The following is a 60,549-nucleotide window of genomic DNA, read 5'->3' on the forward strand; positions in this document are numbered from 1 at the left end:
TATACGGCATAAAATACTGTTGTACTGTTAATATTCATACTGAGTACAGTTAGTCTAATTAAGATAACTAGAACATTCGAATTTTAAAATTATTATCATTATTGTATCATAGTGATAAATTATATGTGTTTTTTATATTTTCAAATCTAGTAGTATAATGTATACAAGAAGAACCGCAGCTTTCATGAAGCTATTTAAATAATTCCCCATTTTCTCATCTTTTCTCAAGTTCTTATCACTCTTCGCCCCCCTAAAAACACAGCTGTCACTTGGTTTGCCCCCCTACATCCCTATCCTCTGAGTCTGATAGAACTACTAAATAAAGAAATGTAAATTGCATGAAAAACAACCAAATCCAATATAGTAAAATTGTGATTTGAAAAATTAAAATATTGTTTTATGCCTACCACAATAAACACCATTATGACAAGTTACTCTGTTGGATATTTTAACACTTGCAATAACGTGGACAAACAGAAAGTACAACTAGTTTTGAAAAAAAAAAACAAAAACTCTTCCTCATTGATGTTTAGTGACGTCAAAGCTCGCATGAAAAATGCCATCAACATGACCGGCCACCCACTACCTAATAGTTTTACAGAAAATGATATAATACTTGATTCGTTCATCACGTGAATGGTGCAGCAGCAGCGAAGAGTGCACTGGGTGCGGTGTCTATATTCACACCGACTTTTTTTTTCCCTGGGTGAAATAAATCAGGGCAGGAATCGACAGAACAATAACTAATAGTAATAAAAACACTCACACTACAATACTTCCCGAACTAGTCCCGAAGTAGTTAACTGCACATTATATCAGATTACATAGGCAGCGTACTGACCCTTTCTTTTCAGCCAATAAACTATAGTTTCACAAATGGGTTACGCTTTTCACCAATCACGACTTAGCTACGATTATTTTGCATGACGGAATAGAAAAAAAAATTAAGCACAAGTAGGAGAAAAAAATGTAATAATATCTGTAACACATGAAGTCACGTGGTAAAAGTACTTCTCACATTAACAAAGCTTTCATTTCAAGAACGTCTTCTAAACGTTGCGGTATTGAAAGAGTAACGACCGATCCTTTGAAAAAACAAGTTCCACACCTAAACTATCAGTGACGTAAAGATACTTACGGAATTTTCTTCGCTTTAGATTAAAAGTTCCTTAATTGCGATAATACAAAATTACAAATTTTAAAGTGTTCCTTTTTTTTTTGCAGATCATTTTTCTTTATTTGAGATCATAATTATTTTCACTCATCATTGGAAAGATCAATCTGTCTGAAATAGTTATCTTCCCTGTAACCAATGAACCGATCGTCATAAGCTGTGGGCGAATTAGATCCGAACCAAGATAAAATGCGGTCGCTGAAGACAATGATAAGGTATCTGTTTGTTTTTTTCTATTATTTTACTGACAACATTTGAATTATATGATTATGCGCCTGCTTAGAACAGAAGTAGCTGTACAAATAAGATTTTAGTTTGAAAGGTAATACTCGAATGTTGGTTGGTTAATTTTTAGAGGTTTCTTAGTGTATCTACAACCATGAAGATTTACAATATTGAAGATATTCAATACATTTAATGGTTAATAACTATGTGTCCGAGATGGTCAGGTGGTTTGGCACTCGACTCGTAATCTGACTGCCTGGTTTGAATCCCCATCGTACCAAACATGCTCGAGTTATAGTGTGACGGTCAATCCCACTATTCGTTGTGTAAAAAGTCTGTAAGACCTTTTCATTCACCATATTTTTCTTGTAATATGTATTAAATCATTTTCTCTGGTGTATCTAAAGCCTGAACGAAAGTTCAAACTTCAGAAACATTGACACTTCTTCCTGGAATACGTACACGTGCGAAGCGTAAGCGCTCAGTTAACAGTATTCGTGTGAACTACTTTGAAACGTGCTCTTATACAATAGCAAAACTCGTTACCACAATCTAAACATTTACAAAATGCTCACAGAAATAAAAAATACACCGGCTTATTCTAACGTTATAGTTTTATTCGTTTTAGTGTTACTACTGTAACACTATCCATTCAACTCTAATGCTTTGATGGGAAGCTAACATTCAGCTTATGAAAAAACGAAACACTCTCATGTTCTCATCTGCTAATTATATTTAAGAATTATTCTTAAATAAAAGTAGGATTTTAAGCTACGTCAATGGTTGATGAGTATGAAAATTTCTTAGCTAAGTAAACTTAGTTGGGTAAGAAATATTATAGGTTCGAATCCTGTCCAGGTCTCACTTTTTCAATTTAATTTCTAGCGTTGAAAAACGACCTGATACCCTAAAATGTTTCCACAGACGAAGTATATTTATTTAGTATATTGAAATCCAGTCTTGCATTTAGAGAATATTTAGACTGAAATTATTATTAGGTTTCCTTTCTAGTTGCTAATGTTATGCTCTGTTTTTTGTGTTTTCCTGTAATCTTAAACTGTGCCTTGGCTATACATGTAAAGCAGAAATGACGTCTGTGTATCCGCTATTGGGACCTATACTTTTTCATTGACCTTAATCAAACTTGGCGTACGTACTTAGTATTTCCTGGTGAATAAATGAAGATGGACCGACGTTTAGATCGTCTTTCTTTTGTCACTCAATCACTGGTGGACTTTATGTGTTCCCCATTCTATTTTATTCATCTTTATCAAACTTCAGTCCACCCAAAGGCACTCTAGAAAGTGACACAGGAGAATGGCGTTAATCTATCTATGTCACTCCTTTTTCTATGAGTTCTCCTTCACTTTTCGACCTATCTTAACCAAATTTCACACTCTTATAGTGACATAGAGAGGGCATCGTTGTTATAAACCCCATGTCATTCGGAATCCTTATGTCGTCTCCTCGAGTCGTATAGACACACCGGTTAGCTTAGATATGCATCCAAAGTACAATAATTAAATTGTGATAATGGTGTTTTGTTTTCCATGATTTAATACCACCATACAGGGAAAGTGGTGGCCTGACATGGCCAGGTTGTTAAGGCTCTTGACTCGTAATCCAAACCAAACAGGGAAAGTGCTTAAAGCAAACATGGAATGCAAGTTAATCATGTGAAAAATCTCTGGATTTAGAAGCTGGCAAGCCGAGGTTCAGGTTCTTGTGATATCACAAAATATTCCTGCACTTTAATCTCTAAATGCGTGGTGAAAATAACAATTATTTTCTTAGCGTGGATGGTAGGGTGCTACTTACTGACTGAGTGCCTTTCGCCTCGCCAGAAGACTAAAATTATCTGCTTTACCTACGTAATAAGTAGTTTTGCTATAAATAGAAAGTACAAAACAAAGCACATAATGATGGTTATAGCTAATTATCAATAATATACCAAAGCAAATAATAGATTTCAACAGCAATATGGGAATAATTGAGAAACGTCGTTTGACCTAAATACTAACAAGTATTTGTTTCTCATCTCGTATTTTTTAAACCATTCTACCTTCAAAACGTCCTTGCGCTTAGTAGTTACTGTAAATAATTAAGATATTGTGGCATTAAATGTTTAAACAATAACATTAAACAACGTATTAAAGTTAATCTCTTTTGTTCTAGGCTAGTAATTTAAATCATTCTAGTTCGCTTACAAGACTAACAAAAATACGAAGGTATAGTTAGTATACTAGTTTGTTTGTTTTCGAATTTTGCGCAAAGCTACACGAGGGCTATCTGCGTTAGCTGTCCCTAATTTAGCAGTGTAAGACTCGAGGGAAGGCAGCTAGTCATCACCATCCACCGCCAACTCATGGGCTACTCTTTTACAAATGAATAGTGGGATTGACCATCACATTATAATGCCTCCACGACTGAATGGGCGAGCATTTTTGGTGTGACAGAGATTCGAACACGCGACCCTCAAATTACAAGTCGAGTGCCTTAACCATGCCAGAACTAGTATATCAGTAAAAAATTGTTCATCTTTCTAGAAATACTTTAATCAAGAAAACTGCACTTTAAAGAACCCATACTAAAAATAAAATTTTTGTATGTTTATATAGATATTTTTTAAATTAATTCCTTTATTATTGTTGGTGTGTGTAAATTTTGTACTTTTATTATTGTTTTTAAAACAAAGCATGAAAATATATATTCCCCACATTCGGGTTTTAACATTCCTTTGTTCAGTTTGAAGCCCAGATGAATACAGATTTTAGAATGATTTGTTGGTTAGTTGGTTTGGCGTTTTATGGAGTATTGCAACTAGGCTATCTGCACCAAACATCCGGTAAAAAGTTATAATTAAAATAAAAATATTAAAATTTGTAAAAAGGAATTAAGGTAAAACAAAACAAAGTTTATTTTTTGAATTAAAAACATAAATATCATTAAATCCATTTTTTACATTTTGTATACAGCAGAAAAAAAAACTACAGTAATACAAATTGTAAAGAACTTTCTGTAGCAAAATTTTAGTTATCATAATTCGCCAGGATGACCAGTGAGTAAGTTCAAACATCAGCGTTAGTCATCTGAAGTTGGCCTGTCAAGCCCTGGATTTGAGTTATTTAACGTTACAGCCATCTTCTAATTTCATATCGAACTAGTTGTACTTTAATTCTTAAAAAGGAATCATATTAAAAAAAGGTCTAATGTATGAATTAAAACTTAAACACTGTTAAAAAGGTCAATAGCCTTTAAAAAACTAGAAATATTTGTAAGGTGGACAGTGTCACCATCGCCGATGACACTGTCCAATGTTAAAGGTAAACTATGGGACAAAACGTCTAAAATTACGTTACGACTCTCAACGACGGTAAGACAGTAAAATGTGATTTTTTTTGACCCGAGTGTCACAGAGTCAACGCATTGTTGCATCATTCCCAATAAAAGAAAACGATGAGTTAAAAAACTGTGACCAATGCGTAGTCTAGTGAGGACAACTTTCTCTTTCCGATTATTATGGAAACAAGACGTCCAAAGTCCAATAAAGGATTTTATTTGGAAAAGCTTGTTTTTACGTTACTCTCTCCAAGTCGACTGCCAGCTTGCACAGACTCGAGCCTTTAATAGAGGACCATGGTCCATGTACGGAACAGGCACAGCAGTGATAGTGCCAGAGCAGATAGATTTGCTGCGGTGTCAGCGAGCTCTTCGTGGCCTGATATCCAGGAGAACTGGATAGAAGAAGATGTTAAAGAGAAATGGGCCAGTCAGTTTTGAATATTGGCGAGGACAGGGTCAGAACTAAGCGAATCAGAATAAATAGAGTAAGTTAAGTACTGCTTAGCTTCTTTGTGATCCAGGGCAAGAGAAATGGCATACAGTTCAGCAGTGAACACAGAAGCTGTAGAGGGAATTCTGTGCGCAACCACCGAACCACAACCAAAGCATGGCAGATCTCACAGTCACCTGATTTCGAACCATCCTTATAAATGGGAATGGAAGAATGATTTGAAAGATGTTCAGCAAGTAAAAGATGGTACTTCCAGTTGGGAGTATCTGCTTTTCTCAGGTGAGTTAAAGAAAGGTCACATTTGGGGATTGTAATAAGTCATGATAGGGTGGGCTGACCAGTGCATACAGCATTGTTATCCAATGACAGATCCAATCCCTCCAACTGCGCCTGGATACGAAAGTCAAAAGGAACAATAGCAGATCGTCTGTTCCGGAAAAACATTGCCGACCAAGGAAGAAAAACACAACCTCAGGTGGTATGCTGTGGTAAAGATCGAAGTTTCGAAACATACAGTAAACACAGTTACAAACGGCGGAGGTGTAAAGGAAGTTCATGAGACACTGTGTATAAGCTCTGAACTGGGGAAGTGCGGAAAGTCCCGGTGCAGAGTCGAAGTTCCTGATGATGAATGGGGTACAACATCTTCAAGATCGAGGTTCGGGCAGAGCCGTAGACCAGTGACCCATAGTCTAGTTGTGATCGAATAAAAGTACAATATATTTTTAGTATAGAACATCGATCTGCTCCCCAAGTTGTTGAAGAGAAGACACGGAGGATGTTTAGTGCTCTTGTACATTTGACTCGTAGCTGCTTGATGTGTGGTATAAAGGTCAGCTTATGGTCAACGATAAGTCCCAAGAATTTTGTCTCAAGGACCACAGGCAGCACAACTTTACCGATACGAAGTTCAGGATCAGGGTGAATACCCCGTTGGCGGCAAAAGTGCATGCAAACGGTTTTAGAGAGAGAGAAGTTAAAGTCATTTGCTGTGGTCCACCTAGTAAATGATTGAGGGCAGTCTGTAGCTTACGCTCAATACACCTCATTTTCAACGACTGGCATGAGATGTGAATGTCGTCGACATATAGCGCGTTTGCAACAGTAAGAGAAAGTTGTTCAGTGATGGCATTAATCTTTATACTAAAAAATGTTACGCTCAAAACACAGCCCTGAGGGACTCCAAGTTCCTGTAGAAAAGAACGGGAAAGTGTCGAACCCACACAAACTTGGAATCACCTGTCCATTAAAACTTTTAATAAAAATGGACAAATGGCCACGTAACCCATATAAGTACCACACCTCCATGTAATATCATAAGCTTTCTCAATGTCAAAGAATATTGATACAAGATGTTGTTGTTTGAGAAAGGCTTCTCTGATTGATGTTTCAAGTCGAATAAAGAGGTCCATGGTGGAGCGTTGTCGTCGGAACTCACACTGGGTGTGCGAGAGAAGGTTGTTTGATTCGAGGATTTAAACAAGACGAGCATTAACCTTCCTCTTTAAGGACTTACAGAGACAGCTCGTCAAAGCAATCGTAGAATAGTTTGAAGGAATTTTGGTATCCTTCCTAGGCTTAGAGAAAAATAGGACAATAGCCTGATGTCAGGCATCAGAAAAACATTCTCCTGCCAGATCCGTTAAAAAAAATCAGAAGAATAGCAAGAGATGAAGGAGATAGATGGCACAGCATCTCGCAGTGTATATCATCAGGTTCGACTGATGTATTGCTAGACCAATGAAGGGCTAGTTTGAGTTCATCTAATGTAAAGGGGCGATTATAGTCAGAGAGACAATCAGCTCGAAAGGAAAGAGGTGATCGCTCTGCCCGAGTCTTGATGGCTGAGAAGAAGGAGGATGAAGCAGAAGTGCTAGATACCCGGCAAAAGCTTTCATCAAGAGTATCGGCGATGCTCCGGGTATCAGCTACTTCCTGGCCACCAGCGAGCAAGGTCGAGAGGGAGACGGAATTATATTGCCCACTGATCTTTCGAATTTTGTCCCATATGACTTTGGAACTAGTGGTAGAAGATATGCTGGTTGTGACATTAATCTAAGATTCCTTCTAGCTTTGACGTCTTACCCACTGAGCATGTGCACGAGCCTGCTGGAAAGCAATGCGATTCGAGAGTGTAGGATACCTACGAAAAGTATCCTAAACCGTTTTTGAGCCTTCCGTGCCATGTGGATGGCAGGATTCCATCAAGGACGAGGATATCGTGAAAAACGTGTCGAAGTTTTAGGAATACATTGAGCAGCTGCCTATATAATACAGTCAATTACTGCTACCATGCAGTCATCTATTGACGGATTACAAACGATGGCAGGATCAAGTTATGCGATAGCAGTGAAAGAGAGCCAGTTGGCTTGATCCAGCTTCCACTAGGGCACGCAGGTGGGGTGGCATCAACCACGGTGAGTCTTTCTCAAGATTATAGGAAAATGATTACTGCCTCATGAATTATTGTCAACCCTCCATGAAAAATGGGAGAATAATGAAGGGGAGCAAATTTAAAGATCAATAGCAGTAAAGAACTGACTGGGTGCATAAAAATAAGTATAAGAACCAGTATTTAAAAGAGAAAGGTTGTGATCTGAGAGCATACATTGTATGGAGCGACCCATTTCATCAATATTAGCACCTCCCCAGAGAAGATTATGTCCATTAAAGTCCCCAGGATTAAAAAGGGAGATGGCAACTGTTCAACGAGAGCATCAAGGTCTGATTGATCATAGGTATCTGTCTTCTGAAGACATCAAAATGACATCAAAACACTGATTGCTTTATCCAAATTTGAATGTAAACCTCGACTGTTCCATTGTATCAAAGTGGCCATTTTTATTTATGTGTAGGGGAATTTGGTGGAAAGCCCTTCTGTTTTCGATCATGTCTTTTATCTTTATTTAAGGGAGGACTGTCAACCTCCATGGATCCTGCTCTGGCTGGAGCAGTTGGACAGGTCTTTGTCGTTTGAAGAAGATTCCAGCGACTAAGGAGTGAACTCATGATCGTTCTGCATGTTGGATCGGAAGAAGAAGATGTACGCGAGGAAATGCTCGTACCAGGTACCAAAGGAAGTGGATCTTGGGGTTTACTGGAATGTATGTTAGGGACAGAGATGAGTGCTGACGTTGATTCATCAACTTTTTTAACCATGGAGGTCAAAAGACTTTTCATATGATTTGAAAATGATTCTTTTAGGGGAACAGAGAGATCCATCTGCACTCCCACTGTAGTAGTGGAACGAAGTGCAGCACCATATATCCGAGATGAAGTGGTGGACAGTAACTTTCAAGCCTCAAGTTAAGTAATGTTTTGAATCATCTTCAAACGCTGCACCCCTTTTTCTTTCAACCACTTAGGGCCAGAACGAAAGTTTTACACTCATAGGCATCGTGGTTCTTGCCACTGCAACAAGCTCACGTCAACAAACCACGACATGATGTCTTCGAGTGACCGAACTACTGACACTGAAAACATCTGAGAGGGTTTGGAATGTATGGCCCTATCTTGCAATTAAGATAACATGCTTTGATTGTGGCAGGTGGACGTAGTGATGTAAATGTTAAAACGAGGACATTGGTCGGCATCATAATTCCATCTTTGGAATGAAGATACGCCTCACTGCAGGAAATCCTTGGGTGGAGAAACCAGCGAGAATCTCTGACTCAAGAATGTTCTTCAAATCCCTCTCAACGATAACTCCTCGTGACGAATTCAAAGTAGCAGGGGCGTAACCTCAATGAGTATATCCTCAATCATCTTTGAATGTAAGAATAGTTCACTGTGTCTAGATGTGGATGTTTCCACCAATATGTCATAAGAGCGAAGCTTTGTGACTGACTCTGGAGAGCCATTAACTCACTCAAGTCCCTTCTGAATGAAAAAGGGATACATTTTTCCTAAAGGTTTGTCTGAAAGAGAATATAATATAAGAAAATGAGGTACAGGTGTTACAGATGTTACTGCTGCTCAGAATCTTCAAGACGTGGTCGTTTACCTATGAACTATTTGTTTGCAATTTTATTTAAGTTTTTATTTGGAGGATCCTTAATAAAGAAAGAATGTTTCGGTGCCCACTGACCCCACCAACCATGGAGCCCTACGAGGGGACGAACTACAATGCCAAACAAGGACAATGCAGCAACGCCAGGGTTTTGTGAGCACTATACCCAAACACCAGCATCAGATACAATATCCCCAACATCTGTTGAGAACATCCAACACTGGTACTTGGTTGACATTAGCCCAAGTGGACCAGCCGGCTGATCCTAGGAAGGGGCCAACCCCAGGCCTCTCGTCTACAAGGAATTTGAGGCCAAAGTGGTGTGTTAGGATTGGATTCTTCAACCATCAGGATCCTCTCATCCTTTTCACGGGTCAACACGCACGGTAAAAACGTGGGTAGATGTTTAGCTCCCAACGGAGGTAAACTGAAAGAACAGAGAGGAGAGAATGATTTATGTTCAGCGATTCCACTGCAATATGTCTTCTTAAAAAAAAAAGAAATGCTGTGTTCTCACGAACTCTGAATTAAAACTTGTTTTATATTTTAGGAATAAGATATAAAAACAATTTTTAACACAAAAAGTAGTAGTAAAATTGAATAGTTTTTGAAATATTATATTGAAACTTATAGAAATATACTAGTTGTTTCCTTAAACATTTCTAATACTGGTAGTAATAATAGTGTTTACAAATTGTTTTGCGTTATCCAACTTTCAGAAGATGGTTTTCAGTCACGTGTTGTTGAACAATGTTCTTGCCGCTCATTGTTAAATATTTGCTTAATAAATGGATTTAGAACTAACCAAAGTATTGTGGGTTGGGCGAATCTCATAAGACATTATTGGGTTAAACAGCACTCCACCCAAAATGAATTAATAAACAATGTATTATCATAACTCATTGTTCAACAGAGCTCTAAATATTGTTAAGTCACTTACTTTTAAACATTGTTCTAATATTCTCCCTTGTTAACCTGGATTTCTAGTTGAGAACCTAAAAGACAGAAGTGACAAGAACGCGATGACACCAAGTTTGTTGGTTGAATCTTGTTTTTCATTAAGCATATATCTCAATTTTTTTGTTTACAAAATCAGTATGGAAATACTAACTTAGAATGTTGAAAAAGAAATCTAATATTAGTCATTTGAACGACTTTGAATTTGAGTTTAAATAGAAAGAAAATAAAAAACCGGTAAGACTAGATTTTTCTATAATAATACTTCTGTCCGCCTTAAAGACTTTTAGAAAAAAACCCGATACATTCTAATGGGATATAGCATCTCATTGTGCAAAACACTACATCTCATCACAAAGGATGCGCGCATTTACACATTTTCATAATATTCTATACTATATAAAAGCAAAACAACCTACTCACTTAAATAATTGTTGAAGAATCCGCAAGCGATTGCGGCCCTATGTTCCTAGATGGAATCTAATGGTGATAACTAACTAACTAACTATATAAAAGCAAACACTCGAACGACTTAAATAGTTAACTTATCCTTATGAACCTGAGAGGCTATTAGCTTCCTATTTTTAATCACGATGTCGTTGATCTTCTTTATTTGGAAGCTGTTACGGTATTGAAAAGTAGTTTCATCGTTACAGAACGCAACTTAATTGGTTTTTACTGTAGCTTTAGCGCAAAGCTACATACTGCATTCTACAAACCACGAGGTTTCGAACCCCGGACTTCACTTTTATAAGTCCGTAAATTTAGCGCTGACCCATCGATGGACAAAGGGCATAATAGTAACGAATAAATATGTGACTGTATTACACGTGCTTAGTGATAAGCCTGCTGGACTATGGATCCGTGGTTTGTGTCTCGTTACCGCCAAAAAAATAGAAGCGTGTTCCACCCTCTGGGACCGTAGGTGCATTATAACAGTGATGGCAAAACTCCCACTGTTGGATGAGAGTAGTTCAAGAATTGGCGGTGGGTGATGTTGATTAGCTGTCTTCCCTCTGGTATGTCACTTCGAATTTATAAATAGCTGGCGCAGACAGCTCTTTAACATAAATATTTGAAGTAACATTATTTCGAAAAAGGAACTCGAAAAGAAATTATTCATTACGCTTTGATATTTTAAAGATTTTCTTTTTCGTATGAATAAAATAAAACATTAATTTTAACATCATTCTGTTTTTAAAAATCCTTTAAAAATTTTCAGTTATGTTTAAAAAGAAATTTACGTGGAACAATATAATTATGATAAAATAAGATGATTCGTAGAAAGTTCATTCCACTGTTTGAATTTGATTAGAGGCGTTGTTTCAGTTTTCTTGCGCAGATGTGTATTAGACCAATGGCCTACACAAACGCAGCAAAACGATGTTTTCAAACCAGATTACAAGGGTGGAAGACGTCTGGGGAAATTAATAAAGGTGTGCGCTTGAAAATTCAGTCTTTATCTCCTAACTATCAGAAGGGAAATGTGACCCTTTAACTTTTTTTAATACATCTTCTAAGACTAACAAACACTCTTGAAGAAAAATTAGCATAAAAGTTAATACAAACATTTCTTCCGAACTGTCAGATCATATGTTTCATATTCTTGCAGTAGTTCCCTTCCTAATGATATATCAACAGCGCCTACCCAGAACAATGTAGTCGTATATCATCTTACTCAACTAAACAGTTGCTGCAAGCTATCTATTGTAATGTTGCTTTTAGTTACTCCTCACTCATGCCTTAGTGATTAAGATATCTTGGAAAGTCTTTTACAAACCTTTTAATGATTTGAGCTATCTCCTGTTTCAGATCCTTCCTTTACTGTGTCTTGCTAACGTATGATATTCTTACTAAGGCTTAAGTTCCTCACTTCACAGTTTTATTGTCTAAAGTCAGCGAACTCTTGGGAAGAGTAAACACATTTATTTGTTTTGTGTTTCGTTTTAAGCCACTCGTAATGTCTTGTTCGTGTTTCAGGATTTTGTTCATACAAGAATAACTCAAAGGTTTTCGTTGTGGGCTGTTGAGCAGCTGCCTTCCCTCAAATGATGGCCCGGCATGGCCAGGTGGGTTAAGGCGTTCGACTCGTAATCTGAGGGTCGCAGGTTCGAATCCCCGTCGCATCAAACATGCTCGCCCTTTCAGCCGTTGGTGTGTTAGAATGTAACGGTCAATTCCACTATTCGTTGGTAAAAGAGTAGCCCAAGAGTTGTCGATGGGTGGTGATGACTAGCTGCCTTCCCTCTAGTCTTACACTACTAAATTAGGGACGGCTAGCGCAGATAGCCCTCGTGAGCTTTGCGCGAGATTCAAAAATAAACAAACATTCCCTCTAGTGTATCAGTTCACAATTAGTGATGATTTTGCGCAGATAGTCATTTATGTAGCTTTACACGAAAATTGCAAATGTAAACAAACAATCATATGTCATATATGTCTGTTAATGAAATAGAGGTGTTCACAAAGGTTTGCTTTCTCGGATCAAAACTTCTGAAAGTTTAATCAAACTGTGATTTTGATGAATTTCAGTTAACACATTGTTAGAAAGAGAGTGAAACGTTCATAAATGTAACTCGCAAAATTATTTTAAAATGTGTGCAATGTGGTTAAATGTTGATCAAAACATTAATAAAAAATATGATTGTTTGTTTACATTTACAATTTTCGCATAAAGGTACACAAATGACTATCTGCGCATAACCATCACAAATTGCAAACTGATACACTAGAGGGAAGGCAGTTACTCAGCAGCCTACGACGAAAACCTTTAAATTACTCTTGCATGAAAAGTAGAATGTGATACAGCATACCCATGACCCCAAAGTATATAGCACACTTTTATAGCAACGAAATGTGAACCTTGAACTTCTGAATCCGGTATTTCTTGAGCACTCATTACTGTGCTTCGTCAGGCTCATGATAAATGCATGAAACTAAGAAACTCTTTAAAGGTTATTGCGCTTCTTACACTAAAATGCGAAAAATGTTGGTGTGATAATTACACACAAATTAACTCCTTTAACAGTTTGTATTTAAACTCTGATAAAGAATCATGTCCAGTTTACCATGAAGTTCACTAGAGACAAAACATATTTTTGAAAATTCATGGAAATAAAATGAAAACTCCAACAACTATTGATACATCATATTTTAAAGTACAGGCCCGGCATGGCCAGGTGGTTAAGGGACTCGACTCGTAATCCGAGGATCACGGGTTCGAATCCCCGTCACACCGATCATGCTCGTCCTTTCGGCTGTGGGGGCGTTGTAATGTGACGGTCAATCCCAGTATTCGTTGGTAAAAGAGTAGCCCAAGAGTTGACGGTGGGTGGTAATGATTAGCTGCCTTTCCTCTAGTCTTACACTGCTAAATTAGGGATAGCTAGCGCAGATAACCCTCGTGTAGCTTTGCGTGAAATCCAAAACAAACAATTTTAAAGAACTGTGACAATAAGGGATCGTAATAATTATACCAGTAGAGGGCGCTAGTAGTCACGAGGTCTTTGTCACATTCAAATACCCGAATATTTATATACTTCATCTCCTTTGTCTCGCGATGTTATCGTGTTTTCTGTTTACTTCTTAAACAAAATAGCTCAGAAATGCCTCAAACAGCTTATTGTGTCTCTGGATGTTTGAAGAGAGGCGGCCATTCGTGGCCTTCAAATCTGGAATTATCTAGAAAGTGGCTTCATACTTTCGAACGCGACCAGTGGAAACCGCAGAAATAGGTTGTTATTTGTCATGGTAACTTCTGTGGTAGACCTATGTTTAACGGAATTTTCAATAATTTTGCTTTTCATTTAGAAATTTCTCTAAAATTATATCCGCTTTTTAACCTTTTTTAGGTTGAGCCAAGTTTTGAAATTTTATTCTAAAAATACACTTCCCCATTTAGGTGAACTTGGTGTACAAAATTAATTTGTAGGCCTATGACTAAACTAACGTAATGCATGTAACTTGATAGAGAATAATATTTCAGTAATACTTACCCGTATGTTAAAATCTATCGTAGGCTTAGAAAGTGATTGTCAGTAAATATTGTAAAAGAAATATAATCTTCAAAACAAGAAAAGCAAAAGGAATATTTTTGTTATTTTAAAGAAAATATATGTAATAACGTTACAAGCTCAGAGTATGTGATGTTACACGTGTTAAGGCACTGATTGTCAAACCAAAATGACAATAAAAGTTGTGCGCTTTGAAAACGGAGGAAAACATCGGATTTTTCGCCAAAACGCATGCATGTCCAATAAATTTGTTTGAGAGATCTGCATGTTCTGCAAGTGCAACATGTGCAAAATCCCTATAAAAGTGACGGGTGTTCGGTTTCCATAGCTCAGTGTTAAGCCACCGACACGCAATACAGTTACGCCAAGACTGACTGAAGCACAACGCAACAACGCCATTGGTCGCTTGGAAGCAGGCGAATCTCGATCAGATGACTGTCCACCCAAGCACCATCACAAGGCTATGGAATCGTCACCAACAACTTGGATCAACTCGTGACCGTCCACGATCTGGCAGACCTCGTGTGACCACGCCCGCACAAGATCGCAACATCCGGTTACGTCACCTTTGGGATAGGACCACCACTGCCTCAACCATACCAGGGCTGCGTAGGATTTCCAATCAGACTGTACGCAACCGTCTACGAGATGTAGGAATCCGACCTCGACGTCCAGTCAGAGGCGTCATCCTCACCCAGCAACATCATCAAGCGCGGCTGCAGTGGACTCGGGCACATCGGGTGGCCTCATCGACGATGGAGGCATGTTTGGTTCAGCGATGAATCACGTTTTATGCTTCGTAGGCAGGATGGAAGGACCCGTGTTTACCGTCGCCGAGGTGAACGTTTTGCAGCAAACTGTGTGCAGGATTTTGAAAGATATGGTAGTGGCAGCGTCATGATGTGGGCTGCCATCGCCTACAATGCCAGAACAGACCTTTTGCACATTCGAGGGAATCTTACGGCTCAACGATACGTTGACGAAATTCTTAGGCCCCATGTGCAACCCATCATGGTGAACGTCAACGACGTTTTTCAACATGACAACGCCCGTCCTCACACAGCCCGACTCACCACTGTCTTCTTGAGACACCACAACATCAACGTTCTTCCCTGGCCCTCCAGATCACCAGATTTAAACCCCATTGAACATCTTTGGGACGAGTTGGACCGACGTCTGCGACGGCGACAACCTTAACTGCAGACTCTATCTCAGCTTGCAGCAGCTTTGCAGGCTGAGTGGACAGCCATTCCACAGGATGTGATTCGTCATCTCATCGCTTCCATGGGCAGGAGATGCCAAGCAGTTATTGATGCTCACGGGGGGCATACTCGTTATTGACGTTGAGTGACGTTAAACTTCACCTAGTGAGCGTGGACTTCGCCTTTGCAGACTTTAGATGTTCAGCAGTGAATGTGCAAAGTTTCACACATGTCATACAGAACTACCCGGAATAAACTTGTTAACAATTTGTCTCATATTTTGCCTTTTGCGTTTCTTTTTTTGAAGAGTATATATATATATATATAATTTTGTTTTTCAACCTTTTCCACAAAGAAGGCAAGTAAAATCAGGTGCTATTCCAACTGTGTTTGGCTGATCCAAAAGAATCACATCATAGTCAATGAGAAGAACTGAGTGAATGCTGAAAAGTATAAAACGCTTCAACTAGCCAGTAAGTCACTCACCCTATGGAACTATCCTAGCCGTAGGCCCATAAAATGTCAGTGACAAATACACATATTTAAATGCCCCCCAGTGGCACAGTGGTATGTCTGCGGACTTATACGCTAAAAACCGGGTTTCGATAACCGTGGTTGGCAGAGCATAGATAGCCCATTGTGAAGTTTGTGCTTAATTCAAAACAAACAAACATATTTAAATATTTTCATTCAGTAACTACAATTATATAACAGATAATGAAATTATGCTTGTTTTCATGAAACGAAATAATAGTTTGATACTGTATTACAGATCGCATTACTTTCTTCCCTTTCAATCAAATCCACTTTTCTCGTGTAGCTTTGCGCGAAATTAAAAAAAACAAAACTCCAATCTTCACATTTCTCACTAATTTTAGTGAAAATGATAAAATAAAATAATACAAAAGAAGGAAATTTATGCACCACTCAAACAGGCAATATTAATTGACCAAGTGCCGAATTTCGAAACAGTGCTGGAACCGTATCGATACTGGCGCCACCATGAGTTAGTAGTTTTGTGCACGATTCTTCATTGTGCGAATTCAAAGTTGCCCATGGAAAAATGTCTCGTGTATTTGATGGACAAAAAAAAATGTGGTTTTAAAATGAAAAATTCATCGGCTGAAAATGTTCTGTAAGCTTGACATCTAATCATTCTCTTCAGAATCCTACTTTCGTATTGTTGGATGTTTTTGAGAATGTTACACTAGTATTGTTAAATGCAATATATTGAAGTGAGCATAATTCTATCTAAATCATCATTATCTTAAAAAGCACAAACAAATTTTCATTGAATACTGATTAATTATAACGAGCAATTCATCATCCTTGGTAGCAATAATTAATTCCTGATGAAGTTTACTAATTACTGTGTAATCTATAAAAACTGGCTCATTTACGAATTTTATTTTCTCACGTGATCAAAGCATAAAATCCCATTACAAACTCAAAAAAATTATTGCTACAAGCATTATCGGTGTAGCGCACTTACTTACCTGCATAACTTATAACATATCGTACTTTTTTTAAAATAGATTCTGATTGTAACGAGTTTTTCAAAGTTTTACAGGTAATTTGACTTCATTTGCGACAGAGGTGACCCTTTTAACCTGAAAAGATAGCAGAGCTAATTTTGCTTACATTTCCAGTTTGTCTACGTTTATGATTATATTTTTTATAGGAATTTAAATGTATTTGTGAAATATTAAAATTAGTTTGTTTTCAGACACGCTATTGTTATAGCACTGATATAAAAAATTATGCTAACAGCTTTTAGTTTTATACAACAATAACTTTGTTTTATACCTGTTTAATTTTATTGATTTTAGCCAAGGCTGAATTAGAATCTGCTCTTATTATGTTAATTTTTGTTAAGACTGGGTTAAGGCGCTAGACTCGTAAGCTGAGGGTCGCGGGTTCGAATCCCAGTCGCACCAAATATATTCGCCCTTTCCGCCGTGGGTGCGTTATAACGTGACGGTCTATTCGTTGGTAAAAGAATAACCCAAGAATTGGCGGTGGGTGGTGATGACTAGGTGTCTTCCCTCTGGTCTTACACTGTTAGATTAGGGACGGCTAGTGCAGATAGCCCTCGAGTAGCTTGCGCGAAATTCCAAAACTACAATATAGAGTTATCTGCGCTCTATCGATCCCGGGGACTTAAATCTTGTAACGTTATAAGTCTGTAAAGTTACCGCCGAACGACCAGGAAACCGGTAACATCCTACAGACAACCTATATTTCAATAATGTAATTAATTTACTTTTAAAGTCGGTTGTAATTCTTCACATACACGCACAATGTTTTTTTAATTATACAGACTTCTTCTGAAAAATTAAAACCTATGTATTGAAAACTAGCAACTTTACAAACTAAAATACTTAAATTTATGTTTATAAATATTTTCGAAATAATACTAATTTTTGAAATGCAAAATATATCTACAAAGAATTATACATTATGTTCGAAATTATTACATTATGCGAGGTAGTTTGGTTGCGTTCAACTTCCCAAAAATTTTGAACTAAACCCATGAGCACCTTGACTCATACTGTTCTTCTGTGCTTCATTTATGTTGATTAAGTATTGTTTTATTTTGTCTAATTCATCGTTAATTTTATCTGGTGAGCATAGTTTTATGGCTGTGTTTATTTGGTTTCTTAGTATGTTGAGTTTTTGTTTTGTTTCATGTGCTGTATAAAACAATACTTCATCAACATCAATAAGTTTTCTCCACAAACCGTAGAAAACATTATACGCACACACCTAGAGAGAAAGTAAAATCAACCAACAAAAGTAAATATACCTCACGAATCCAAAAATCACGAAACCATATACTGCTGCATACCATATATTCCCGACATTAGCAGACAAATAACCAACATTTGGCAAAAACTAGTAACAAAATATGACATTCCAGTTAATACCAAATTTATTCAAAAACCAGGCACGAAACTGAGGTCTCTACTATGTATAAACTACACTGACAAACACCACACCAACATTATTTATAAAATGCAATGTGATAACTGCCACGACTTCTATATTGGAGAAACAAGTAGAAAAATGGAAACCAGATTCAATGAACATAAAAAGTCACCTTCACACGTTTTCGAACACTGCAAGTCAAATAAACACAACATAACCATAGAAAACACTCAAATACTAAATAAAGAAACAAACATAAACAAACGCAAAATTAAAGAAGCCTTACTTATACAACAACTTAAACCCAAAATAAACCAATATAAAGGAACGCCTTTATACCTATATTAAAAATAATAAAATAAATAATACCAAATTATATATTCAAACATCTATCACCGCCCTCAACCTTCCGACACTCAAATATGTGGTCAGCTTCCGGTCAGTTATCTCTTTCTTTCTTTGTGAACCTGACGATGACCGAAGAAGGTCGAAACGTTGTTCGCTCTTCTACGTAAAATATTTTCTCAACCCAAACGAGCCGTTTTTGCATATGTATAGTATTATATCTAAACACAAACAACCAAAGTCTTACAGAATTTATGAGTCGATTTTTCAGCTTATATCCAGTATGTCTTCTATATACAAAAAGCTAGATTGTGTGGCTATAATTTCCCAGAGCTGGGTTTTATTAAACTGATTACAGAGTTCACTACGTGTTTATGATGCTTAGAAAAATACATTATTTCTCTCGCTTTCTTTTTTAATATCTCGAGCTAATATACTAAACATATATGTATGTATATCATTTAATGTGTATGTGTGTGTATGTATATATATATATATACTGATACTTGTTTAACGAGTTTGGTGACTTGTTCAGGTTCCCAATATCATATACATTTTATTACATTTGTCAGTTTACTTCTTCTTGTAACGATATTCTTTCCGTGGTCAGTGAGTACAAATTTTTTTTTTTTAATCTGGTTAGCAACTACTACGGTTCCCTTCGAGACCATAATATTAGACTTATTTTTCCAGTGAGAGAGCTCTTAAGAGTCCGAGCCACCCTGTCACGAGTTGTCCTAATACTTGAGGGTTCGTCCCACTTTTAATTACGCCCAAATAAGATAAAATCTTAATGAGTAAGCACTGTCGTAATAGTTTGGTCGAATTCTATCGGCTCAAAATGTCATACTTAGTTAAAGGAAAAAAAGTCACCGGTTTGCTTCACATCATGGTGTGAAATGTTAAGAAAACGCGTGTTTGACTTTGTAACATATGTAACAAAGAAATAATCGGTTAATGCTCGTCTTTAATTCAATTTCGAAGAAACACTGCACACTAGTTTTGTTTTGGATGTGTTTTTAAACTAAGTGGGATGACTAATACAATTTTCATCTTGTGATTCTCCTATATTTATAAATCTATAGTAATTAATAGTTGCTTTTGTAATATTGAAATAATCGCTGGGAAACAAAATGGGTTTTGGTTAAATTAATAAAAGGTAATAACTTAAATAAATTGTATAAATCTTAACGGTCCAGTTTAATTTAATTATGACCTTTAAACAACTTTGTTATTATTACAGATCTTGTCTCTAGCGGTAGTATTGGTGTTTATTTTGAAACATGGGCCGTAGCGGCATTACTGTTATTATTTCATAGGTATGTCCTAACGGACGTTTTTGTTATTAATTAGCATGTGAGACCTATAGTAGCATTTTCGCTTATTATTTCACGCGCGTATCTGAATTTTTCCATAAAACACGAAAGTCATGTAGTATGTATTACTTTGCACATGTTTAGAGACGTATAAAATACTTATTCGAACAACTTAATGCATTTCATCGAATAAATTACAATTTCAAATCAGGCATAGTTAGCGTCGCCTTAAGATTTCTTAATTATAAGAACTTGGGTAGTTCGTGATAATCAAGATAGTTTTATCAAATTTGTTTTATTACTTAATGTGCATTCAAAAATTAATTTTTATTAGAAATGTAAGCCTTTCTCGAAATTTTGAAATAAACTTACTATTTAGTCATAATATACAACAGAGAAGTGATATATTCGATATTTAGTGCACATACAAGATAAGATTTTCCTTGTAAATCATAAACAAAAACTGCGTTGTTTTTTTCTCCCAGATCCTCACATTGGACTGGGATATTTTTTAGAGTACGCTGCACTAAATGGCATACTTACGATGTTACTGTATCTGAGTGTGCATAATTCTCAAGAAATACTCGAATGCATCATATGGTATTCATTTTTCTTTGAGTAATTACAATCAAGTGTTGTGACTATAGTGTATTTAACGGGAAGACTAAAGTCATTATGCAGACACTACGATAAAAGACCTGTCAAGGCTTAGAGGAATCACGTGTTGTTAATTGAAAACAGGTTTATCTAGCACTATTCATTTATATCTGCTTTATTATTGTAGTTCCGTCACACTATATTCTATGGATCACACACAAAAAACAAAAGAGAAACTTGTTATTACAAGAACCATTTGTATTCCCAGTTTCTTCCAGGTCGACCTGAATAATAAGACGCAATGCGAAGTTATTATTAGTTTGAAATGAAAAACAAAGTATGTATTAAGAACTCATACCTACAAGAACTGCCTGGAAAGAGATTTATGACAGAGAAATGGTTCAGTTTGTTTCAAAAATCGTATTGAAAAAATAAGGAACTTCTTTGAGGTAATCCTGCGTTTTTTACTTGTTAATCAGTTGTTTGGGTTTTTTTTTCCTGCAGCTCACCTTAAACACTGCTTTTATAAGATTTTTCCTTATCATAGAAGGTTAGTGCTCTCAAGTATTTCAGTAAATATAATTTTTTAATATACCTAAAACATACTACCATTAATAAAAAACACACATCACAAAATAACGAATAACGATCACTCGAAAAACTTTGCTGTTCAGTTATCTTAGTCTTCTCTATAAATGTACGATGTCTGGAATCAGTCATCTCTTTCTGTTTCTTGTTTTAACGATAAACGTGATTAAAAACAACTGCTTGAATTTAATTTTCTTTCTATTTTGATGATACAATGTTATCATACAAACTAACTGCACGATTTTAAACAACATGGACTAAACCACTGGGATGAAAAGTGTTCTTTTTTTGCACTAGTTTAGAAAGTATATCAAGTTGTAACAATAAAGTTATTGTTTGATCCTAACATTTCACACAAAGGGTTATTTGTGAACAGTCGTCTAACTCTAATCTTCAGCTGTAGATTAGAGGGAAGACTAGTCAAACACCACCCACCGCCAACTCTTGAGCGTCTCTTGGTTACAATCGGATCTGACTGAAACTCGTACAATGCATCAACAGCTCCAGATTGCAGAGCGTGTTTTGTGACAATAGGTTCGAGAACCCATCCTAAGAGCACTCCGACCATTAAAATTTGTTTGACACTTGACTTTCTTTAAATGCATGCTCAAAAAACTGTCCAATAAGTTTTCGTTTTATAATTAAAATCTTGACTAGGTTGTTTGAATGATTTATTTAGAGAAATAGAAAAAAACGAGTTAATGTTTGTAAACAGTCAATGGCTATCTTATGTCGTGCAGTTTTTAAATTCATGTTACCTACATTGCTACTATCACGTAGTAGGGGAATTCTTTATTTGGGTGATACTATGTTATCGTACAAATTAACTGCACGATTTTAAACCACATTGACTAAAGCATTGCGATGAAACCATTCTGTTAAGGAGAGAATCAAAATCGGGCCAGATGTGCCCTACTTGTAAACCTCCCGCAATGCCAATGTAAATACTCCATATTTTCAGCAGTGGGTGCGTTATAAATGTGGCAATCAGTTTCAAGATGCTCGGTTTAAAGAGGAGTACAAAGCCCTTGTTGTTACAGGTGCTGTTGTAATTAGCCAGTACTTCGAAATAAAGGACGCCTACATCTGAAGATCATGGGCCTTTTACTTGATAATGAATAAAATATCGATTAATGTGAAAGTTGATACTTATCACTGAAATTAATTTTCAAACACAAACAAAATTGTAATAACAACAACTCAGGCACATCAAACAATTAGCAAAACTCTGAGAACTTTTAATAGAACGAGAAGACGAGGGAAAACAAATTTATGAATAAGGACTTCGATTTTCAAATTCGGTCATTGCCAGCAAACCAACAGACAAGAATGTGCTTCTATCTATTTCATATGATCAAGGACTGATGAAATTCATTACTTTTTCAAAGAGTTCTCGGACAGTAATTAAAAAGTGAGCCTGAAAAGGTTTAACAATTAACAGTAGAACTTGCACACTTTCGTGCCCAAAATGGGTGTCACTGTGCAGTCAATAGGCTGATTCGTGACATATTTTTTTATCATAAAGTTATTTTGGCTTATTTGGAATTTCGCGCAAAGCTACACGAGAGTTGTTTGCGTTAGCTGTCTCTAATTTAGTAGTGTAAGTCTAAATGAAAAGCAACTAGTCATCACCACACACCGCCAAATTTTGGGTTACTCTTTTACCAACGAATAGTGGAATTGACCGTAGCATTATAACACCCACGGCTGAAAGGGCAAGCATGTTTGGTGTGACGGGAATTCGAACCCGCGACTCTCAGATTACAAGCCGAATGCCTGAACCACCTGGCCATGCCAGGCCCTCTGAAGTTATATGCTTGCCAGATGCTTTAAACTCACAAGTATATTTTCGACTGCGTTAACATTTCTAAATTATATGTTGTATTAATCTCGAAGTTATTCACACCAAAGAACAGAATATTTAAACAGTTAATTTAAAATCTACAGCAGAGTTAAGCCTTTTATTCTTGACCTCTGGACGCCATAACTTATTATTTAGCTCTTCGGTTGATTTTCTCGATGTAAATATAATACTTTGTGTTCTGTTTCTATAATGATGTATTTAACCAAACTATGAATCATATGACATAAACTGAGAACTATCCTAACATTTTTAAAACCATTTATATTTCATCTTTTTTATTCACTGTAAGAATTTTCTGAAAATTGTAGAAGAAATTTTTAAAAAGGACGTTATGTTCCTTTTAATTTGAAACTTGTAATACGAAATATGGTAAACGACATGAAACTGAACTTATATTTTATTAGTTACAGCCATATAAAAGTTTTATATCTATAAAAGTTTTATTAGCTTTTTATATGTCAGGTTTTACTCACAAATCTACCAAACCATATTGGTGAACACCTGTCCTCCATTTTATAAGCAGTATAGGTTTACGACAAACTTCCATGGAGTAGTCAAACTGGTTCAATCAAGCCAAAAATGTAACATAGTTTAAATTAAAACCTCTGGTACTAATTCGAGAAGCAAGAAACAAGTGTTGTCGGCAGTCTGGCGCAATAACTACCACACCTCTCATTAAACATAAATTTAAGTATATAGATTTCGACAAATACACATCTACAATAAGTAACTCACGACTGCATGCAGCTTCTGAAACTTTTATTTTATTTTTGCAAGAGAATATACATAAGTACAAGATTCTATAACTTGGTTATTACTGATATTACAGGTGTGGAATCCAGGTCAAAAAAAAAAAAAACTGAAAGCGAGCACGCACCAAATTAACGTAGAAAGATGTGCGTGAAGTGGCACGAGATATTGTACTCATAATCTGTTTCAGGCAGGTTTTCTTTTTCGGAACGTGTAAGCACCCATAATATTTTACCTCTTACAAGTAAGATGAACAAAGCCTGTAAGTTTGGTTTCTTTTTAATTTCGCGCAAAGCTACACGAGAGCTATCTACGCTAGTCGTACCTAATTTTGCAGTGTAAGACTAGAGGGAAGGTAGTTAGTCATTACCACCCACCGCCAACTCTTGGACTACTCTTTTACCAACGAATAGTGGGATTGACCGTCACATTATAACGCCACCACGGCTGAAAGGTCGAGCATGTTTGGGCGCGATGGGGATTCGAACTCGCGACCTTTGTATTACGAGTCGAACGCCTTAACACACCTGGCCATGCCGGGCATCAAGCCTATAAGACATTATTATTACTATTCTATATATTCTATAATGTGGTCTAAGAAAATGTGCGTAAAAATCACCTGAAATTTAAAAAAATTACTTACTGTAAAGGATAATAAACAAAATATTTTCTAAAAAGTAATTTGTTTGGTACAACCTGCTTTTGGAATTGCAATCAAATCATAAATATTCTTATAATACTTCTCTTCCCTTTCTTATCAGCGTAGAAATTAAAAGTATTAAATGTCATAGTTTTACAGTTATTACACGTTATACAAAAGTTATAAAATATTCTTTGACCTTTAGAAAAAAAAATCGAAAGTTTTCTGTAAGTAGTTGAATATTCTTCAAATAATTTAATAAAAGTTCAAGAGCGGACGCATTTGGTTTATTCCTTAGCTTACTCAGCTGCGCGTCGCAACCAAAGTTCGAGTCATCGATATACCGTTGAAAAATAAGTCATAACAAAATCCTCAATTACATTATTCAATAACTTCTGGCTAGAGAGGAGACAATTCCTCCTGAGCAGGTGTCTTCCTTGTAGTGCAGTTCAGGTTTGTTTTGCTGAATTTTGTACACAGTTCTACGAGAGCTATCTGCACTAAAGGAAATATGGTCTTTGATTACTTTATCAGACCAAAAATGTGGATTTGGCTGCCACTCTTATAACGGCTCCAAAGTGTGGAGTATCATTCTTTTTTGGTCGTAATAGGACGCGAACCATGAACCCCTAAATTGATACTGTGGGACTTTAACCACTGGTCCTCACTCGACTCTTTTAAACTACGGGCGGCTGTGTCTAAGCTTTCAGGCTCGTGGAGCGTTTGTAGACAGACGAAAAAAGACTAAAATCACACTATAATTCTTCAGGTTTAGTTTCATCTGAATTTCGCGCAAAGCTACACGAAGGTTATTAGTGCTAGCCGTCCTTAATTTAGCAATGCAAGACTAGAGGGAAGGCAGTTAGTCAGCACCACCCACCGCCAACACTTGGGCTACTTTTTTTACCAACGAATAGTGAGATTGACTGTCACATTATAACGCATCCACGGCTGTAAGGGCGAGCATTGTTAGTATGACGGGTATTCGAACCCGCGATTCTCATATTACGAATCGAGCACCCTAACCTCTTGGCCATGCCGAGCCCTGTGTTTTTCACGGAATACAATTGAAATACAATAATGTATCTGGAAAATTACGGGTCCAAAGCATTGTCAGAGAGCTGTATTGTTTTCTGTATTTCTTCTCTGTAATAACTAAATTTTAAAACTTCGTTTCACTAACCTTGTAACACATCATTAGTTAGCAGTTACACTCTGTTAAATAAAATTTACTTTTTTTCTAATCATTGAGCTTGTATCTGTAACATTCTGGGTTAGATCCCTTAGGTAGGTACAAGAAGATAGCCCATTGCGCATTGCGCAGCTTTGCGCTTGAACAAATAAACTTTCTTTTTACGTAAATTAAACTGTATTTTGCACATAATATAAACATTGTTGAAAGCCTCACTTGATATTTTTTTGTAATAAGTTCATTACTATTAGCATTTTTCGTTATACGTTTTACCCCTGCTGTTCCTTTTGCCACACCCTACGTTTCATCACCGTTCATGACCATGTAAGTCCTTAAAATGAAACTTTCCTCTAGCTATAGGTTAGATAGGCTTAATATCTGTATCAGCCATAACCATTTGCTTATTGTTAATCTACTTTTATAATCTAAATTTATAAAACTGTGTTTATGAAACCCGTTCGATAGTTTGAATTTCTGTCTTTCTTAGACATTTAACTGATGTCATCTGGAGAACGAAGTCATCCTGACTGTTGGTAACATGCAACATCTATTGTAAAACAACTGACTGTAGTTTTGATAAAGGTTTGAATGCATAATATCAAAACGATTTTGGGATTTAGAGTTTTCAAGATGAGGATATTTCTTATACTTAATACATTGAATACAGATAGCACCAGGACCATTCAGAAGAAATCTAGAAGTAGCTATACTCCAACCATGATAAGCAAAGTACGACGTCTTAAAACAGATGAGAATCCACAAATTTTTCATTGGAAGAAACCGTCTATGAGATCCAAGCAATAGTGTAAAAATAATCTAGAATATCTCCATCTGGATAGAAAGATATAAGTTGCATATACATAAGTTGCTTTCACGAGATATATATTCACACATCCCATACCAAACAAGTGGAGAACACAACGAATTTTCATCCTATACCATACGGAGACATATTAATCAAGTCGCCTATGGATTTGAGCCTAACAGCCTCACGACAGAGCCTTTTGTAATGGAACTTATGCTGCAGGACTATTGTCATGATGCACATTCGTCAGACAGAGTATGATTGGATGTAGCCTTATAGACTCTTGAAGCTGCAACCTCTGTATATAATGTCAGTCTTAAATACTCACTCACCCAGTTTGTATGAAAAATATGCATATAGCTATGCTCTCAAATTGTAAGCAATTAGAGGAGTTAATAAACTTTTGAGCCTCAAGAACACTCCACAGCATACTTGTACAAATAGTAGCAAATAGTACAGGATAATATTCTTGAACAGTGCATTTATACTTTTCTCGAAATTACTTTGTCAATATGACATCATAAATAGCGTTATGGTGTTAATAGACTATTGCTCTTGAACGTTATTGATAAACGAAGGTTATTCAGAATTCATGGTTATTCGATTGTAAGACCGAACCGATTTTTTAACAATACAAGTTCAGCTTTATTTGTTTTTCAATGAGCCGCTCAAATAATTACGTCATCATAATAAAGACAAATTACACACTCGAAGGTTCGTCTCGAAAGTAGTAATGGTTTCTCTGTGTCATAGTATTGTGGTCACTTAAATGTATATGGAAATCGAATTTTGTAAATAATTCATTTTAATTTCTTTTTTTTTTTCTTGCTGTTGTGGTGAAAACGCTCATTTCGAACCATAAACAAACTTGTCGGTTTACGACAAGCTACATCTTAATGTAATGCAGTAATCAAGAAAAGAATATTACACGGAAAGGAAAAACGAAATGTAAACAATGTAGTTATTACAATAACAAAGCTAATGAAAGCAATGACAAGCTGTTGATTACAAACCAATGGTGATAAAAGTATGATTAAGAAAAGCTGCGTAAAACACGTTTTATAAATCAGTTTCTGAATGTTTTGTTTTTCAAAAGAACTTTCAAAGAAATATATTTGACAATTAAAAAATAAAATAAATATCGAAGAAAAACATGATGGACGTGTTTTCTTGACTTATAAATAACTGAATCGTTAATGAATACCAATAGAACTAATAAACCTAATTTAAAAGTAATTTCTTTTCCTCTTCTGATTCTTTGATTTTTTATTTTAGTTACGTGTTAACCGTTTCTTATTTTGAAGTGAGGGACTAACTGGATGGCAGCTTGTCAACACTAAGCACCACCAATTTTTGGGTTACCATTTACCAACAAATTATAAGATTGATTGTCACATCATTACAACTCCACATCTAAAAGGGAGAGCACATTTGAGTACGGGATTCGAACTTGAGACCCTCAGAGTGTGACTCGAGTGCTCTGACCAACATGCTATACCAGACGTTGATTGTTAAAATATCATGTTGTAGGAAAATCACTTGAAAATGCTAAATGGAATGACCATTTTTATTGAAAGGCCTAGTTAAGCTTATGTTGATTCTGAATTGAAATTATCGTAATCGTTCTCGCGCGCTTTTAAAGATTATACGACTTGTTTCTTCTCTGTAAATTTGGTTGTAGTTCTCACAGCAAATACGACAAATTAATAATTTAGATGTACAGGTTAAGTGGCTATTAACATAGTAGACCTGATGTAGGCTTTAAACAAGTATTCTGTGACCTATTTAAGGGCAAGTGTTGCATTTGCTCATCTGACAATTACTCGTATACGCCAATATCTGTATCACGTGACGGTTGTACGTTATTTGAAAGTTGACAATGGACAAGTTACTCTTTAATGTAAATACCTCCTTTATAAAAACAATAACACAACTAGATGTTTATTAGGAAACACATGGCTTATAGTTGTGTTCTGTGTTATAACACTATATAACAACATTTTTACTTTTTCTTGTTCCTGGGCAAAATGTGTTATTTCTCAATTGCTTATACCTAAAGTAATTCGAAAAGACATATTTTTCTCTTCAAACTTTGCTTTTGTGACCTGGAAGCGTATAATTAAAACATGATGAGAGACTATATTTGGGGGCTGATACGTGAAGATGATTTACATTACAGTCTCAAATCTTGAAAAACTACCCACTTCTAAACATTTTTGTTCATTTTTGTATAACTTTAGTATAAATGCATGAAAATCTTGATTCATATGTTGTTTTATTCAGACCTTATGTAAATGAAAATGTGCAAATCTGTCCGTTTTTACATAGAAAATAGCTTAATTTCTAAATTTCATTATCCAGGTCACAAAAGCAAAGTTTGAGGGGAATGATGACCATTTTCTGTACTTTTACAACATAAGCAATTAAGAAATAACACATACTATTCAGGAACAAAATTTGTGTTACATAATGTAATCTGAAATTGGTCAAGCAGTATTAGAGTGAGTTGTGTGTCTTGAATGGAGGATACGTAAGTGTAAGAAGATTGGATTTATAATCAGTAGCAACAGAAGTGATATTGAACACATGTCTTGGAATCTGTTAATTGTTAAATGTGTTGGAGTTTGAATCACTGATGATAAGGTTTGAGTAAAACATTATCCGAAAAACTAATGCTTAAAGTTTGCTATGTGTATATAGATTATATGTGGTAATCTTTTCAAAAAAATGGAATATCTCAATGCATTTATTACTGTAGCCCTAATCGTTACGTAAAGCCTTTGCAGTCAGGTGGCTTGTGATTTAAGAATGTTTTTCTCAAAGTATCGGAGATGTCTTGAGAAGAAATGTTAGTGGGTGTGTGTGTATTAACCCTTATGGTGGAAGATCATGTCGTCGTGATATTTAGCGCCACCAAACGATCCTTACATAAAATTATAATTTTTGAAAGTCTGTTGTTTTTTTTTCTTCCTTTTTATAAAGGTCTGTTTCAAAGGTTGGAAAAGCTAAGTTGAAAATAAGAAACAGAATTATCCGAAGTAATGAACTGGTTTTACTCCTGGTTTCTTGGCATAATACTGTGTGATATTTAGTACACTTTCTGATAGAAAAGAATTTACCACGCTGCAGTTAATCTAAAGCTCACATACTAGTTGAAACATATATGAACGATACGTATTTTTAAGACAGTATCGAATTCCATAGTCCATAATCATTATTCCTTCAGATATTCTTTAAAAACAACACAATTTAAATATTAGCACTCATTCAGCCTTTTTTCAAGTAAAACTAAAAAGCTGTTTTGTTTCAAGTCTGCTTATACAAAGTATCGTGTTTGCGATGAAATCTTTACATCTGTCTCTTGTACGTCCAAAATTATTAGTAATATAAAATTTATCTGCGTTTCTTTAGTTTTTCTTTGTTATCTCTGTATAAAAAACTGAAGTGTCATTTGTGTATCACAAATACACTTTTTTTGACTGAACTCAATCAAACTTGGTTTGTACCCGTAGGATTTTCCTATGATATTCAGTGATACTGAGGGTGAGCATTCGGATATAAATAACACATGTTTCCTCTGGTATCTCTACGTGATTATCGTGCTATCCTGTTGATTTTTCCCAAACTTCTAGGGAAAAGACATTCGAATTGCCCTATGCCACTTTCCAAGGGCCCACACGTTTTCTACTGCGTTGAACAGTTGCGTGAACTAATACTGTTGCATAGAGAAATTAATACTCAATCTAATCTGTACTGAAGTTTTATGTTCAAATAACTATTTTATATCTGATTTTTTAAGTTTGAGAATTTTCATAAAAAACTTGATCATATAATTAATTTTCCAATTTTAAAATCTTGCTAATTATAAAATAAAACCAATAAATAAATAAATTAACATAATTTCTTTCTTGACCATAGCAATCAACTGTACCTAGCTTTATTAGTGATATTTTCGTGGAGTTCTGTACTGTCGCAACTGAACAGCATTTCCAATGTCCCCCCAACGTTTGGTCCAGATTTTGGTGGTACGTCGACAGAGTGCGCTCTCATCCTCCATCGAACTTACGTGAACTCTCATGGTAGGACACCAGCGCCTCGTTACGGTGGATTCCTAGAATTCCTAAAACCTGGGTAAGTGCTAATTAATTGCTTATTTTTCAAAACATTAATAATAAATCGCGCATATCATATTAATAGTCATCTCCCTTTACTGAAAAGTTTTAATAGCTACAACTTCACATCTATGATCAAATGTCTATGCATGTACATAATCGGGAATGCAGAGTAGTTTTTACCATATACTAATTTGTTTGGTTGTTTTTCAGACCCTTCCGATCTTCTCCTCCTGTAGACGACGTATGTATACGATATACCGACGTTAACCGAGCTCTTGCCGAAGCTAAACGTTTAAGAGGTGAGCTGAGCAGCTCTGATCAATTGAGTCAGACGAATAATTTCACTTAAACACCTTATTGTAACATTAACGAGTTCAAACCGGTTTCTGGCGTGTAATAGCGGTTAAACATTTTGTGATAGCAAAATAAACAATTTTGATTTGTAATATCGTTGTAAGTGGGTATTGTTATGGACTAAAATGGTTGTATTTAATCAATTTTGGATGAACTGAAACAAGTATTCGTTGTTATTCTTTGAGATCAGTAAGAAAAGCACAACATGAAATATATATACTAAAGAGTAAAATATGGAGATCAAACATACGAGTTTGTATGTACCATGCATCAACTCTTCAATGAACAATAAGTTGATTTATACGTAACAATATTACTTAATAGTTGAAAGTCTCTGCGAAGACGAAACTTAGTTATAATGATTTTTACGCCTGAAAAATAACTACCGCCCCAGATATTGCTGTAGTTTTATAATCATAAAATATGTATCATATTTTAAAACATAACTATTATCTTGGTAAAAATATTTTTCTCGATATTTTTGAGATGTTTATTTTAATAGTCAATTTATTTTTGACTAATAACTATCTTGTGACAATTGACTAACACAAACGTGATACTCGTAACAAATGTTTAATACTTAAAGAATTAAAACGGTGAATTTCAATTCATATTAAGATATAGAAATATTCTTTTATTGAGCACAAACTACACAATGTATATCTGTGCTATTCCTTACCTGGCATGGCCAGGTGGTTAAGGCACTCGACTCGTAATCCGAGGGTCGTGGATTCGAATCCCTGTCACATTAAACATGCTCGCCCTTTCAGTCGTTGGGGTGTTATAATGTGACGGCCAGAATCACTATTCGTTGGTAAAAGAGTAGCCCAAGAGTTGGCGGTGCGTGGTGATGACTAGCTATCTGCCTTCCATCTAGTCTTACGCTGCTAAATTAGGGACGGCTAGCGCAGATAGCCCTCCTGTATAATTGCGCGAAATTCAAACCAAACCAAACTGTGCTATTTCCATATTAGCGTTATCAGCCACCATAGTTACTGCTAAGCCATCTGGTGGGGAAGGGGGTGCATAAATAAATTAAATATCATTGGCTTGCTAATAAAGAGTTTATAGATATAAAGAGTGCTCACTGAAACACTTCCTGAATTGAATAGTATAAAAACTATATGTGTCAAACAGTCTAGTCTTTACAGTATGTGAGACACTGAAGTCTTAATTATTTTTTTCCATTCGTTTACTTGAAGATATATGAGAAATGTTATATATAAGACGAAAGTAACATATATGGCATTGCGTACCCGAATAACCAATGCAAGTGCAGCTATTATTCCTGATATGCTGGCGCAAACGTGGACGGACATCGATTATCATCTGGACATTATTTAAACTGCGAACAGTGTCCGTGTCTCGAGATGTACTAATGACACCACTAGTCATGAACAAACCCGAGGTGTAAGCATCCATTATATCGTATCTTACCTTGCTCTCATTCTGTTCAACTAAGAAAGTGATTCAGTGATTTATGAACACAGTATTTAAAATTAAAAATGCAGTTTGGAAAAGTAATTTTCCACGTGACTTATTGTTCATCAAACTCAGCTAATGGTAAATTATACCAGTCACCTCAGCAGTGAAATAACATCAGAACTTCAGAATGAAAAAAATCAAACTTACTGGGTGAAGCCTGTAAAAGATAAACGCTGATGAAAAATCTCACAAAAGATGAATCATGTTTCACCACCATTTTTAGACTGTTACTTCCAGTCCCCCTCCAGTGACACAGCGGTAAGTCTCACGACTTATAATCTTAAGAATCAAGTTTTGATACCCTGATTGGCACAATGTGGATAGCCCGTTGTTTAGCCTTTTGCTTAATAGCAAACAAACAATATTTTCAATCATTTTTTAAAAGTATCCATCTTACTGATTGCAAAATTTTTTACTGAGTTAATGTTTATTTCAATAGTTATTGTTTTTCATATAGGATACATACATCCACCAACCATTAACTCTTTGGAGCCACTCCCATCACATATTGACAAAACAGCAGAGCTAGTGTTGGCCACTACTCGGATATTGGCGAAGCAGTAAGTAGCATTTACTAAGATATAACGATGGTTCTCATTGGCTAATTAATGTTCAGTACCACCGGTATCTTGCGGCCGAATTAATACGTCTGATCTTTACGATGAAAATGTTGTTTGACAAACTACGTAATTCTTTGTTCTTGTTCTTTTGTTACTTCCATATTGTAATTATAGTTTAACCAGAACATTTTTTTATCTTCAACATTTAGCGGAGAGCCACGACTATATATGTAATTGTTGTAAAACTGAAATCTCACGCGAGCTTTCGGTCAAATCTCACGACCAACATTTATATCGTTTCATCACGAAGATGCTGGCTGTTTGCTAGCAAGAACTGGGTGAAACATATTTTCAAGAACCGGTTTTTACTCTAGTAAATATAAATTTAAGAAACATTCTCTATCCTGATGAGATTAGTATATAAAGTTACTAAAATAGCAGAGTATATGTTTTATTGTTTATTTAAGCTGGCTTCAAGCTATGAATTTTCCTTTCAGTATTAGCATGACTTAACATACAAATAAACACAATATCAATAATGAATCATACTTTAACGATCCTTGCCAGATCAATTCTTCATTCTGTAAGGAAAAATAACCAAATCCTCACAATTCTAGACATAATACAATAATAAAACACAAAGTTCAACAATAAATGTCGTGCACTTTGGCCGCCACATACAATTTTAGTTTTTAAAGCTTCAGCCACCGGGGAAGGGACACAAAATAAATAAACAAATGTTATCAATAATCAAATTCGGTTATCACTACCTTTCAGGGGCTGAGTGCAAAAAAAAGGCATATAGTGTTGCAGAAAGATTTCATTACATGGTGTGTCCTTGACGAATATTTTAAAACTTAACTTTATTATTTTATACAGACATTTCAAATGAAATTATTTTCCATATTCCTTTTGTGCTACAGCTTAAGGGCCTGGCATGGCCTAGCGCGTTAAGGCGTGCGCTTCGTAATTTGAGGGTTGCGGGTTCGCGCCCGAGTCGCGCCAAACATGCTCGCCCTCCCAGCCGTGGGGGCGTTATAATGTTACGGTCAATCCCACTATTCGTTGGTAAAAGAGTAGCCCAAGAGTTGGCGGTGGGTGGTGATGACTAGCTGCATTCCCTCTAGTCTTACACTGCTAAATTAGGGACGGCTAGCACAGATAGCCCTCGAGTAGCTTTGTGCGAAATTCAAAAACAAACAAACAAAGCTACAGCTTAAATCAAAACTATCGCGCATGCAAAATTTGAAAATAGCATAGAAGAATGAAACTAAGATTTCACTAATCTTACAGTGGCTTTCGTGTTACCGTATTTTCACTCGTCAGTTCTGTTTCGTTGGTTGCTGAGGTCGAGGTTCAGCAGGAATCTTGAATACTAATAGATGCATCGTAAAACTTTTTATCCATTCCGCTTACTGTCACTTTTTATCCATTCTGCTTACTGTCACTTTTATCCATTCCGCTTACTGTCACTTTTTATCCATTCCACTTACTGTCACTTTCTATCCATTCTGCTTACTGTCACTTTCTTTCCATTCCACTTACTGTCACTTTTTATCCATTCTGCTTACTGTCACTTTTTATCCATTCTGCTTACTGTCACTTTTATCCATCCATGTCACTTTTATCCATTCTGTTGCTGTCACTTTTATCCATTCCACTTTGCTGTCATTTGTTTCCATTCCACTTACTGTGACTGTCCATTCTTGTCATCCCATTCTGCTTACTGTCACTTTCATCCATCCAGTCTGTCATGTCCATTCCACTTTTGTCCATTCTGCTTACTGCTATTCTTTTTTTTTTTTTTCGTTCCACTTACTGTCATTTTGTTTCCGTTCCGCTTACTGTGTGACTTTTATCCATTCCATCTTACTGTCACTTTTTTTTCCTATTCTGTTTATTGTCACTTTTATCAATTGTGCTTGCGACAATCCGTTCTGTCGCTTTATCCATTCTTGCTTTATTGTCACTTTTATCCATACCGCTTGCTGTCACTTTTATTTCTATTCCACTTTTCATCTGTCGTTTTTTTTTTTTCATTTCACTTTATCTGTCACTTTTTTCCATTCCACTTTGCTGTCACTTTTATCCGTTCTGTTTTGTTGTCACTTTTCATCCAGTCTGCTTAATGTCACTTTTTATCCATTCTGCTTGACTGCCACTTTCTTTTCATTCCACTTACTGTCATTTTGTTTCCATTCCGCTTACTGTGACTTTTTATCCATTCCACTTACTGTCACTTTCTTTCTATTCTGCTTACTGTCACTTTCTATCCATTCCACTTACTGTCACTTTCTTCTTATTTCGTTTACTGTCACTTTCTTCCTATTCCGTTTACTGTCACTTTTTATCAATTTTGCTTACTGTCATTTTCTATCCATTTTGCTTACTGTCACTTTCTATCCATTTTGCTTACTATCACGTTTTAACCATTCCACTTACTGTCACTTTCTATCCATTCTGCTTACTGCCACTTTCTTTTCATTCCGCTTACTGTCACTTTTTATCCATTCCACTTACTGTCATCCATTCCTCTTACTGTCACCTTTTATCCATTTTGCTTACTGACACATTATCTTTTTTTCAGAAATGTTGAATTTTGAGTATTTAACTTATAAAAGAATATGATTACAAAGTGTCACACTCAAAATATACGTATTTAAATTATATAAAAAATAGGTTGGATTAAACTGTCGTCAATGACATTTCGTTCACTTGATGTATATACAAGTTATTCACTCATTTATTGTACCTCAGTGGAACGACGGTAAGCTTACTGACTTACAAGGCTAAAATCCGGAGTTCGATTTCCCGAAAAGTGCGGCAAAAAAAAAGGATTAATCATGATACTCAAAGTAATGAAATCAAATTTGGCGACCAAGTTACACTTATAGCAGATATTCAACCTTTAGTTAGCCACGCTGCATATTTTATTCAACTTGGAACATGATGATGGGTAAAACAAGATGCGAGGCTTAGCTAGCTAATGAATTAATATTTGCTGTAAACTTCTTTCAATGCTCTAAGTGTAGCTACAGTTTTGGTCGCTTATTTTGATTTCATTCTTTTAAGTTTCACACTCAGCCCTATTTAGATCTCACTTTTTTGCCACACCTAAAGAGTTTCTAATTACATATCATGACTTTTTATTGATGCACACCAACAAACCACAGCAAGTAAGAAAGTGACACTGTATAGCAACCTACGTTAGCTTTAGATACGCAACCTTATTATTCAGAGCAAACCTTTATTTTTACAGAACCAACCAGATTTCTCAAAATATTTTGTAATAGTTTTTTCTCTCTCTAAAACAATGTTAATAGCTTCTTTTATAGTAACACCACGGAATTCAGATGAACAGTTTCTTGTCATCATCCCCATGCAGTCGTATCAAACATCGTTATTTATGTTAATTGTCTAAGGTAATATCACGTGACCCTAAATTCTTTTAATTTCATAAAATTTAGTAAATTTATACTGAGAAGTTGGCAATAAATAATCTCTAATAACCTTCCACCAGTACTATTCTTTTGAAGACTTGACCTGGAAACTGTTAATCTACTCTACTTGGCTTAACCAACACTTATCTATCTGCAGGTACTTTCACGTTGTAGTTTCGCTGCTCCAAATCAGCCCAATGACAAAAACTAAAAGTGGTCCACTTTTACTCTCAGATGAAATTGTAGTAAAAACGTCAGATTGATCGTTCATATGAATTTCTGCACAGGTGTGCACAAACTCTTTCGTTAAATTTGAGTGGTTTTTGTTGAATAACTTTGCACATGCGGCTTATATTTGCACCAAATGAGACTCCTTGTTGCAGGTTGTAAAGATATAGCAGTGTTCTAAATTTGAAAAATATTCCTTAACACTGAAATATATCTTTGTATTAAATAAAGTTTGTGTATTTGTTTGGTACGAATGAAAACAAATCGGAAGAAACTCAATGAAAAAAGCAGATATGTCTCGAGCATTTCTTAATGAATTACCTCAAAAACTGGTATGTGAAGTAAGAGTCCAGTAGAGTACATCCATTGAAAGTATGTGTTACTTTAGATTACCGCAGTCCGAGATTACAGAAGGTGGAAAATCATTGAGCTGTCATTTTTGTTAATAACACAGTGTGTCTGTCCTGCAGCAGATTGTATTGGCCTCACGTTACACTAGCGTGTTTTTTGAGGTGGCTTTGTTCTGAAAAGAAACAAATAAACAAATTATTTGTATTTACTATTTCCTTTTTAGGTTCCAACTTTCTTCTGATGAGATTTCTCACGGTCTGCCAATGATCGACACTTCTCGCACAGATATCTGGGAAGTATGTCCCGCCCACATGAAGCCTGTGCCGTGCACTATGGAAAGGTACCGAACCTATACGGGAGTGTGTAACAATATGCAACACACAAGCTGGGGATCCACCCACACCCCTTTTGTCAGGCAACTTCCTGCCGTCTACAATGATGGTAAGGGTTATCGCAATTAACGCGTAGTTAACTCATTTTGTTAATTTATTTATTATTTGAAGCATACTCAACCATCCCTACTATTCTAGTACTCTGGTTTCTGAAAATTAAACAGTGAACTAATTCATCAAACTCTCTGAGGTCACCAATAATTTGATATCAATTCTAATTTTAAATAGTCTGGTTTGAGAATAACATTGTTGAAAGCTTTAGTAATTATTACAAACTGTACGGCTTATGTTATTCAATAGGCCTTATTACATAACAAAGAATACATTATATCATAAGTGAGTATTTAAACATTTTTCACGAACATTGAATATCCATTTTGAACTACATTTTTTCGTACTTTGTAAATGTTCGGCGGACTACAATTTCGTCACCATTTATAACTATCCACTTATAGTCACTTTTTTACCACTCTTTATAAATATCTGTTTGGACAACATTTTTGTCACCATTTTTAAACCACCTGGTGAATCACATATTTCTCACAATAACTAATTGGATTTAGCATGGAAAAGATTCCACAAATCGGTTGAAAATGTATTACTTCCTCGCAGATTGATCATACGAAAGTATAGAGGGAAAAATGGGACACGAAGGACATTCATCACATTTATCCACAAACTGGCCACTTCGACTGAGATCTAGTAATTTTGATGCTTAGGGAAGATTATAACTTTCCCATTGTGTTTTTCTAACAATTTTAAGTAAAAGATGTGAAAATATTCATTGGATTCATGAGCATATTCTCCATACCAAAACACACTTTCACTGTGAGAATAGCTGAAACAAGGACGACTGATTCTTGTTCAATTTCTCTACTGACAATAGGGAAAAGAAAAGATGTGCAGAAATTGATCAAATTATTTTAAACACTAATATTCATGTGTAGTCAACACTTTATGTTTTAACTATTTTAGATGACGTATTTTCCTGCTTGCATTTAGGATGAGAATAGATATGCTGATTCCATGTGGTATTGGTTGTAATGTTTTTAGTGTGGTATTGTTGCACGTTGATCACGATTGCTGAATTGCGGTAATGTTTGGTGAGATCAATATTTGGAACAAAGTCATTTGTACTTAAAATATCTGTCCTATCGTCTATTTTCCTAAAATTTTCATCTACGAATGCCAGTCATAATTTTCCTGGTAGGAGATATTTTCTATCTCAGTTAAGAACTTTTATAGACTGGTAGCACGTAAGTTTTAATAGCTGGTCACATAAATCTCTTTAGTAACAAAATTCCTGCTAATCGAGTATCCTCTACTATGCCCTTTTGAAAGTCTTACAGTTCCTTGTCCTTGGCCATTAAATTGCTAAATAACTGTACAACATGACTACATTTCTTATGACTTAAACAGTCATCTAGGGCAATAAATTTTCTATCTCTTTTTCATAAACAAGCATTTAATATGTTTGCCTCATTTGTGTATAAAGTAAACAATCATTGTGTGTGTATATGCCATGCTTTCCAAAATAAACCTCATTTCCTTAAAAAATTTATATAAAGCGCCGTTGTAAAGGTGTAAAAGAATACTTATTCGACAATAATACTTACCAAACTACTTTCAAAATAGAATAAAGCTATGTATCTTCAATTTGTGTTAGCATCCGTGTATATTCTACAAACATTGTTACAGTTCCTAAAAATGTTTGTTTGAATTTTCGCGCAAAGCTACACGAGGGCTATCTGCGTTAGCCGTCCCTAATTTAGCAGTGTAGACTAGAGGGAAGGAAGCTAGTCATCACTACCCACCGCCAACTCTTGAGCTACTCTTTCGCCAATGAATAGTGTGATTGACCGTAACATTATAACGCCTCCACGGCTGAAAGGGCGAGCATGTTTAGTGTGACGGGGATTACAAGTTGAGTGCCTTCACCACCTGACCATGCCGGGCCATAAAAATGTTTGTTTAAGCTTCGTAGATCTAATTGATTCAAGATTAAAGTTATACTAAGTTAATCGAAATAGCGTATTTAAATACACAGTTTAATGAAACTGTGTCTAGATAGGCGCATAAAACTTTTAGTGCAGCTTAAGAATCAAATTCGTATTACCATTAAATAGTCACTACCAAATTACCTAAAGAACGACAACTTCAAAAAAGTAGTTAAATAATGTGTTTGTACTCTCGTATACAGGGATTTCTGCGCCTCGTGTTTCTGTTGTTGATGGAAGTCCTCTTCCTTCACCAAGGATAGTGAGTGCTTACGTCCATCCAGACTTTGATCGTCCCTCTAACGACCTTTCCATTCTGGTCATGTCATGGGGACAGTTTATTGACCATGATATGACTCTTGCAGCCCCACCTAGAGGTAAGTCCGAAAACACCTACAGTTTTTTATCTTATAGTTTGAAAATAATTTTTACGTAAGACGTTTTGGCAATGCGGTGGTGGAGATTTTTATTGAAATATAAATAAAGTAATGAACGTAGAAAATATCAGGTGTATTCTGTTTGATTTGTTTTGAATTTCGCGCAAAGCTATTTAAGATCTATGTATGCTAGACTTCTTTAATTAATTTAACAGTGATAGATTAGTGGGAAGGCCACCGCCAACTCTTGGACTATTCTTTCACCAAAGAAGGCATTGACCGTCTTATTATAAAGCCCTTACGGCTGAAAGGGCGAGCATGTTCTGTGACAGGGATTCAAACCTATGATTCGCAGATTGTAAGTTGAGTGTCCTAACCACTAAGCCATGCCAGACCGAAGTGTTTTACATAGAACGTAATTTTAAATTTTGTTTTAGTGATTATGATTGTTACTTATAAAGTAACAATTGTGAGAAAAATCGTGAGTAAATATGGAATTTAAAATCCACGTTAAATTTCTGAACTAAATTGTGGTTGGTTTATTATTAGTTATTTAAATGAGCTTTATAATAGGTTGTAAATAGTTAAAGCCCAGGTAATATAAATAATGATTTTTTTATATTGTTTAAATATCACTAAAAGTGGAAGTTATTTTAAACACAATTCTAAAAATCAAATTAGATTAAGAGGGATATGTTTTTAACATGCTGAATAAGTCTGTTTCTTTCTAAGAATTTTTGTGCAAAGCTACATGAGGGTTATCTACCCATAATTGTCCCTTGTTTGGAACTGACAACGTAGAGAAAAGTCTGTTAGAATATAGCATCCACCGCCAAATCTTAAGCTATTCTTTTGTGCTTCAATAAATGGATTTGACCAGCACTCTTATAGTGTACTTACGGCCCCAAAATATCCAAAGCTTCGTTGTGGCAAGAAACCTGAACCATAAACCTTTGGATTTAAAGTCCAAATACGTTAACCACTGCACCATTCCTGGTCGGCTGAATATATACAAAATTCAATTCAATTTAAGAGTAGAAGGTGCGCGCTCATTAATTTTTCAATTTTTCGTATGTTACTTGAATTCCAGCTTTTCTTTCAATAAGAAGCCATTAGTTCACAGTCGTTATGACATGATTTTCATACTAGTATACCGAAATAATAATGAAGTAGTTCCTAAACGACACTACGAATACATACAGACAACAGAGTTGATGCTAGAGATATATTTTCCTGATCGTTTTAGAAAGATAACAAATACAGACTAAATAAGATAGTTAAACTAGTCCAGTTTAAAATATGAAATAATGCCAAATCAATTAAATATGTCTCCTAGTTGATTCAAACAAATGCATTCAAACTAGTTACAAAGGTTAAGTATTCCAAAGAAACAACTGATTAACCTTTGATAAATGTAGGTCAAAGATCAAGATGTATATTAATGTAGCTAGTATAGTGAAACGTTCAGACATTTTTATTGTTTTCTTCAGATGAAAACGACCTGGATTTCATCTGTTGTGGAATTCCTAAAGAACAACAGCACCCTAACTGCATGACCATTGATATTCCTCCTGATGACCCTTTTTATTCTCGCTACGGACAGACATGTATGGAGTTTAAACGCGTTCTTGCTGGCCATAGACCTGGTTGTGCTCTTGGTAGGTGATGATTGATCTGTTTCTTAATACATATATATTGTTGATAAAAGTAAAAAAGATAACAATAAACTCTTAGTGGATACTGATGAATAGGATTTTCACAATACCTTGATACAGCTGAGACTTCTCTTCTATAGTTAATTCTCTCTTTGACAAAAAATGACCAGCTTTAGAAGTATTCCATATATATATATATCAAGTACATGTTTGCTCAAACCTTTATCACGTTGTAACAAACGTAAAACACTGATGCATAAGTTTAAGAATAGTTGAGTACCAAACATTTCTAAACCTAGTTTGTACTGAACAATATGATGTATACGTTTTCAAGAATCCAATAATTCTCTAATACAATAGTTACATTCCAAAAAGCTGTATTATTTTCGTTTTATTTACGTGTGTGGGTGGGGAAGTATTTAACCTATTTTAATATATCTGACATCTTGGGCTTTTGTAGGTCCAAGAGTACATATTAACCTACTGACCCAGACACTGGATGCTAATTTTCTGTATGGTTCAACAGAAAAACTTGCCAGAGAACTTCGACTTGGTAAAGGAGGTAAGCCTAACAAATAAATAAATAAAAACTTATAAAAGGTTTCTGACTTGCTACTGGGAGAAAATTAAAAAAAAAACTACCAAAGGTCTCTTTAGTGGTGTAATTGTGTCTTTAAAAATTATTATGAGGTATTTGTTATAATAATTTAAACAAAAATATCGTAAACCTTCTGACCAGAGATCTCAAACACATTAAAAAAGGTATGGATATTTAGATAGCCAACCAGAATTCTCTGAGGTCTTTAAAAATGCTGTCTAGAAAAGGGTAGTTGGGATATGGCACTTAGTGAATATAATGTGTGTTTGACTGCAAGTGAAGATGATGAATAAATCCAATACTAAGGAAGTCAGTGGTTGAAGGTCTAACTAGAGGATTATGACGTGTGGAAGAAATTAGTAGGTGAAATAAAAGTCAACAGAGAGTTGTTATAGTATGCAGGGATGTTTTATACATAGAGTTCAGATTAAAAACTTTCAAAATTTTCTTACATGTAAGTGTTTACAGCTATAGAACTTTGATTACGGAAGTGGCTAAATTTCTTTTGCCTTTGCTATCTATTGTTTAGGGTCACTCTCCTGCTGCAACATTCTCGTTAAAAATAGTTCTATAAAATTGATCGTACTATGCAAAACTAGACACAATATTTTCCACTGGTGGGTCATGTGATACCTTAAAGTCATGACCTCTCTTATTTTCTTATGTTGGGAATGGCCAACAGTGACTTAGGTTGCAATGATGTTTTTTTTTCTATTTCTTGAGCATATTCTAGATTTTGGAAATCTACTTAAACCCAAAGCTCTCAATTCCAGTAAAGATTCCTCATAAGTAAATACACTCACTCTGTTTGTGTTTGAATACCGAATAAAGATTTCCACTCTCTATTATATTGTGTTCAGACTCTCACAACTCAGTGAAAGTCAGATAACATAGATTTACTCAGTGGTACATTTCATTATCGAACCTCCAGTTATTCCGTGAATCCTATCCATTTACACCTAAAGAAAATCAATGGACTTGAGAATCCCACATCATTAACTAAGTTTAAATACAATTTCATTTAACAGTCGGTAGAAAAACAACAACTTCAGAATGTCACTGTAAAACAGTAGCAACAACAACAATAAGATAAGGATTATAAACAATATACAAACATGAAAAGGTTAACAGCAAAATCCGACAATTTTTCTATTATTTCTGCATTACAAACACCGGAAAGCCAGTTTGACCTTTTATACACATGGTGGCTCATTTCCGAAGGAAAGAGTTAAGAGTTTCATTTGAAAATTCAGTATCTTACTAGCAAGTGTAAGTTACGTTAACGTCTAAAACCTACAGCGAGATTGTTTTTAAATCGTTTTATCTTCACGAAACAAAAAAGGCTGCACCAATACAGAGATATAATACAATATTTTATTACAATAAGTTTTCCTTATACTCTCATTGTAATAAGACGTGTTATAAAGTAACAACAAAAAATTAAAATCAAATTTCAAACACTGAGATTATTTTTACTACTTCTGATAGAAATGACTTTTTTTAGGGCTCATGCGAGTCACTGATTATTTTCGTGACTACGGACTGAAACCATTGCTGCCTCCTTTGTCTTCTACTCCTGAGAAAGACTGTACTGCCAGGCCACGTCACTTGTACTGTTTCAATGCCGGTAGGTGGCAGAAAATAATAATAAGTAAACAAAATATTTGGATTAATACTTCTAAATTAATACATGAGAGAAATAAATATCTAACTATCACACATCAGTGTGAAGCTTTCTGTTCCGTTTTATTAAGATTCATGACAGAAGCCTAAAAAATATTCTAGATTGTGTTTTTCAAAGCAATTATATAAATGAGGTTACATTATCAATTTTGGGATTTTTGTTTCAGTATGTATGTTCGATATATTTAAACATGCTTTCTTTTAATAAAAAATAAATTATGCTATAAGATAATGACACATGCGCTTGACATTTAAAATGTAACTATAGGAATAACTTGAGTTTATTAGTTTTTTTAAACGTCAGTTCAAAATGCGTAATATCATTACAACTGGGAAAAACAACTATTTTAAAACTAAAATTTGGAAAGTAGCTAGAAAGTAACCCTATCAGGAGAAGAGAAATTATGAAAAAAGCTTCAAATGTTCACAGATAATATAAAAACACAACTTCATAATTCCGTATAGAAAAGTGCAATTTTAAATAAACAACAATTTTGTGTTTTTTCTCTTATTGTTGAAAGGTGATGAGCGGGTCAATGAACAGATTCATTTGACTGTAATCCACACAATGTATGTCCGCGACCACAACCGAATAGCTACCGAACTTTCCCGACTAAACCCGCACTGGAACGACGAGAGGATTTACCACGAAACACGTCACATCATAGCGGCTTCTGTGCAGCACATTACTTATACCGAGTTTTTACCCATGATTCTCGGTGAAGAGATGGTAGCTCGTTACAACTTGACCGTGAAAACTCACGTAAAAATTTTGTTATTATTAAATATTCAAATAATTATCAAATGCAAACTAATTAGTCCAATATATTCGTAAACAGCTTAGCAATATATTACTCGATCAGTCTGTATGTTTTAAAACAAAGCCACATTATGCTATCTGCTGTATCTATCGCGGGAAGTCGAACCTCGGTTTTTTTGGCGTTGAAAATCCTTAAATTTACCACTATCTCACGGGGGCACAATGAGCTGTCTGTGCTGTGTCCACAACAAGTATAGAAGAAGTGTGAGTCCTCAGATTTATTACTTAGCCAATGATCGGCTACTGGATTAAAATAACTGTTTCGAGAGTTGATCAATTGTTAACGAAATAAAACACCAAAAACAATCTACACACTGTACAATTATTGTTATGTTTGTTTGTTTAGAATTAAGCACAAAGCTACAAAAGTGACTATCTATGCTTTGCCCACCACGGGTAACGAAACCTGGTTTATAATGGTGTGAATCCGCAGATATACCGCTGTGCCACCGGGGTTGGTGGTGTTCTATTTGTACATAATATTAGTTAGATTTACATAATAACTTCATAGTTCTCGCACAACTGTGAAAAATAGGTGGTCACTAGTATTTCTTGATTTCGTTTGGTTTGAATTTCGCGCAAAGCTACACAAGGGCTATCTGCCCTAGCTGTCCCTAATTTACCAATTTAAGACTAGAAGGAAGGCAGCTAGTCATCACCACATACCGCCAACTCTTGGGTTACTCTTTAACCAACGAATAGCGGGATTATCCATCACATTATAAGGCCCCCACGGCTGAAAGAGCGAGCATGTTTGGTATTCGATAGGGATTCGAACCCACGACCCTCGGATTATGAGTCAAGTGCCTTAACCATCTGGCTATTTTTTGATCAAAGAATCATCCAATTGCTAGGGCTTTTTACGTGGATTTGTGTCTTAAGATAACTTGCCAGAAATATTCATTAAGTTACAGTTAAAATTTTCGGTTGGGACTAAAATCGGAATACAGAAAAGTTTTAAATAAATTCTGATTCCTAGAGACCGTGTGCGTGAGATTGCGGGGCCCAGTCCCCGCAAAAGGTATAATACATATCTTATTTGTTTTATTATTGTAAGCTGTATTCAGTGATATAGAATTGCAGGAATGCCCAAAACGTTAAATCTGGATGTATATTGGACCTTAAAAAAGCTGCCTTACCTATCCATATGATTACATATTAATTATTCTCATGTCACAAAGTGTCCAAGAATTGTACGATCAAGATTTGACTCTAATCGGTAGGCCCGGCATGGCCAGGTGGGTTAAGACACTTGACTCGTAATCTGATGGTCGCGGATTCGAATCTCCATCGCACCAAACATGCTCGTCCTTTCAGCCGCGAGTGTGTTATAATGTGACGATCAATCCCACTATTCGTTGGTAAAAGAGTCGCCCAAGAGTTGGCGGTGGGTGATGATGACTAGCTGCCTTCCCTCTAATCTTACACTGCTAAATTATGGACGGCTAGCGCAGATAACCCTCGTGTAGCTTTGCGCGAAATACAAGACTCAAATTGGAAAAAGTATAATTTGGCGCCTATAACCTGACATCCTACTTATCTATATATGTATATACATACGTAATTTTTAATCAGATATGGAGACATTCAAATAAAAGTTGTTGTTTTTTCATTGAATTTACAGATCTAATGTTTTCACAAAGATAATATTTATTCATTTAGCTGTATCTATAGGATTTTCATTTTGCTTTTCGAAATACTTATGTCGCTGTTGGTCTGTTGTATAATTTATGTAATGAAATCGCCACAAATCACCCAGCGTTCAATACTTTATGTGAAAAACATCCGATATCTTCCACACATGAGAGTTTTCGAGTTAAAAATCTCGAATTCCACGATTTTATAAAATTAGCGTAGATATTTTATCAATTTTTTCTCTTCTTTGTTGGCAGTGTTTCATATTAATCAAACATGCTTCAAGGGAAAATATGGCTTCAAAAACCTCATATCTGATTCAAAAGAATACATCAGGATATTTCTTGAAAGATTGATTGAATTTCAATAGTTGCTTTTGTTTATTTACCTTTATTGTACTGGGGCCTGGCATGGCCTAGCGCGTAAGGCGTGCAACTCGTAATCCGAGGGTCGCGGGTTCGCGCCCGCATCGCGCCAAACGTGCTCGCCCTCCCAGCCGTGGGGGCGTTATAATGTGACGATCAATCCCACTATTCGTTGGTAAAAGAGTAGCCCAAGAGTTGGCGGTGGGTGGTGATGACTAGCTGCCTTCCCTCTAGTCTTACACTGCTAAATTAGGGACGGCTAGCACAGATAGCCCTCGAGTAGCTTTGTGCGAAATTCCAAAACAAACAAACAAATTTATTGTACTGCTGATGAATATTCGAATGTAACACAAAACATCAGTACGTGTGTATGTTCATAAGTTGACTCAACTGTTAACAAGTCTTGCCGTACGCTAGCGTAGATCACCCAATTTAGTTTCGTTTTAAATTTATTTTTTGTGTTCGATTTTTGTTACAATCCTATACCTTCAGTAACTTTTCTACGAATACTCTTAATTAAATTCGTCACACATCGAAAGGAAACCTGAAGTGGTTCTTCGCACGTTAAGGGTGATGGTATGTGCCTGTATCCGTTTCACTATTCTGTAAACTCGCTTTTTCTGTCCAAACGTAAGTGTACATATATCTGTTTGAAAGTCATTCCTGTTACTTACTTGAATATTGTATCAGGTTTTAGCAATAATTATAAGAAACTTTGTTGTCATCAATTTAATCGATTAAAAACTCTGGTGTAAAAAATGTCTTCCCTATGTGTGTTGTTCGTTATATCCATTGCTTATTATTAACATCTAGGGTTATTGGAACGGTTATGACCCCAATATACACATGGGAATGTCTAGTTGTTTCCAATCAGCCGCTTTTCGGTTTGGACACACCTTCATTCAGGGTATGGTGCGAAGATATAACAAGTTCCACGAATTTGTGGGTAAGAACTGGTGCTTTTTCTATCCCTAAACTTTATTTCGTACTGGTGAATTATTAGCTGAAATTATAGTACGAAATGTGTAAAAAACATTTAACTATACAAGGTGTTAAACTGGTTTAATTAAAGCATTACTTACTGGAATTCGGAGTAAATATAATTGATTCTTCATATAATAACTAGTGTTTTTATCGCTTTGCACCAAATCAGACTAGTGTTTGTATTTTTTTTAGTAAGGTATGCTGTTTTTATTACGTATTGTTCCTTTCATCAATTATTGGTTATTATATGGAATGTATTTACTTTATTTTATTTGTCCCACATCATCATACTTTTATTATAAAGTTTGATTTGCATTGTTAACTCATATTTTGTATTTAAGACTAATCTAAATCTACTTAGTTCGCCGAACCTCGTGAGATATTATTGGGTTTATGGCCGAAATATCATTAACAGCGAGTGCACCTAACTGATGAAAAAAATACATTTTAATTCTTATAAATAGTCAATTAGTAGTGTCGATTATCCAGGATGATTGTTAATTTCGGTCTAAGTATTCTGATAGAGAATTACATTCGTTTACCAGGGGAGGATCCCCTTCGTACCCTCCTACGTCAACCTTATATTCTCTACGAACCTGGCAAGATTGATGAACTCATTGGTGGTCTTATCAACACTCCCGCTCAGACCTACGACCCTTTCATAACCCAAGAGGTAGGGTGATCTTTGTTAACTTCGAGAGAGCAATTACTTATAATACCGAAACAAAAGTGTTTAAATATCTGAGCCTGTATATTCTAATATCTAGGTAACCAACCACTTGTTCCAAGAACCACCTATGCCCTTCGGAATGGACTTAGTGACCTTCAACCTGATGAGAGGGCGTGAGATTGGACTACCAGGTTATAACTTCTTTCGGGAATGGTGCGGTTTGGGACGAGCCAAAACTTTTGAGGAACTGGAGCCTGTAATGAATAACGGAACTGCCTACAAGTTCTCTCAGCTATATAAGTAAGTCTGCGACTCTGAATAATTGGATTTTATGTAGAATTACAAGTTTTCATGAATTACACAATACTTCAGAATAAGCTTAAAACTCTCTTTTTTTCACTACGTGTGTATTTACGCCTTTTCTTGATCTATAACACCAAAATATTTTCATTATCTGTCATATTTCATGTATATAACATTTTGCTAACCTCAGTTTTAGAATTTTTATTAATAATATAACCTGTAAAAATTGAATTCACAGAGGTCCCGATGTAATCTTAGTGGACTGTGATTCCAAATATTTACGGTTCGAGTTACGTTTCCGCAAAAACGCGCTTTGCATTTTGAGTCCTTGATAACATTATAAGAGTGAGGGCCAAATCTCACTATTCGGTCTGATAAGATTAGAGAGTGATTACTGTTGACTTGTAATCAGTTCGAAAATAGTAACGACAATATGCAGATGGCGCCTTTTCTTTTGTGGTAATGTGACGCGAACCACAGAATTTCAGTTCGACATACTAACTACTGGGCGTGCTCGGCCCCTCACAGTTTGCCCTCCACATGATAACAGTAGGTATTAAGCTCGGCTCCAGCTTATCTATCTTGGGGAGCTGCAGTAGAACTTTTGTGAGGACCTCCACACAGTGATAAGGATTTTCAGAAAAGGTAATAAAACACACACTTTTGACTCACACGACTTGTTTCTTCTGAGTTTTGAAACAGTTAGGGAACACAAACTGGTTTGTCAGAGTGAAATTTTCGCCCCACTAAAGCCGACCTTGGCAAGTGTGATTTTAGGAAAAATATAAAACACTATTTTCTTCTTTTCTAGACACCCAGACGATATTGATCTCTGGAGTGGTGGAATTTCAGAGCGCCACGTATCGGGAGGTTTAATTGGCCCAACCTTCGCCTGCATCATCGCTCGTCAATTTGTAAATCTTAAAATGGAGATCGTTTTTGGTACGAAAATTCTGATTTCCCATCTGCCTTTACTCCAGGTAACATACATTTGTACAATACAACTATTTTTCAAAGCGTTTGTCAAATCATGTAATCTTAGTCATATAAATAATATATATATATATTAGTTGTATTATCTAAACTATGTCAGTGTCCTACCTGGTGATAGTTACTCTATGCCAGCGGCTCGCGAAGTATTTCAGGGGATTCTTGGGAAAAATTCCTTAATTGTAGAAGTAAAAGTGTTTGCTCGCATCACCAGATTAAAACTTCAAGAATCCTCGTGAGAAATGAAAAGGTGAGGATGGTAATTGGCTGTTTGTAAAAGTAAACAGACTCATAGTGTTGTTTTTAAAATTAAGATGACGAACAAATTTAGGCCTAATCGAAATTGTACAAGTTACGAAAGTGACATCTTGGAAGATTATTGTTGCTTTCATACTTTAATAATAAATAGTGTGTAATAAAAGTGTTATAAGAAAAACAAATTAATATTTCTAAGATCACTGCTTCTATAATTTATACTCAAGTAAGGGAGAATATTCCTGGAAAACCTTTGTGTAGTATTTGTGTTTTATTACAATATATATATTTTTTTGTTTTTTAGATTTTTGTTTGTTTTTTGTATTTCGCACAAAGCTACTCGAGGGCTATCTGTGCTAGCCGTCCCTAATTTAGCAGTGTAAGACTAGCTGCCTTCTCTCTAGTCTTAGCCGTGGGGGCGTTATAATGTGCGGTCAATCCCACTATTTGTTGCTAAAAGAGCGAGCATGTTTGGCGCGAAGGGGATGCGAACCCGCGACCCTCAGATTACGAGTCGCACGCCTTAACACGCTTGGCCATGCCAGGCCTTTAGATCTTTAGATCCTTGATTTGTTAAATTAAAGTGTCATTATTTTTGGAGTAATTAGAGAGGAAAAGGTTTTATTATAATTGGGATGTATTGCGTTAGGTAATAATAAAATGCGAACATCATAGAACTATTTACATAGGTTCGTTAGTTGTTGTTCTTTTTAACGCAGTATTTGATTATGTTTCTGCACTTTTTTCTCGAAAGATGACATGGCATAGCCTAGTGGTTAGCGTATTCCACTGTTAACCTGAGAGTAGCGGGTTCCACATCTCGTCACTGAACATGCTTTCCCTTTCAACCGTATTCCATTCAAGTATTCGTTGGTAACCCAAGAGTTGATGGTGAATAGTGTTGACCAGGTGCCCTTCCTCAAGTTTATGACTGATAAATTAGTAACGGCTAGTGCAGATAGCTCTCATCTAGTTTTGCGCGAAATTCAAATCAAAACCAAACCCATCGACTATCGAAGTTGTGTGTTTGTACAAAAGCCAAGGTGGACACGTCAGATTAACTGGAATCTCTAGCTTCCAACCGAGGGTCGTACGGGCGGTTGAGAACATTTCTAACTCAGAACTGCAGTTATCAATTGGTTACAGTAACGAAATTATTATCCAGCGTAGTTAACTTTGTTTCACCCTTCAATTTATATCAACGAGATAAGAATAAAAGTGTACGCTAGAAATTTAAACAGTCAAAATGACTGTTTCTCGCCTTTTGGGTAAGATTCTCTGTCATTGATTTTACTGGATCTATGAACGCTGCTGTTGCTTATAACTGTAGCTTTTGGTTAATTAATCATCCTAGAGTTGATTTCTTGTGAATTGTCGCGCAAAGCTTCACGAGGGCTATTCCCACTAACTGTACCTAAGTTAGCAGTGTAAGACTATAGGGAAAGCAACTAGTCATTATCACTCACTGCAAACTCTTGAGCTACTCATTTACCAACGAATAGTGGGATTAATCATCACATGATAACGCCCCCATGGCTAAAAGGATGCCATGTTTAGTGAGATGGGGATTTGAACCACGACGCTCGGATTATAAGTCAAGCACTCTAACCACCTGGCTATGCCGAGCCTCTACGTAGAGGCTTATTACTCAATATTATCACGGTGTTACAATTAAAATTATATATTAACACAATTTTAACCAATTTGAATACGAGACTAACATATTATTCTACTGAAATAAAAGAAACTTAAACGGTATTCATTGCAGAACAACTTCAAGAAATTAGAAAATCTTACCAGGCTAGAATTTTCTGTGAGAATGCTGATGATATGCCTACCATCCAGCTCTACGTCATGAGGCTCGCTCATCCAATTTAGTAAGTAATTTTTTTAAATTTTTTCTAAGTGTAATTATTATTCTGAATTTGGTTTCAATTGTCATTTCTATAAAAAAATTATTTGCAATTGTCATCTTAAAATGGCAAAATAACGTGTATATTCAAGAATTACATTTACTATGGATTTTTTTATATACGTAAGATATGGACTGTGAGTGTTCAGTTTGTATGCGATATTTACTGTATATACAGTGGGTAGACAAAAAAAAAGTGGCCACCCATGAAAATGTTGTTAATTTGCTATATCTTTCATTAGGTAACACAAGAATATGTAAAAATATATATATTTTGGAATGCAATCTACGAGATCTATTCAACACTGGATTTTGTAAATACCTGAATTTCTCATGACTTTAGTTACATTTTCTCATAAAAAGAGTTGTGCACCTGCTATAGTTTATTAGATCTTTTTATTCCCCTTAACCAACAACATAATTAGACAAGTTTCTCTGCAATAATCGAACGTAAAAATTAAACTACAAATAACACAAACCAGTTTCACAACTTAATATGTAGTCGACGTTCCCTTGGATTTCAGTACTGCTTCACATCGATGTGACATGCTTTCAATGACTTGGTGCAGGTATTCCTGAGCGATTGACTGGCGTTCTTCTTTGAGTACTTTAAAAAGTTAATCTTCTGTGTTTGGCGTGCAATCTTTTATTAATAGGTTTAACTCAGCCCATACATTTTCAATCTGATTGATATCAGGTGATTGAACTGGTCATTCCATAACATCAATTCTCTTGTTTCTAAGATATATATTTCAGCTACTCCGCAATTGCAGAGAAATTTGATCATTTTGTAGCCTAAATGCAATAAAAAGATCTAAGAAAGTACAGCAGGTACGCAACACTTTTTATGAGAAAATGCAACTAACATTATGAAAAGTTCAGGTACTTACAAAAGCCAGTGTCAAAATTAGGATTTCAGATCATATTTGAACAGATCTCTTCGAGTTCATTCTAAAACCATATAGTTATACATATTTTTGTGTTATCTAATAAAATATACAACAAATCAAGAACATTTTCAGGGGGGGATACTTTTTTTTGCCCACCCCATGTAAATCATAATAATGTGCTTACATATATTACCGTAATTCTATTCAAATGTTTCATTAACACTGTTGACCTTTGAGATTTTCTATTGTTTAAAGTGTTATTGACTTAATTTTACAATAACGAAATTTATTAAAACACGTTATTTTTTAGTAATCCACGCATGCTCTGTGAGGATATCCCATCAATTGATCTCCGCTTCTGGCAAGAAGATCCAGTACACGGAGGTTATTCTTTCAAGAAGTAGATACATTTCTCAAACAAGGGAGGTTAATTATAACCCAGACTAACAATGTTTGTACAGATATGAATATTTTATAATAACCAAGAGAGAAGCAAAGCATTTATTTAGTCAGTGAATGGTGGAAAACAAGAAATACTCAATAAATATAACCCTTTTAATAATAAATAAAATAATTTTTGGATTAAGATAAAAGTACAGTTTTCAGTAAAGTGATTAAACATATTACTAGTTTGAGTTTACGTCAATGACATTTCTTATTCATTGGTTAAATACAACATTATGCTTTAAAACAGACTTTTAAAACATGAGCTTTGTAATTATACATTTATATACGAGTGTTTATTCACAAAATTACATTTTGAGGAATATTCTTCGTATTAGGTGACTGATGACGTTTCGTTTCTTATACTTCAATCTTCTTTTTAACCAACTTTAGAATCGAAACGTCTTCACTGGCAAAATGGAAAGATTAAATATAAATGAATTAATATTTCTAATTTAATAAGAATTATTGCGACTACTTGAAATTATTACCTTATGCAAGTACCATCTAATGCTGAAAAACTAACGGTTAATAAACATTCTGGGACCTGTAGTGACTGACCGCTATAAAACGCAATGTCTCAAACTGTGGTACTTGTAATACACCATAGGTTAAACTTCTGTATTTTAATAATTGGGCAAACAACATAATTTGAAGGCAGCCTACATTTGTACCCTCAGTTAAATCAATATACACATATATATAAAAAAAAGAGCTATTATACTAGTTCTGAAGTTTCCACCACCTAATATATTGTTTGATTTCTACTTCATTTTGAGTTACGTCTGTGCGTTATAGAATTATTCAATTACATTCTAATATATGTACAAATAAGGTATTTTTCATGCGTAAAACTTGTTTAGAACAAAACAGCTTGATTCAGTTACTTAGTATAAGTAGACCAGTTTAGATAAAAATATATGATAATTCCAAGTAACAAGCTATCATGGAGCATGCTGTGGTACTGCCTTAAATACAGGTGTTTAATTTTTTTACTTACTTGTACATGTTCTCACATCGTTAACGATGCACTAGAACTTAATTTAAATATGTTCACCATTAAAGCTTCGATTGTCAGTTTTCAAATAAAAAATCTCAAAATCACTAAAAGTAAAAACAAAAAAAAAGGCATTTTGTGAAAAATTGAAACTGAGCGGGGCTATTAGACTAGAACATAAAACTTCACATAAAATGAGTATTATTAGTGTATTTACTGGATGTAAACTAGGTGTTTTTGAAAGCCAAACTGAAACGGTATAATGAAGTAAGGTTATACCCCCCCCCCCCCATTTTAAAAATGTAGCTATCAACACGTAATATCCTCCCAAGAAACACTGGACTCTAAAGCAGTTTCTTCTATAATAAGATGTTTAATTTTCGAAGAAGAAACCACAATAAACCAATGTCCGTCAGAAGCTTTATATGTGTGATCCTTTTAATAAACAAAAGAGGATGGGAGAGGGGTCTTTTCCAAGAAAAAAGATCTGGTCTTTTTTTATGCACAATTAATTTAAATGACGTAAATGAAATTCAAATATTCATTTCGAAAATTAGAAGAATGTTCAGGTGATTGGTCGACCCCCCCCCTTCCCCCATGGCTACATATAGCAGTCAAAATGCCTGAAAATTTTACGGAATACCCTATTGACTGATAGCAATAATAAATTAGCTCTCTATTATTTTTTTACGCGCTACGCAAGGTGTTTATAATTTTGTAATTTGAGAAGTAAAATATTGACAGTTAATTGTAAATGTTTTTAAATGAGCAGTTTTGTTTACTGAAGAAAAAAGCTATTATTTTCACGACTCTTTGAGGGCATATTCACAATACATTGAAAACATTCTGAGCTTTCAAGTGTTTTTAGCAGCTTTTCACGAAACTTGGGTTATTTTGGATTATAGAAAACTATTCAGTTACTTTTTCTTATACCTCCTGGCGAGCTCGTTCTTTCTACGGTCACGTGCTCATGTTACTTCCAGAACACGTTAAATGCTGTTTTTTTACAACCATATTCATTATCTTGTAAATAGTTTCTTTTTTTCATTTTTAGGTTTTAGATGTATTAGATGTTATTTTTAGAAGTTTTCCTTTGAGATTTGTTTATAAACCTTTTATTTGTTTCGTGCATACGTTACACAGAAAAATGAGAATAATAAAAAAATGTTTAGTCAACGAAAGTAGTATTATGTTAAAACAAATGTTTGTAATCCCTATACCTCACCTCAAGTTAACATCTTACCATTACTAAAAAATGTTTTCAGTGCTGTGTAAATTTGCTCTTATATTTCACCAAGTTCAAACCTTGGGTATATGAACAGGTGTGTTCTGGTGAAGTGAAACAAAACTGCCATTTAAATTTCTCTGAAATTATTTTATTTATTTTGACTAAAACACAAGTAACAATGGGAACTTTGGCATTAAAATGTTAGTTTAGCTTTGGTTTTTGGTGACTCGGTGACACCTTGGTTTGATATATAAATACTGATGGAGTTGGTCGGTGGTCGGGTTTACTTTTCTATTATTTATTTTTGCCTCTAATTTTGGTCTTGTGAATTTGTTATTTAAAAACAAACAAACAAATATATAAAACAGTGTCTTTAAAGCTAGAGGCCTTGACAGAAACAGTATTGCATTGACAGCACCACATACTGTCAAATTTTTCTAGGTACATTACTGTGTTTTTTTTCTGTAAAAGAGCTTCATTAGTTTTATTCAATCATGCGTGAGGAGGTTAAGCCCAGAAAAACCTTTAAAAATGATTTATTGATATTGATGTACAAACGTTGATTAATTACCCTCTGATAAAGTGTTACTATTTCCAGTTGTTTGTTTATTTGTTTCTTAAGTTGTGAATAAAGTGTTTATTTGGGAAAAATATGTAATAAGGTTGCGGTTAATTTTAGTGAATTATAAAGAAAAAGAAAGAATGAAATAAAGGTTATGTCGTCCTGTACAAAAACAACTTTGAAGAAAACAAATGAAATATAGTAAGCATTGGAACATAAGGCTTGTTTAGAATAAAACAATTTTTACAGTGTTAAAATGTGTAAAATTCACGGAAAGATAACAGTGTAGTGACATTTTGCATCTCTTAGCCAATCAACATTATCTGAAGTAATAAGATTGTTTGTTTGTTTTGAATTTTCCGCAAAGCTACAAGAGGACTATCTGCACTATCCTTTCTTAATTTAGCAGTGTAAGACTAGGGAGGAAGGCAGTTAGTCATCATCACCCACTGCTAACTCTTGGGCTATTCTTTTACCAACGAATAGTGGGATTGAACGTCAAATTTTAACGCCTCTACGGCTGAAAGGACTAACTTATTTGCTGGGACGGGGATTCGAGCCCACAGCCTTCAGATTGCGAGTCATGCGCCTCACCATCTGACCATGCAACAAGAACTGAAGAGGGAAGAGAATAACTTGAAGAAAAATTAAGTCTTTATTTAAGCTTGTTGATTGACAGCGTTTCGAATCCCATTCGTTCTCATATTTATTTACAAAGACATTCGTAGCCATATGCTACATTGTTTCTTAGAAAGAGCGTTGTGTTTTTTCTTATAGCAAAGCCACATCGGTATATCTGCTGAGTCTACCGAGGGGAATCGAACCCCTGATTTTAGCTTTATAAATCCTTAGACTTACCTTTGTACTAGCAGGGGAAGGGGCTTCTTACAAATAAATATGGCTATATAACAAAAATAAAATCCCGACAGTCAAACATCACGATACAACCTTTCTTATTAAACTAAATAAAAAATTTAACGAACTGGTTGGAGGTTTTGTTCAAAATTACAAAACTATTGACATTCGATAAAAATTTAAAGTCTTGAAAAATGTATGTGAAAGTATGTAATTTTCTAGCGAACTAAATATCTACGTGGTTTTCATGCCATAAACAGCGTGTGCCTTAACGAACAACTGGTGTGGCTTTGCGAGAAATTCAAAAACGAACTCTTGAATTAAGAGCACGATTAACTGAACCTTCTCATGTTTTAACATTCCGTAATCAGTCACGATCTGAAATTAATAAAGGTTGAAAATCACCAATCGTTTGAGACTTTCCGGGCACCTTATAATATGCTAACTGGACATGTAGACATGAAGGAAGAGAGGAATTATTGGTTTTTGTTTTGAATTTCGCGCAAAGCTACACGAAGGCTATCTGCGCTAGCCGTCCCTAATTAAGCAGTGTAAGACTAGTTCAGGTAAGGCAGCTAGTCATCACCACCCATCACCAACTCTTGGGCTACTCTTTTACCAACGAATAGTGGGATTGACAGTCGTATTATAACGCCCCTACGGCTGAAAGGGCGAGCATGTTTGGTGCGACCGGAATTCGAACCCGCGACCCTCAGATTACGAGAAAAACGCCTTAACCCACCTGACCATGCCGGGCCACGTATTGTGATAAGAAAAAAGATTACGCTAGTAAGGTGATAAAGACAAAATAAAATAATATGCGCAACTCTATAATGGATGTCTTCTTCCAGTTACGTAAGTTGTAATATTCAAGGGTGGTTACAATGTCTCTCGACAGATGCCAGTAGTTCTAATGTTGATCGTAACAATCACTGATACTATAACAAAATGGAAAACATTACATGTGCAATTTTTCAAATGAAAACAGTGAGATATTAATGAATATATTAAGAGTCAGATTTTTAGTAAAACTGCCTTTTAATGAGTCTTTAGAAAGTGCATACATTTCGTCTTTACCGTCTGAATATAAATGAACGTGCCTTCTCTATATTAAACACACAGGAACGTATACAAATACGACGCTTTTGCTTTTTTTCTTCCGAAAATTCCGGTCCGGCATGGCCAGGTGGGTTAAGGCGTTCGACTCGTAATATGAGGGTTTCGGGTTCGAATCCCGGTCGCACCAAACATGCTCGCCCTTTCAGCCGAGGGGCGTTATAATATTATTGTCAATCCAACTATTGGTTGGTAAAAGAGTAGCCCAAGAGTTGGCGGTGGATGGTGATGACTAGCTGCCTTCTCTCTAGTCTTTCACTGCTAAATTAGGGACGGCTAGCGCAGATAGCCCTCGAGTAGCTTTGCGCGAAATTCAAAAAACAAACTCTTCCGAAAATACGAATTGAAACAAAAACACGTTTATATTAACCTCATCAACTGGTTACTGTATTTCAAAATATTCTATTTCATGTTGGGGGTGGTGTTCGAGCGTCACGTGGTACTTTAATTAGTGTTTGTCATTTTTAAGACGTTTTATATATTTATGTGTATATTATAAAAACGTCATGTACAATTATAGGTTAGCAACGATCATCATGAAGAAAAACAGTTATATGTAACTTTACCGCTTTCAGAAGAAGCGAAATGTTTTAGATAAAACATTCAAACTTAAAGACGTAACTCAACTATATTCGACTTATTAAAGTGCTTTAGAGGTAACCTTAAGAATTCATACACAATTTTAACTGTCTTACATCTAGTAAACTATTCTAAATGTAATGTTAACTGTTTCCGACTACGTTGATTATTTTAAATGTAATAAACTGTTTTAGAGTTTTATTCAACTCTTTTAGACGCAAGGTTGACTGTATGGTTCAGGACGGTACCATGTGTTATTTATACTTTTAGTTGATATATATATCTTTCAATGTTTCTCTTTTTCTTTTTTTTTAATTCAAAGAGTCGCACAAGTGAATAGCTCAACTTTCCCTTGCCGTGAACAAGCTGAGTTTCAGGTATTTACAAGTCAAGTGGATGACAAGATCACTCTGTATCACTTGAGATGTGCTTTTTTTTTTCGAGTTTCAGTTCATGTCATTTGGCCTCTGTAACGTTCCAGCCACTTTATAGAGATGGTGGAGCTTGTGCTTAAAACCTGCAGTGAGATTGATTTATGGTACAATACTTAGAAAAGTGTTAGGATACTGTTTTTATCAAGGTTTATCTGTGGAGTGTCTAATAAATTGATTTCTCCTAGCATATACTGGTACCATATGTTAGCTTCTTTATATATATTTTTGTTAAAACACTGTATGTGGTACCATGACAGTTATTTCAGATCCTACATTTGATCAGTGTGTTCATTCAAGCAGAACCCTTATGATATATCCTTGGAACAAGTATATGAACATTCTAAAGAATGATTACCACAGTGTTGAAATTATAGGAAAGAATGACAAAATATTCTCTTGCCCTAACACTTTTGCTCAGTACTGTAGAACAGGGAAGTAAATTTGAATTTTTATAACCTCCATTTAATTTAGAGGATGAACTTACAGCTCTCGGGTGTATCTCGCTTTTTATCGATGAGTGAACGAACTTATTCATCTTTTACTTTGAATATATTTAATGTAAAATGTGTTAGTTGTAGAAAATGCAAGTTCAAAGTTGGATTTCACAGTCTTAGCAAATATAAATTTTACTATTTTAATCTAGCTGGGACTTGTTTTTATTTAATATTTTGCTTGTTTTCGTTTAAATAACAAGGGACAAAACACACAAGCTGACAAAATAGTTATTTGTTATTAAAGTATTCACTAGCTCTTGTTAATTCCACACACTAATCACTTGCTTAGTCTATTGTTTATTGTATTGTTCACGGTATATTATTTTGATGTGTAAACTGTAATTTCGCTGACTATTATATGTAGTCGAAGTTGATTTGAAGGAGTGTCAGTGCTAAAGGTAGCAACAGGATGAATATTAATTCTGGTTTGGTTTGTTTTGAATTTCGCGCATAGCTGCACTTAAGCTATCTGCGCTTAATTCTGGTGATGAAATGTATAGCACTGTTGAGCTTCACCACTCACAGATGGCAGCACATTTAACAATCAACTATTTCCAATGGGAAGAGAATAGTAGTCGTGCAGGTTACCGCGGTAACTGTTCTCAAGCGTGAAGTGATCTGTCTAAAAGTCTCCTAGTGTATATGAAAATGTGTGGAAATTATAAACATGTACAAAGCCGTATACGTGAGGTTATATATAAGTTTTGGAGGTTTTGTTTACATGAATGACACTTATAAGTTCGTGTAAAGTGTATAGGTTTGAATAAAGATATGACAGTTTATCAGAATGATAAGACCACTAATAATGAAGTTAACTTAGATTACTCGACTATAAATTACTTTAAAATGAAACAGTGTGCTTGTTGTTTGCAGTTTCATTAATGTAAATCCCAGAATGTTTCAGTTCTGACATCGAACATTCAGCAAATGGTAAACTGTGTACAGTGATGAAAGTTATGTCAAGATTCGTTCCATATTTCACGTGTTTGTCAATAATGTTTCAGTTAAAGTGAGTAAGGTGCAATCATCTGTGGAGAGTAAATCATAAACTGTGTCATGTCCTCTAGAAATGTAAGACTGAAACATCCAATGTTTTATTTGATTGCGTTAGAATATTTTAAATCGTGGAGACTGAAATATTTCCAAAATACACAGCTTCCTGCGTATATTCTTAACAATTCCCAGTATAAAGCATGTTATGATGTGCAAGATGCAGACTGCGCGTGCAACGTTGGCGGTGAGACGAAAGAGCTTCGTAGCAAGGTGTAGTTAGTCTTCGGACTGAACTTGTATCTAAGGTAAAATCATAATGAAAGAATGTACTGGTGAGCCTTCTCTGTTTGAAATATCATACGTTTTGGAGTTTCCAATGATTCCATGGAC

At 35.4% G+C, this 60,549-nt stretch overlaps 1 pseudogene across 1 annotated transcript; it reads left to right on the plus strand.

Moving 5' to 3' along the window:
- Positions 1 to 1,040: 1,040 nt before the first annotated feature.
- On the plus strand, positions 1,041 to 55,771 carry LOC143249634 (peroxidase-like; annotated as a pseudogene). The gene is made up of 16 exons (XR_013027880.1): positions 1,041 to 1,389; positions 30,317 to 30,529; positions 30,724 to 30,812; positions 32,810 to 32,912; positions 37,155 to 37,372; positions 39,524 to 39,697; positions 41,188 to 41,355; positions 41,813 to 41,914; positions 43,455 to 43,577; positions 44,155 to 44,396; positions 47,267 to 47,399; positions 47,983 to 48,110; positions 48,205 to 48,407; positions 49,222 to 49,390; positions 51,424 to 51,532; positions 52,768 to 55,771. The product of XR_013027880.1 is annotated as a peroxidase-like (transcript).
- Positions 55,772 to 60,549: the final 4,778 nt, after the last annotated feature.

Source organism: Tachypleus tridentatus, chromosome 4, assembly GCF_004210375.1.
Source record: "Tachypleus tridentatus isolate NWPU-2018 chromosome 4, ASM421037v1, whole genome shotgun sequence".
Lineage (NCBI taxonomy): Eukaryota > Metazoa > Arthropoda > Merostomata > Xiphosura > Limulidae > Tachypleus > Tachypleus tridentatus.